A 64,029-nucleotide genomic window follows, 5' to 3' on the forward strand; every position below is an offset into this window, starting at 1 on the left:
TTTTCCAGTCCTGTGGCCACTGCTGAGTTTTCCAAATTTGCTAACCCTCCCCCTTGGCAACCACAAATCTGTTTTCTGTGTCTGTGAGTCTCTCTTTATTTCATAGATAAGTTCATTTGTGTCCTATTTTAGACTTCACATATTATTGATATCATATGATATTTGTCTTTGTCTAACTTACTTTGCTTAGTAGGACAATCTCCAGGTGCACCCATGTTGCTGCAAATGATATAAATATTCCACTGTACCACATCTTAACCCAGTCATCTGTTGATGGACGTTTAGGTTGCTCCCATGTCTGTGCTGTTGTGCATAGTGCTGCTATGAACACTGGATCTGACCACCCTCTGCCTCTTGGCTTACACAGCAGCCCCTAGAGTACCTACTACACAGAGTAATCACGTCTGTGTGCTCATTCCCTCAACTGTCTGCCTCCCCCTCTTGACTACGAAGTCCTCAAGAAGACCTGCACCCCTGGTGCCTGGCATGTCCTCTCTCATTCAATAAAAAAATGAGGGACTGAATGAATAAAATGCATCCAGTTTCATGCACTGGAGAAGGAAATGGCAACCCGCTCCAGTGTTCTTGCTTGGAGAATCCCAGGGACGGCGGAGCCTGGTGGGCTGCCGTCTATGGGGTCGCACAGAGTCACACGACTGAAGCGACTTAGCAGCAGCAGCAGCAGTTTCTCCCAAATGCTGCTCCTCCTCACTTCCCGATATTTTTTTAAACAGTGATGATGCTGGGAAAGATTGAAGGCGGGAGAAGAAGGGGTGGCAGAGGATGAGATGGTTGGATGGCATCACACAATCAACGGACATGAGTCTGAGCAAACTCCAGGAGATGGTGATGGACAGGGAAGCCTGGCGCACTGCCGTCCATGGGGTCGCAAAGAGTCGGACGTGACTGAACGACAACAGTGATGCCAAAAGCCTTCTCCATCACTCTGGCTGGACAGCACCCCTCCCCAAGCACCGTCCAATTTCCTCTTCCTACTGTGTTGGGTCTCCTTCCTGTGGGGACGTTCGACACCACCCTTAAGGAAAGTGATGTCCAGCTCTTTGTGACTATATAGCCCATGGAATTCTCCAGGCCACAATACTGGAATGGGGAGCCTTTCCCTTCTCCACAGGATCTTCCCAACCCAGGGATAGATAGAACCCAGATTTCCTGCATTGCAGGCAGCTTCTTTACGAGCTGAGCCACCAGGGAAGCCCTTGTTTTCACAGGGAGTGGGTCCTCCAGGAAGAAAGGGAGCCTCCATCAAGTCCTCTCCCGCTGGGGGTGGAGGCCTTGCTCCTGGAGGTCTGGCCTGATTCGACTTCAGCAAATAAAGACATGTGACTCGTATGTATCCTCCAATATCCCAAAGCAAGCATCCTTCACAGTGTTCTTCTCTTTCCTCCCACCACGATCCTTGTTCAGACCCTGCCTCATGTTCAGACTGTGCAAAATCCCCTAACCACACATCAGAGCATCTCCCACAGAAAGGGAGCTGGGAAATGGGTCGATACACACCCCCTCTCCTGACTTCCTCTGAGGCCAGATTTGTAAAGTGACCTGGGGGACGCCAGAGCCTCAAGCTGACCCTAGGCCCACTGAGTCCTTCAGGCCTTTTATTCTCAATCTCGCTCTCTCATCTCTTAAGATCACTTTACAGCCTGTCTCTTTGCCATGCTAATAAGCAGAATTAGGCTCAATCAAGAACAGAGGAAACTGCACATTTTTAAAACATCAGGTTGACCATGAGTTGTGCGGAGCTAAACGCTTCCAAGTCCTACAAATGTTTCCACTCAGTCCAGCCAGACGGGGTCCGTGGGGCCAGAGTAGGTGGCCACGCGCACCACCCAGTGGACACAGCCTGGTACTGCACCCACGAGGTACAAGAACCCAGGCCAACATCAGCCTGCCTTAAGGATATTTCCACCAATGGCCTCCCGCCCCCGTTCTTCTCTGTGTCCGTAAGCTGAGCAGATCAGCTAGACTGGAGGGGTGTTGCTCCTGGGATAGGAGGGAATTTCAACATTCATGACTGTTCATTTCTCTTTAAAATGTGGAGCAGTGTTTAAGAAAGGCAATTGAGAAGTTGCTTATTATTAACTCGTATTTAGAACCTCCTATGGCGTGCTGCGATTCATGGGGTCGCAAAGTGTCGGACACGACTGAGCGACTGAACTGAACTGAACTGATGTAGTGATTGTAAGGCGGGACCCGGGGGCCATGATGGGCCGCCCCTCCTCTCCCTCCCGCCGGCGGGGGAAGTCCCTAACGGAAGGAGCCTCCCAGATCCCGGGGACCCATGACAGCACAGTTCGCCAGCTAAAGCCGCCCCGACACCAGCCACGTAAAAGGACCTGTCAGCCTGCGACGCCTCGGCCTGGCGACCGATCCGAACCCCCTTCCATCTAGCCTGACCATCCCTCGCAACGAACGTATGAAAACCACCCCCAACACGGTCAGGGCGCGGACTCCCTCGACCTGCCTCGTTTTGGGTCCGGGAGCCCCGCCCGGGAGCGCTTCCCCATTAAGTCTGCTAGACACTCTTTTGGTGTCCTGGGCATCTTTACCTAACAGTGGTTACCTCCTCACATCCACCTCCAAGTCCCAAACCCCAAGTCCTGCATATAGGTTTCACTGTTTCTCCGAGCCAGGTTTTCATAATACATCCAGCATTCCTAATTCTCAGTAGGATAAAGCAGAGCAAAAAAAACCAGTTAAAGACTGAGTCCCAATCTCACAGGTGTGCAGGGACGTACACAGGTCCACCTAATGATCTACAGTGGCTGTGGCATCGTCTAGAAATCCAAGAAATCTATTTGTAGTTGTGAAAGTACAAAAAATGGGAGTTCCCTGGAGGCCCAGTGGTTAGGACTCAGCTTCCACTGCAGGGGGCACAGGTTTGACCCCTAGATGCTTGCTCCTTGGCAGGAAAGCCCTGACAAACCTGAGAGTCTTCTGGGAGTCGCTTGGACAGCAAGGAGACCAAACCAGTCCATCCTAAAGGAAATCAACTTGAATGTTCATTGGAAGGACTGATGCCGAAGCTGAAGCTCCAATGCTTTGGCCACCGGATGCGAAGAGCCGACTCACTGGAAAAGACCTCAATGCTGGGAAAGATTGAGGACAGGAGGAGAAGAACACAACAGAGGATGAGATGGTTGGATGGCATCACAGACTCAACGGACATGAGTTTGAGCCAACTCTGGGAGATAGTGAAGGACAGGGAAGCCTAGTGTGCTTCAGTCCATGGGGTCGCAAAGAGTTGGACACAACAACAACAAGAAGCTAAGATCCTGCAAGCCATGTGGCAAAAAAAAAAAAAAACCCACTTAAAAAAAAAAAGTGTAGAAAATCAAAATACACCTTAAGTGACTGTCCTCACCCCTTCTCAAGTTGTAAGCTAAAAATTTTGAAAAATGAACCATAAGTCAGGCACAGAACCTCTATGGATAAGTTTAAAATTCTCCCCCAAATCGTGCAAGTTAGCTTGTATCTATCCACACCTACGATTCTTCTTGTGTTCATCAGAAATGGCCATTTGTTCATGTGAATGGTTGTAGTGATCCACCAGCAAGATACTTCCTTCCTATACCCACTGTTTCTCAAATGCTTTTGGTCAAAAACATTCCATGTGCCCAGGGGCCATGTTTGGGGCTCGCATGTCCTGAACCTGGCCATGTTTGCCTGCCTGCATGCTAAGTCTCTTCAATCATGTCCAACTCTTTACAGCCCTATGGAATTTGCAACCTTATGGATCGATCCCATGTCTTCTGCATTGACAGCCAGATTCTTTACCACTAAGCCACCTGGGAAGCCCAAAATCAGCTGTACTTCAATGTAAAATTTAAAAATAAAATAAAACGGGGCTGCAGATATTCACCTCGTGAGATGGTGTAGGTAAGCGCTGAGTCCCTGCCGGGTTACACGTGTGTGTGCAGTGAACGAACCCTTGCAGCTACAAGGTTGGGGGTGGTGGGGTGTGGTTACTGTCGCTCTGAGAGACGTCGGACTTTCTTAGCCTTAATACCTCTCCTCCTTTGCTTTTGTCTTCAGCTCTGGCCCTTTCAGAGATTTCTCCTGGGTCTGAAGTCTCTCGGTCCATTGAGGATGACCCTAACCTGATTCTTTATGATTCCCTGCAGTTACTGGCCTCATGCTTATCAGTGTTGTCCACACCTCACTGAGCGGTTGCTCCTCTTTCTTAAGGAGGAAATTGGTTTTAAAATTCACCCAGACGTGTAAAGGGACAGATTGGACCTCAAGGGAATCCCCGAGTTGGCAGCTTGGCACCTGTCTGCCCCCATCACTCCTGGGGACCGCAGCCCCTCTTCCCCCCCATCCTCTTGGGGCTGCTCGAGCAGCTGAGGTTGCAGCCCCATGCCCTGCACTGCTCTGAGCACACCTGTAGATAGAATGCCTTTCAAAAGAGAGATCACTAACTTTCCTCTCTGTGAGAAGTCTCCCTAACTTTTCTGATGAATGAATTCTACTGTGTGTGCATATATGTGTAATACCCACTAACATAGAGGGCTCCCTAGTTTTTTGATGACTGAATTATATAATATATTACAGCTTTAGAAGACTGCATAATACACAATTATATAATAGGGTTAACCCTTAAAATGCATTCTGAGACCAGGGTTCAATCCCTGGGTCTGGGAAGATCCCATGGAGAAGGAAATAGCAACCCACTCCAGTACTCTTGCCTGGAAGATTCCATGGACTGAGGAGCCTGATAGGCTACAGTCCATGGGGTCGCAAAGAGTCGGACACGACTGAGCGACTTCACTTCACTTCAACCCTTAAAATGCACTCCAATATATAGCAGACGCAGACAAATACTGTTTGATTCTGCTTACATGAAGTACCTAGAATAGCCAAATTCATAGAGTCAGAAAGTACATTGGTAGATGCCAGTATCTGAATTTTTAAAAGCTGGTTGTTTCCAGAGCTCCACGTTCAAGGCATCTGATGAGAATGACTGAAATACACAAAACATCTCTGCCAGTTTTCCTCGAGTCTGATCTCGGCACCCAGACGTAAGACCCGTGATGGATCCACGTTACCTGGTGAAACGCTTGAAAACTGAGAGCTTATCAAGAGGGACCCTGCATCCAGCAGCAGCTCTCCTGATTCGCTAGTGAGTCCACATTTGGGTCTTTGTAGGAGAAAAGACAGTAAGAAATAAGGTCAAGCTGGGACTTTTCAAGCTGAGTTAGCGCCTTGGAATGAAGGTGTAGAAATGTCTGTCTCTCTGTCCTGTGAAAAATCTGCCAGGGGCTAAGGCTTGTTGTTAGACAGACCTCAACAAGCAAGACAGGTTAGCTGGGCTAGGGAAGAGGCCAGGCTGGAGAGAGAGGGAAGAAAACTGTGGCTTCCTGTGGTTTTCTGAGGGTCACAGCAGTCTTAGGAAGTAGGGATACTGGGGCCAGCTAAACATATGCTAATAAAATGCAACTTTTCAGAGGGCATTTGTTGAGTTCCTTCATTAACACCAAGGCCAAGGGCAGTCCAGAGCTCACGCAAAGCAGGTCTGAGGGTTTCCTTTTGTTTGTTTCAAGGTCCTCCCAGCAGTGGGAGTAGCGGGGTGAAAAGGCGGGCAGCGCTGGCCTTGAAAAGGAGCGGGACCTGTGAGCGATCCCAAGTCCCTCTGGCTTGAATACCCGCCTTTGTCTCCAAAGGGCCATGGCTGGGCTCCCCGAAGAGAGTCCCAGTAACGAAGCAGTTGATTAAGACCTCATTAAAAGTTCATTGACATTCATCACGACCTGGAGGCATCCCAGCAGCCCAGTGAGAAGAAACAAGTGAGGACCAGACCAGCCAGAAGCTTGAACCCTGGGTCTGAACGCTCTTTCTGCCATCTCGCAGTATTCCTGGATAAGTGTTTTGATCCGTTCTGAGTGACTCCGATTCAACGCTGCTGGGAGCAAATTCTTTGAAATGTTTAGTCCTTTTGTGCATCTTTACTCTTAGCACCACACCCTTCCTGTCTTCCTCAGATCATGGTCTTAGCATTACCCCATCATCTGGTCATGGCAGGCCCTTTAAGAACAGCCAAGACACGCATTTCTTGCATCACAGCACCGTGAAGCTTCCTAAGACACCAGGACCTCTGAGGAATACCTCAGGGAAATATGGGGGAAACAAAGAGCCTCTGGCTTCTGGCAGGTGCTGATGGGACCTACCCAGGCCCCCAGGAAGGAAAAAGTGCAGGCAGAGTTTAGCATCTCTGCCTAAAGGTGTCAGCCGTGACCTTCTGCCCAAATTCAAGCTCCTGGCCTCAGATCCAAGATCTAAGGACAACAGGAAATTGCAAAGTGTCCTCTAGGGACCACTGGTTCTAACAGACATCTAGCCTTCCACCACGGGGCTGGGGCAGGGAATTCTGGCTGCTTTCCCCCAAGGAGCCCAGGAATCTTGCAAGGTCACCTTATTTTTTTTTTTCAATTTTTAGTAAAATAAAGTTGATTTACTATGTTGTGTTAGTTTCAGGTGAACTGCAAAGTGATTCGTATGTATATACATATACACGTTTGAGGAGAAGGCAATGGCACCCCACTCCAGTACTCTTGCCAGGAAATTCCCATGGATGGAGGAGCCTGGTAGGCTGCAGTCCATGGGGTCGCTAAGAGTCGGACATGACTGAGCGACTTCCCTTTCACTTTTCACTTTCATGCATTGGAGAAGGAAATGGCAACCCACTCCAGTGTTCTTGCCTGGAGAATCCCAGGGACGGGGGAGCCTGGTGGGCTGACATCTATGGGGTCACACAGAGTCAGACACAACTGAAGTGACTTAGCAGCAGTAGCATACACGTTTGAACTGTGGTGTTGGAGAAGACTCTTGAGAGTCCCTTGGACTGCAAGGAGACCCAACCAGTCCATTCTGAAGGAGATCAACCCTGGGATTTCTTTGGAAGGAATGATGCTAAAGCTGAAGCTGCAGTACTTTGGCCACCTCATGAGAAGAGTTGACTCATTGGAAAAGACTCTGATGCTGGGAGGGATTGAGGGCAGGAGGAGAAGAGGACGACCCAGGATGAGATGGCTGGATGGCATCACGGACTCGATGGACGTGAGTCTGAGTGAACTCCGGGAGTTGGTGATGGACAGGGAGGCCTGGCGTGCTGCGATTCATGGGGTCGCAAAGAGTCATACACGACTGAGCGACTGAACTGAACTGAACACATCATATATGAATCATAATTCATCATATGTGAATCCCCAGCTCCTAGATCCAGGTGATTTCCCAGGCAAGAGGCCTGGAGTGGGTTGCTATTTCCCTCTCCAGAGGATCTTCCCAACCCAGGAATTGAACCCGAGTTTCCCGCATTGCAGGCAGACTCTTTCCCACTGAGCCACCAACGAAGCCCCATAGCAATGTTAGCCAACACGTCTATCAGGTCACATAATTGTCATTTCTTCTTTGTGTTAAGAACAGTTAAGATTTAGTCTCTTAGTTGCTTTGAAGTTACAGTGTTTTTTACTATCATCGTTATGCTGTGCATTAGATCTCTCAACTTATTATCAACCAGTTGCCATTTGTATCCTTAAACATCATCTCCCAAAATCCTCTGTCCCCAACCCCTGGTGACCACCAGTCTGCTCTGGTGGATGACCAGTCCACAACTCAGTTGCTTTTTACATTCCACATGTAAGTGAGATCACATAGGATTTGCGTTTCTCTGTCTGACTTATCTCACTTAGCCTAACACCCTCAAGGTCCTTCCATGCCATTGCAAATGGTAGGCTTTCCTTCTTTTTTATGACTGAATACTATTCGATTTTCTATCTACAGACCACATCGTCTCTGTCCAGTCATCAGCTGACAGACACTTCGGTTGTTTCTGTGTCTTGACTATTTTGACTAATGCTGCAGTGAACATGGATCTGCAGATATCTCTTCAAGACGATGGTTTATCCCTTCAGATAATGCACTCAGGAGTGGGAATGCTGGATTGCATGGTAGTTCAGTTTTTAAGGAATCACCATACTGTATTCTATCATGGCTGCACCCATTTCCATTCCCATCACCATTGTATAAGTTTTCCCTTTTCTTCATCTCCTTGATGTTGGCATTTTCAAGGCTAATCAATTAACAGTTTATCCTGCTCCCAATGAATAATAAAATGAATGAATAAAAGATAAGAGGAATTAGATAGAGATAAATATTAGCTTGATTACTGATTAAAAAAGAACTGATTGGATGCACAGCTAAATGATTTTGCTAATTCTTTGCTGCTGAATTCAGTAACTCACCCCCCGGTCACTGGTCCAGCATGGAGCCCAGAGGCCCTCCCTGTGATGCTGGAGAAGCAGGGAAGGCTTACCTTTCACAGAGAAACTCATTCTGAAACAGACCCAGCAGGTTTAGCATCCTCTTCAACACATCCGGGAAGCCAGTCATTTCTCCTCCCTTGGGAAGAACAAAATAAGGAGGGAAAGAATGGGAATTTTCCTTGAAACATGAAGAATCAAAAACAAAGCATCCTAAAAATATATATGCACTTAGTCACTCAGTCGTTTCTACCTCTTTGATCCTTTGGAGAGTAGCCCACCAGGATCTTCTGTCCATGGGATTCCCTAGGCCAGAATACTAGAGTGGATGGTCATTTCCTCCTCCAGGGATCTTCCAGACCCAGGGATGGAACCCAGGTCTCCTGTGTCCCCTGTATTGTTGGTGATTCTTTACCCCCTGAGCCATCAGGGAAGCCCATATATATAATCGAAATAACAGCCAGCCCAACTCTGCAGCATTATTTGCTAATAGTATTCTTATCGAGTTCTGAATTCAATTTGCTAGTATTTCATTTCATTGTTTTTGCCTCTCTCTTTCAGAGATTAGGTTGTTCTCCACCTGTGTTCTTTGCATAATGCTTATCAGGTTGCAGTACCAGGGGTGTGACAGGATTTCCGCCGGCCCTTCCAGGGCCACCTCCACCTACCTCCACTTGCTCTCTGCCCTGGGAGGCTGACTCACAAGGACCACATCAACTGACTCCACTGACCTGTGGCTTCCAGTTGCATTCGGCCAGTGGGGAACCAGGAAGGAAATTGGAGGGTGGGAGAAGAAGCAGGTGAGGGCATCTCTTCTCCCAGGCCTGCTCTGTAAGGTCTTAGGAAGCTGACTGGATCCCAGGAGCAAAGATCACAGCTCCTACCAAGCCCTTCTGAGAAACTCTGATAAGGCCTGCTTCCTGGTCCCTTCAAGCCGAGGTGGGGAGCAGGACTGCACTGCCACCTAGCACTTCTGAATCAACCCCATTCCTTCACTGAAAGTGAAAGTGAAGTCGCTCAGTGTGTCCAACTCTTTGCGACCCCATGGACTGTAGCCTATCAGGCTCCTCTATCCACGGGACTTTCCAGGGAAGAATGCTGGAGTAGATTGCCATTTCCTTCTCCAGGGGATCTTCCTGACCCAGGAATCGAACCCGGCTCTCCCACATTGCAGGCAGATGCTTTACCATCTGAGCCACCAGGGAAGCCACTTAGACAGTGTTTAAGAGTGACATCTCTTTCCTGCTGGGAACCTGACGGACGCCTGTGGTTAGGCTAACTTAGTAAAATGAGTCGGAAAGCCTTCTATTTTTATCTATGCTCTGGAACACATGAAACAATGCAAGAATCTTCTAGTCTTGGAAGGTCAAAGAGCTTGTCTTTAGTGCCCCCTTGGCCTAGTATTTTTGGGATGGGACAGTCCTTTGACAAATGCTTAAAAATTTTCTCATGGTGATTGCTTTATTTCGGTCTCTTCTTCTTGCGTCAACATCTGAATTTCCAAGAAAAGCATCCGTTTCTGTAAGAATTTAAAGTAGATTTGCATGGAATTGTTTACAGAATCCTCTCTTTGCTCTTTTAACCCACTCAGAAGCTATGGTCACCTTCCCCATCACACTTCTAATGCTGTGTATTTGTTGTCTCTTATTTTGATTAAGTTTATTGTGTGTGTGTGTATATGATCTGCCCCAGGGTCACATGGGTATCAGGATAAAATATTTTGTAGTGCAGCGATAAAGAATCCACCTGCCAATACAGGAGACTCGAGAGGTGTGGGTTTGATCCCTGGGTCAGGAAGATCCCTGAGAAGGAAATGGCAACCCACTCCAGTATTCTTGCCTGGAAAATCTCTGGACAGAGGAGCCTGTTGGGCTACAGTCCATGGGGTTGCAGAGTCAGAGGCAACTGAGCAAGCATTTTGGTTACATTTACCCAGTTTGTGTATGTATGTGTATGTGTGTGTGTGATCTGCCCCAGGTCACATAGGCATCGAACCAAAATATTTTCTCTGTAAATGGCAGTCTTTCCGAAGCCTCTGCCTGCCAGTCATTCAGGGCAAGAATCAAAATGAGCCTCAGATCCAACCAGGGTCCCCTCCAAGGTGAAAATTTCAGGAATCGACTGAAGAAGGAAGTTCTTGCACAGTTCTGGGTCCTTAAAGCCAAGTCATACCTTGGGTAGAGCCTGTGGTGTGGGTGATGGCTCTTGGCCAGATCACCAGGCATATGAGAGAGAGGGCAGGAGAACCCCCACTCCGCTGATCAGGGCCCCTTGATCTTCTGGGCGATAATGCTTTTAATTTTCATCAGCGTGAGATGCCGTCCCAAACCAGAAGGGGTCTGCCTAATTCATCATGCTCCCTGGCCACACAATGGGAGCCCTGACAAGCAGAGCATTGGGCACTGAGAGAAACGGACATCCTGGACGCTCATGAATTGCAAATGCTTCTTCGTTAAAGGATGCTCTCCTGCTTGGGACCATCTGCTTGTTGTAACAGGGCCCAGGTCCTCAGGCTAGAAACATCTGCCACTTTAATCATTTTACCTCTTAATTAAAGCACAACCACAAGGGGGCCAAACATAGCTATGACCCTGGACATGTCAGACCTCAGCCACACAGAAGAGAGCATACATCTGCCTGGACAAGCCGTGAATGAGAGCATGTAGGTGTGCTGTTCACCCAATCCATGTGCTCCCCACTGAGATAAAACAAATGTGGGCAAATGAATCCCCTTTCTCTATTAACTTTGTGTATTCTTTCAAAGACACTTTGTCTTCCAATTTAATTGATCTTCCACCCAGGGCCCCCTGACCAGTTGTCTCTGAGCTGCTCTGCCCTGAGGCATCTTTGTCAAGTAGTTAATGATCTATAAATAAACACATTAATACACAGGGGAGATGCCATTTAAAGGAACCCCATGCTAATCCTCTTGTACCACAAAGAATTCTTTTATAATGCAAATAGTCACCCTTTAATTGATCTATTTTGTAAGTTCAGGTTTTCATATCCATTTCCCACGCGGTGTCAAAGGAACAATGCGTGGAAACACTCCAGTGCGTGTCCAGTAAAGCACTTAATAAGTGGTGGGTGACACCATTATTTCTCACTTTGGGATGTGCCCATATTGTTTTGAGCTTAGGTCAAATTGCAAGGATACCACAGAGATCCTGAGTGTACATCTGTCTATCCCACCCGTTGGTCTGTAGTCTCTCTAAGAACCTAGATGCTTAGATTTAATTAATTTTGTTTCTCATAGAGATGTTTTGTGCTTAATTTTGTACCCCAATTGGTAAAATGTTGATATCAATAAAAATCATATATGTATCTTTTATATTTAAAATGCTAAAAAAAAAACTATACACGGATGTATACTCAAAAACACTATACAAGATACCTAAAAGGATTGAAAGCAGGATCTGAAAGAGATATCTGTACACCATGTTCACTGCAGCGTAATTCACAATAGCTGAAATGCAGAAGCAGCTCAAGTATCCACCAATGGATGAATGGAGAAGCAAAGTGTGGTCTAAACACACAGTGGAATATCGGTCAGCCTTCAAAAAGGAGGAGATTCTGACACCTACCGCAATAAGGATGAACCTTGAGGACGCTGTGCTGAGTGAAATAAGCCATCACAAATGGACATGACCTCATTTGTACCTATTGTGGTCAGGTTCACCGAGACAAAGAAAATTGGTGGTTTCCAGGGGTTTGCGAGAGGAGGAATAGGGAGTTAGTGTTTACTAGTTTAGTGTTTCCACTTTTCCGAGATGGAAAGAGCTATGCAGATGGATGGCGGAGATGGCTGCACCACCTTATGAAATATTTAACACCACTGAACCGAATACTTAGAAATGATTAAGATGGTAAATGTTATGCATACTTTACCGAAAAAAAAGTGGGGGGGAAACACTCTAAAAGATCATTGTTTAGACAAACACTATAACAAAGTAATGTGAGATTGGTAATACATGTAAAAATTAAATATGTAAAAACAGTAGCACAAAATGCAAAAGACACAGAAGGGCCACAAGAACTTGAAACAGATCAGAGCAGAGTAGTTGTGTAACAGAGCAGGACCCACTGGGGCCCTCCTTCCCAAGACAGGTCTTCCTTCTTAGCCTCTGCTTCAGCTCCTCTCAGAAGTACCCAGATAATAGCATTTGATGCAGATTTCCTGAGTTATTTCAGTTCAGTTCAGTTGCTCAGTCATGTCCGACCCTTTACGACCCCATGGACTGCAGTATGCCAGGCTTCCCTATCCATCACCAACTCCCAGAGCCTACTCAAATTCATGTCCATAAGTCAGCGATGCCATCCAACCATCTCATCCTCTGTCATCCCCTTCTCCTCTCGCCTTCAATCATTCCCAGCATCAGGGTCTTTTCCAATGTGTCAGTTCTTCACAGCAAGTGGCCAAAGTATTGGAGTTTCAGCTTCAGCATCAGTCCTTCCAATGAATATTCAGATGTGAAAACCTCCTACCAAATGGAAGATGCTAGACTACTTGAGGACCATGAGCAGATGGCCCCAGGCCTCCTGGAGCCTCAGGACTGAGAAAATCAACCCCTGTGACATCACCCTCTTCTCTCACCCATCAGCCAATCAGAGGACTGTACCAGCTGATCACATACCACCCCTTCCCTCAATTGGCTTTTTAAAATGCTTTGCTGAAACCCTTCAGAGAGTTAGGGACTTTGGGGGACGTGAGCCACCTGTCTCCTTTCGTGAGCCTTCAGTAAACCTTTCTCTGCTCAAGACTCCAATGTTTCAGTGTGTTTGGCCTCACCACACGCCAGGCACGCAAACTTGCATTAACAGTAACACTATCTAGTTTCCAGACTTATTACAAAGCTGCAGAAATCAAGATAGTGTGTTTTAGCACCAAGATAGACAAATAGATCAAGGAAACCAACTTCAGAAATAGACCTAGACATGCCAAAAAACTGATTTTCCACACTAAGGAAATCTGGTGGAGAAAAGATTCTTTTCAACACACAGTGATAGGACAATCCGATAGCCACATGCAAAAAAAAAAAAAAAAAGATGAAAGGAACTTTGACCCACACCTCACACTATATGCAAAAATTAACTCAAAACAGATGAGAGACCTAGATGTAAAACCCCAAAACTATAAAACTCCAAAAGAAAATATAGGAGAAAATGATTATGACTTTAAGTTTAGCAAAGGTTTCACAGCCACAAACACCAAAAACATAATCCATACAATTTAAAACTCTGTAAACTGGGCTTTGCCCAAGTCAAAAACTTCTGCTCTTTGAAACACACTGTTAGGAAAATGGAAAAATGAGTCATAAATCAGGAGAAAATATTTATGAATCCTACACCCAACAAAGGGCTTGTAACCAGAATAAATAAAAATAAAACAAAAGCCAATAAGAGGAAAGCAAACAACCCCACTCAAAAATGACAAAAACGTGTGAGCAGGGAGGTAAACAAATATATGCAGCTTGAAAATAAACACATTAAAAAATGTTCAACCTTGTAAGTCATTTGAGGGTGTGAGTTAAAACCACAATGAGATACAACTACTTGCTGATCCGAATGTGTAAAGGATGAACTCAGTTATCTACCTCCTGTGTAGGGGAAAACCAAGTTCTATTTCTTCTCTGTACAATGTACATAAGCACTTCAATCCTGACACTTCTGGTCACCGAATGAGTGAAGGTTCCGCCACGGCCAGCAATTGTCGATGACATCAGCTGGGGGTCCCATAATTTAACTCAATTCTGACACTAGTTACCCAGAGATAGTGTCATATCACATTGGTTAAGGGCTCAGTCCCACAAGACTCACACACACACACACACACACACACACACACACACACACACACACACTCCCCCTCAGACCCTTAGCAAGACCAGTGATAACCTGGACTTCTGACCAACCAGCTAGAGATGGGAGATTTCAACGAATTGAATTAATTTGCTAAAGTGGCTCACAGAGCTCGAGAGAACAATAGGCTTAGGCTTATAAGTTTATTACAAAGAATATGATAAAGGCAGAGACATCACTTTGCCGCCAGAGTCTGTATGGTCAAAGCTATGGCTTTTTCAGTAGTCATGTACAGATGTGAGACTTGGGTCATAAAGAAGACCAAGCACCAAAGAACTATGCTTTCGAATTGGGGAAAACTCTTGAGAGTCCCTTGGACAGGCAAAGAGATCAAACCAGTCAATCCTAAAGGAAATCAACCCTGAATATTCATTGGAAGGACTGATCCTGAAACTGAAGCTTTAATACTTCGGCCACCTGAGGCGAAAAGCCCACTCATTGGAAAAGACTCTGTTGCTGGGAAAGATTGAGGGCAGGAGGAGAAGGGGGCAACAGAAGATGAGATGGTCGGATGGCATCACTGACTCAATGGACATGAATCTGAGCAAACTCCGAGAGACACTGAAGGACAGAGGAGCCTGGTGTGCTACAGTCCATGGGGTTGCAAGAGTCGGACATGATTTAGGGAGTGAACAACAACAGGTGAACATGCTGGAGAAGAGGGGTTAGGGCAGGGTATGGAGGAAATGGAGCTGAGCTCCACACCGACTCTGCCTGCATCTCCACATGTACATCAACCCCAAACCGGAAGCTCTCTGGACCCTGTAATTTGGGGATATTATGGGGCCTTCCTCACATAGGCATGATCCATCATTAACTCCATTTTAGTCCTTCTTCCTTCTCAAGAGAATTGTAGTAGAATGAGGGAGCTGAAAATTCCAAGCTTCTAATCATGACTTGGTCTTTCTGATGGCCAGCCCTCATCCAGAGTTGCCTCATTAGAACAAAAGACACTCTTATCACCCAGGAAATTCCAAGAGTTTGGGAGCTCTGTGTCAGGAACAGAGGTCAAAGACCAGCATTAGAATGAGGTACTCCTCTGTTCTTATCACTTAGGAAGTTATGAGGGCTTTAGGAACTCTGTGCCAGGAACCAGGGGGCAGAGACCGACATGTATTTTCTATTATCTCCCAAAACCGCTAAAATCAAAGACTGATCTAATGACGGCAAGAATGTAGAGGAACCAGATCACTCTTGCCTTGCAGGTGAATATATAAAATAATGCAGCCACTTTGCAAAACAGTATCGCTCCTTCTTATAAAGGTAGACTAATCCCTGTGAAGTCAGTCACTTTATTCCTAGACCCCATGCTGCAGCCCATGGGGTTGCAAAGAGTTGGATACAACTGAGCAACCGAACAACAACAGAAAGGAAACATCAATATGTATTCATTCAGACTCACACATGAATGTTCATAGCAGCTTGATATAAAATGGTCTCTAAACAGGAATAATCTTACTATCCGTTTAACAAGTGAATGGACGAAGTGTGGTAGCCAAGCAGTGGAACATTTGTCCACAACTAAAAGGAACAAACCACTGACACATTTTTAAAATACATTTTCACATATTTTTTAAAATGTGTAATGAAACAATGAAGTTTATTTCAAAAATATATTTAATCCAGTGTATCTAAAATATTATCATTTCAATTTATAATGTGTGTGTTAGTTGTTCAGTCATGCCCAACTCTTTGTGACCCATGGACTGTATCCCATCAAGCTCCTTTATCCATGGAATTCTCCAGATAAGAATACTGGGGTAAGTAGCCATTCCCTCACCCAGGGGATCTTCCTAACCCAGGGATCAAACCTGCTGCATGGCAGGCAGATTTTTTTACCATCTGAGCCATCAGGGAAATTTTTTTCAATATATAATAAATATACAAAAACACTGCACATGAATTCAATGTAAATTATTACTGAAGTTAAAAATTCAGCTCAACACACCGACCACACTGCAAGCGCCCAGTGGACACATGTGGCTGCTGGATCCTGGGCAGGAGAATGCAGATCGAAACCACTTGAGAATACTCCACACTTTCTCTGGTTCTGTATTTATGCAAAAAACAAAGGTCAGTTTAATCTTCCCAGTGCTTGCTACCCGCCTACAACGAGTGACGGTGAGTCCACATTTAGCAGCTAAAAGGCAGACATCTCTTTTCTCCTCCCGGTGTCTTAACACTTCATTTTTAGAAAGTGGTGGCCAGTGGCATTTGGAAACAGCTGGGTGTGTCTAAGTGGTCTTGATCCTTTGAACTGGCTGTCCCTCCCCACTGTAAACTGCTAGAGCTCCCAGGAAACAGTCATTTACTTTTGCAACCTCAGGTTCCCCCTGCCCCGCCCCCCGCCACATCCACCTCCATCAATTTAAAGTGAAGAATTACATGGAGAGGGGACTTTCCACACCTCCTTCTAGGAGGAGTGTCCACAAGAATAACTCCTAACTCAACAACCCCTCCGCTTGCAAACCCTATTTCATTCCCTCCAGACCTCTGGAACGTCCTTCACCCAAGAGGCAGATCACGTAAGAGATTAAAGGAAAAAGGGCAAAATCAATAGGAAAAAAAAAAAAGGAGGTTTAACAACAGCAAATGTTTCTTTTGTCAAACCAGAAATGAGAGTGACTCTCAGGAGAAGTCCAATCAATAGAGACCAATTGAAGATAACCAGTTCAGCCCAGAACATATGGATTAAAATCTGAAACTTGATATTGAGGGTTATGCTAATGATTTTAGTTTGTATTAGACAAGAATTTATAAGATTACATTGGTGTACATATATTTACAGGAGATTTTTTTCCTTTAATTAAAAAAAGTTTCCAGTGCCTTGAAGTAAGAAAAGGCAGCATTGGCTCTGTCTTTGTAGGTTTTGCTTTCTAAGACATTTTCCTGAACAACTAAAATGAGATCTTGTGTCCACCCTCCGTCAACCCTGTCCCTCCCCACACCCTCTGCCCCAGTGTTTTGGGAATAAGAGGATGGTATGAGAACTCTGAACTCCCTTTGATACCAAATGATAAAATATGTACACAGTGTAAAGGGGGGGGGGGAATTATATAGTGTATTACACATGACAATTGCCTAATTATTCGTCCTAAAGTTGTCAGCAAGCTGCAAGGGTGAAGACGAATTAGAGGATCTCAGGGCAAGAATTTAGGACCCCAAAGGCAAGTTGGGTTTAATAAAAGCAACAACAGCAAATAATGCCTAACATATAAGGCTCTTATTATTTGCCAGCATTATGTCACCTGATGTTTAATATTCAACTCTGTATGGTAAATACGGATATTCTCTTGGAAAGGTTGCACAACGCATCCAAGTGACAGTCAGTGAATGGAAAAGCTGGGATTTGAACGTAAGGCACCTGATTCTGAACCTCAGGCTCTTACTCCACCACCTTCAGTTCATTCCTAGCACAGGGCTCAGAATGCCCCTCTGGAGGGGCCTCGTGAGGCCTAGACTGAGCCAGGCTCCTCTGTCCATGGGATTCCCCAGGCAAGAATACAGGAGCAGGTTGCCATTTCCTTCTCCAGGGGATCTTCTCCACCCAGGGTTCGAACCCGGGTCTCCAGTATTGCAGGCAGTCTCCTACACTGGCAAGCGGATTGTTTACTGACTGAGCCACAGGGATGGCCAATTACCAGGCACCAAAGCCAGGGTCCTGAACCCTGGGCAATTCCTGCCCTGGGGTCTAGATATAGAAACAGTAATTTGGTTCGTTTCTGCCAAAAAAAAAAAAAAAAATGTACTTAGTCTACACAGAGAGCTGGAATGGTGGGGAGTGGAGCTCGGTGACAGAACATTTGACTACAAATGGAGCTGGAGGTGGAAGAATTATGCTAATGAATTCTATTCAAAATCTTCTCTTTGTGCATTTTAACGAAGATAAAAGGAACACTCTATTACCCAAGCAGGGGCTCCCCCTGCTGGAAATCTACCTTGAAACCCATACATTGTAATTGACTCCTTGAATTATCTCCTTGGGAATGGAATGAGAAAAGCACCCATAATTTAACCTTGCAAGACTGACATGCCCTGTCTATGTGGGTAATGAAAGCCTTTCTGGTAGTTATGAAGCCGAGTTGCTGATTTAGTAAAGTGAATGTTCACTTGCTCTAAGATGAACAGGGTGAGTACAGAGAGATGCTATAAGTCTTAGGGAGGCACTCTTAGAGAATGGTTTTTTTGTTGTTAGTCTTAATTTGGCAGGCAATAAAGTTATCCTGGGATATACCTAATGGAAACCAAAGGAGCACAAAGAATAAAGGGAATGATTTTTCATTCAGTTAGGAAATGTGTCTTGGCTGCAGTCCATCGGAGATGGGGACTCACTGTATATTTCTCAGAGATTCAGGTTCTGATAAATAGTGTAGGAGCCTCAAGATGATTCCATGCGTCTCCAGCTCTTAAACCTACATGCCTGCCCGCTATGGATCAGTGGGTTGAAGATTTTACATTGTAAATCTGAGTACAGTAATAAAGCTTGGGCATTTCAAAGTTTTGTTTTCGCTTTCTTCTTGGCTCCATTTGGAATTCCAAAAAGAAAAGGACCAATTTAAATTCCAGACAAGATCCACTTGAAATTCTAAACATGTGGAGTTAAATTTTGGAGTCCACTGATCAGACTGTGAATGACAGCGTCTAAACGTCACTATCAATTATGTCAAGTCGAGAAGTCAACCGATTGTGAACTGTCTTACAATTTCCAGCAGTCACTTGCATAGAAGTATGCCTTACGTGAAAACTGCCAACTGTACAAAAAATGAGAATCCCCATACAGTACCCCAGAGAAACAAGCTAATGTTTTCTCTGTACTAATATGGATGGAATTCATGTCACTTTTCCATCCTCCACACACACACATCCCTAAAAATCAATCTTATTTACAAATGTAAATACCTTCATAAAATATAAATAGCCTTAATAAAATGTAAGCAAAAATAATCCAACAAGGGGCTTCCCTGGTGGCTCAGTGGTGGAGAATGCGCCTGCCACTGCAGGAGACACAGGTTCAATCCCGGGTCCAGGAAGATCCCACATGCAGGGGAGCAACTAAGCAAGTGTGCCACAGCTAGAGAAGCACCAATACCCTGGAGCCCACGCTCCACAGCAAGAGAAGCCGCCACAGCGAGAAGCCCCTGCACCACGCCCAGAGAGCAGTCACACTCACGGCAACGAGAGAAAAGCCCTCGCAGCAACAAAGGCCCCACACAGTCAAAAATAAACAAATAAATAACCCATCAGCATCAAAAGCATGCCACTTTCCCAAAACTGGCCTTTATTTCACTTACAAAATGAATGAGTCATTATTAAGGAAACTATTGATAGGATTCACCAGAGTAACTGGTTAAAGGTATAACAAAATTAAGTCTTCTTGGTAAAGATTGTGGAGAAGGAAATGGCAACCCACTCCCATATTCTTGAATGGAGAATCCCATGAACAGAGGAGCCTGGTGGGCTGCTGTCCATGGGGTCGCACAGAGTCAAACACGACTGAAGCGACTTCGCAGGAGCAGCAGATAAAGATTGAGAACATTGGGTAATATGTAATGTAAATTCTTGGTTAAAATTCCTATTAAGCTGAGAATCAGAAATATGCACTTACCAAAATAAATTATGTTTAAGCAAGTTAACTATAAGCATTAGCATTCCTATTAAATTCAGGGGCAAAAAAGTGAAACAATGTTTACCATCCCAACTATTACTTGGCATGTGCTGGAAGATCTAGAAAATCAATCAAATAATTTTAAAAATGAAGAACTGTAAATATGGAAAAGGAAAAAAAAAAGCACATTACCTCTCTCTTGTATTTCTGTTTTTGCATTGCTGTGATTATCTATGTAAAAAGCCAAGATAATTAACTGGATAAATACGGAAAACAGTAAGACAATTCAGTCAAAGAAACAATTATAAAACTGGCTGAGAAAAATTCATGTTTCCAACACACACACAAGAGCTAACAATAAAACACCACGGAATAAAAGAAATTCACAAAGGCCATAGAGCATGTAAATGCCTAGAAATAGAAAGTACAGGACCTATATAATGGAAACAAAAAAATGTTATGAAGGTGTAAACAAAGAACAGACTCATTAGAGTTTGTTCAGACTGGGAGCCTGCCTGAGACGATATCCATATCTCCCCGTTGACATTCACTTATACATTTAAATTTACTCTTTTGGAACTTCCCTGGCAGCCCAGTGGTTAAGACTCTGCTCTCCCAATGCAGGGGGACTGGGTTCAATCCCTGGTCAAGGAACTAGATCCCACATGCCACATCAAAGATCCTGCATTCAGATAAATAAATAAATATTAAAAAATTAAATAACCTCTTTCAAAATAAATACTGAACTTTTGTTTTCAGAACAAAAGGGCTTTCTTGTAGAATGGCTTGTAGCATCTTATAGAAAGACAGATTCTTCTGGCCAAGAATTATTAGAAAATCTGGTTTAGATTTTTCCTTCTGTTTGACAGCACCAAGAGATACCAAGGCCTCCAGGATCCAGGAGATCGCAGGTGTGAGATGAAAACGGCCCCCCATTAGGACCAGTCCAACATCTTCTGAATTCCTGCTGAAAGAATTTGCCAATTAATAAGCAACAGACCAAGAAACTGAAAAGCTGCCCTGAAACCACTTGCTGAGGGCAGGAAGGCTAACATCGTTCTCAGGAGCTCGAAGAGCTGGGAGACAAAATTGGAGTTCCGGGTTGCTAAGACATGAAGGGTTCAAGGTCCTGGAGAGAAGACAATTGCAAAGAAGCCAGCCTCACCCGTCTCTGCACTCACCATTTCCTAAACGATACCCTCCCTGAGTGCAAAGCACAAGGAAACTGTCAGGAGGGTAGTTTTGAATCAAATTTCCATTGCTACAAATTCTTAAGATTGCATTATTTCTCAGAAGAGTTCAAGAACGGAAAATAAATGTCATTAAAACAATCCTCTGGGAAAACTCAAGATTCTGAGCGAAGGACTGTGTTAACTGTTCATCTCCAATATCCTGTTGAGCTTTAAATTGCTCAGAAGGAGTAAGAATCTCTTCCCTTTAAAATATAGATCCAAAACCACAGAAAAAAAAAAGAGGTATTGCTTTCCAGAGAGAACAGACTGAATGAGGAAATTAGGAACAGCTACAGCAGACAGCTATCCCTTTTCTTTTTTAGAAACGTTATTGAGATGTATTTCCCCTCCTATACAATTGACCCATTTTAAGTATACAATTCATTGGATATTAGTATATTCACATCTGTGAAAAGGAATGCAACCACCATCGCGGTCCATTTTAGAACATTTCATCCTCTCGAAACATCACACGTGTTATTTTTCCAACCCTACATCCTCACCTGCCTTTTCCCAGCTCCAAACAAACCATAGGGGATTTTCTGTCTCTAAAGACTTTCCAGTTGGGAATTTCATGGAAATTCAATCACACAAAATGCACTAGATTTTTTATGACTAGATTTTTTCATTTAGCATAAGATATCCTAGGTTCGTCCATGTTGTAGCACATAGCAGTATCTCATTTCTCTTCACAGCCAAGTAGTATCCCGGCACATGGATAGACAGCCTTTTGTTAATTCATTCATCAGTTGATGGACATTTGGGTTGTTTATGCTGCCATAAACATCCAAGGAACATACAAGTTCCTGCTCAGACATACTTACTCATGTCTCTTGCATGAGTACCTAGAAGAGGAATTGCTGGGTCCTAGGATAATGCTTGAAGAAGGCAATGGCACCCCACTCCAGGACTCTTGTCTGGAGAATCCCATGGACGGAGGAGCCTGGTAGGCTGCAGTCCATGGGGTTGCTGGGAGTCGGACACAACTGAGCGACTTCACTTTGACTTTTCACTTTCATGCACTGGAGAAAGAAATGGCAACCCACTCCAGTATTCTTGCCTGGAGAATCCCAGGGATGGGGGAGCCTGGTGGGCTGCCGTCTATGGGGTCGCACAGAGTCGGACACAACTGAAGCGACTTAGCAGCAGCAGCAGCAGGATAATGCTATGTTTGGCCCTTTGAGGAACTATCAAGGTTCTCCAAAGTGATTTTACCATTTCCATTCCCACCAGCAGCATATCAGGTTCCAATTTCTCCACCTCCTCATCATCCTGTGCTATTATCACACTTTTCAAACCAAGCTCACCTAGTGGGTGTGGACTAACAGCATCGAACTGTGGTTGGATTTGCATTTCCCTGATGACCCCATGATGCCGAATGTTTCTTCCAGTTGCTTATTGGCCATTTGTATATATGTTGTTGTTCAATCACTAAGCTGTGTCCAACCGTTTGTGACCCCATGGACTGTAGCCCGCCAAACTCCTCTGTTTATGGAATTCTCCAGGCAAGAATATAGGAATGGGTTACCAATTATCTTCCCAATCCAGGGACTGAACCGGGTCAGCTGTGTTGTAGGTAGACTGTTTACCATCTGAACCACCAAGAAGATCCCCTAATTGGATGGTTTGTCTTTTTATTATTGAGTATAAGAGTTCTTATACTTGCTGGAAGCAGGAGAAGGGGATGACAGAGGATGAGATGGCTGGATGGCATCACCAACTCTATGGACATGAGTCTGAGCAAGCTCCAGGAGTTGGTGATGGACAGGGAAGCCCAGAGTGCTCCAGTCCATGAGGTGGCAAAGAGTCAGATACAACTGAGTGACTGAACTGAATTAACTGATAAGAGTTCCTTATATATATATATATATATATTCTGAATACAAGTCAATTTCCAGATAAACAATTTGCAAGTATTCTCACACTTAGAATAATCTATAGCAGACAGGTTCCCCGATCAGAAAGACTAGCTTGTGGATGGAAGATCTATCACAGTCACATACAAAGTAACTGGTAGCAAATACCTGTTTCTACTCAAGTGTTTTTATTTAAACATGCATCTGTGTTTGGCAGTCCTCATGAGGTATGCTTAGAAAATAAAGTTCACTGTCAGAGTTGGTGTAATTTTTTTGGAGACTGCAGCCGGCCATAGCTAGTACATTTTTTAAAATATGCATGTCCTTTTCTTGGCAATATCCTTACTAGGAATTCAGCACTTGGATGTACTCTTAAAATGCACCAATACTCATGTGTAAGGAGTTTCACTGACGTATTTTGGGTGATAATAAAATCCAGGACACAATCAAAGTGCTTATCATTGAGGGGTTGGGAAATCAATGTCTGTGTAGCTCTGCAGTGAAATACTATGTGGATTCTGAAAGAATGAAGCAGAGCTCACTAAAAATAGAATAAGGTATATGTTGCTATAGAAAGATCTCCAATTTATATCCTTACTACAGGGAAAGAACAGCATGGTGTAGAATCATATGAGTACTTTGCTCCATTTTGTGGAAATCTTACAAATACTTGAATAGATATCTATGTGGGTATCCCCTTTTATCCTGGAGGAAATCATAAGCCATGTCTTCTAGTTACCTTTGGCAAGAGACTACAGGAAAAAAAAAAAAAAAAGAAGGAAAAGAGGCTTTCACATCTTATCTTTCCCTCTGGATAACTTTAGGATGTCATGATCCTAGACTTACTTTTTTTTAATGCCAAAAGGTTTATCTGGATGGAGAAGGAAATGGCAACCACTCCCATATTCTTGCCTGGAGAAGTCCATGGACAGACCAGCCTGATGGGCTACAGTCCACAGGATCGCAAAGAATCTGACCCGACTGAGCGGCCAACACACTTACCTGGATGGTGAGATTTGGGCCATTTCTGGTTTTCTTCTTTGTTCTTAACTGTATTCATTTTAAATTTCTAGTTAAATGTTATAAAGAAAGCTTATGAAATGAAAGTGTGTATCTTGAGTGTTTGAGCTCATGAAGTGAAATTCCCAGTTTTCTCAGTCACCTCACGGCCATCTGTGCCAACTTACCCAATCTCTCCAAGTCAAAGCAGAGCACGCAGGTTACTATCAGAAACCTTGGAAGGGAGAAAGCCTTCCATCACAGATGTTCAAAGACATGGGAGCATGAGGTGCCTGAAGGTGGCCTCATTCAACATCCTTGCTACTCAGAGTGTGATCTGGGCCGGCAGCACCGGTATCTCTCAAGCTCTAAGCTGGAAATACAGCACCTCAGTCTCTGCTCAGGTCTGATTTTACAGGACTACAGGACTCTCAGGAGATTCACTAGCAGGTTCAAGTCTAAAAGCCCTGGACGAGCTCAGAGCTTGTCACCCCAAGCTGAATGCTGCAGTCACTGGTAAGTTCTTTAAGGCTATCCAGGCAAGATGGGTCCCACCACCAGCACAAGGAATCTGCATCTCTGGGTGAGCCCTGCACAGGCAATTCTAAAATGTAGATATTGATTACCCAGAACAGCCAACATCTTCCAATATACCTCTAACATGACTTTGGGGATAAGCACTCATTTATAGAGCATTGTCTACCCACTGGTCCCTAGGCTAAACGTTTTACACACATTGATCACCTCCTTTTAATCTCCATAATCCTGTAAGCTTGGAATCAACATCTTCATCTCACAGATGAGGAAACAGAACCTTAGAGTTTAAGGAACCTGTCTGGCCTGACATAGCTGGTAAGGGGCAGAGGGCAGGTTCAAAGCCAAGGTCTCTAATTTATGTGTACCCTGAATATTCATTGGGAAGACTGATGCTGAAGCTGAAGCTCCAATACTTTGGCCACCTGATGCGAAGAGCCGACTATTGGAAAAGACCTTGATGCTGGGAAAGATTAAAGGCAAGAGGGGAAGGGGGTGGCAGAGGATGAGATGGTTGGATGGCATCATTGACTCAATGGACATGAATTTGAGCAAACTGGGAGATACTGAAGGACAAGGAAGCCTGGCATGCTGCAGTCCACGGGGTCACAAAGAGTCGGACACAACTGCGCCACTAAACAACAACAACATTGTAACATAGTTAATTCTCTGCTGTGCCTGTCACTAAAATGTGACCTTGGAGATCAAGAAGTATGTCCATCAATATATGTGCTGGATAATGTTGAAGAATAGCAAGGTCATCATTAGCTCAAAGTATTGAGTAAAAGAAAATGCGTGAGTGAGACACAGCTTGGGACTCTGGAGCTGACAGCACAGTGACCCGGCTCCCTGGGGACAGCACGGGGAGAGCTGGTGCTGACTAACGTCTGACCTGAAAGTCTGGCCTCACATCATCATCATGCAGGTGATCCACTGACAATCCACCGGATCACACCTGCCCCCCAAGGGTTAGGGACCAGCGCTGCTCATGCCAACATCTCATACATTACGTGAGTGTGTGCGGTGCTCCAGAGCCCATGTGGGTCATCAGAGACCAGAACAGGAGAAAGACGGTTCAGCTAAATAACACTTGAGTCCCTCCAGCCCACTTATAGGGTCTGTTTGAGCCACAAGGGCTAGCCTCTCCAGCTAGCAGATGTTTGCACAGGCTTCTAGAAGGTGTAAGATACCCCCGGGAGCCTGGAAAAGGGTGACAATTCTGGTTCCTTAGCACCAAACTACAACCCAGATCATCTACCCAACAGCAGCTTCACGACCCTCTTCCATCTGCTCCAACACACACCTCACACCCTCGCCCACAAAAACCCGTGAGAGCTCAGTGAGTTACTCTGATGTTTATTTTAATGCATCTTAGTCCACACAGTTGGTATAAAATCAGAAAAAGCAAAGCAAAAAAAGAGGGAAAAAACAAGGTCTTGGAGTCTTGGCATCAGAAGGGCCCCGTATATACATCTACAGTTGGTGGCCAGTACGAGTCATTGCCAGACAGTCCTTGGAGGCAGAGGACAGTCTAGACTCCGCTCCATCCTGGGATCCCACCATCCCAGGGGGTCTAGAAGCTTGTCCGGATGCTCCGACCATAAGGAAATGTGGGAGTGATAAAGGCGGTGCATTGTTATGTATTATAGTAATAATAGCAGCCTAGCCAGGTACAAAAGCGGTTATAAACCATTTATATTACACAGAATTATTCAGGTCTCCATTCAACTTTATGTTGTAAAACTGTTAACTGAATTTCCAGTGAGGCGTTTAGATGATTAGTGATCGTAAGGAATGGTAAATACATAGCACCACTTCGTAGGTTTGTTGTCACCGATTTCTAACCTAGACGCGTGACTGGGACACCTCGTCCTCTCCAGGGCAAGGATTCCAAAGCCACAAGCCGCGATTCTCCGAGGGCTCCCATTCGGGGGTTTTGTTGAGTGCAGGCAAGGCTGCACACAGAGGCGTGGGCAGCGCGTGTCTGTGTGTCACACAGCGGGTCACCCACAGTTAAAGGCTTCGGGCCATTCAGGGTTTCTACCCACACTTTGGTTTTCTAAATGAGGTGGAGTGGGAGGGAGGTAACTTCTTTCAGATGAAGGGGAAGGGGCGTGATGGGTTTACTTTCTTTCTGGGCAAAACAAAGAAAAACGAAAAAAAAAAAAAAAACTGAGCTTGATTATATGGTTAGGATGTCAAGTTCCTTAGCTACTTTAAGGTTCAACCCAAGGCTGATGGTCAACACGTAAAGCAAACAATACTATGTACATATATGTAAAAAGTGTTATAAATAGGTTTTATAAACCGTCGATATTATATACATCTTCAATCAACACTAACCGCCCCCCACCCCCCGCACTGCTTTCTGTTTGGTTTGCTTTGAGTTTGGGTTTTTGGCTAGCTTGTTGTTTTGTTTTGTTTTGTTTTCCTGGCTTCTGGTTTGCTTCCTCCCTCCCCATGTGAGCTCAGAGCCTCGGCCGTCCCATCCCCAGGCCTCATTCACGCTTCCGCAAGATCACATAGATGACACCGCTGAGAAGTGCCAGGGGGAAGGCCACCCAGGCCAGGATGTAGGCGAAGCCATAGGAGTTGTCCGAGTTGAAATGCCATTCCGGGTGCCGGACCGTGTAGATGGACGCTGCGCTCATCACGCACAGACCTGGGAAGGAGAGGGACCAGCTGGGAGTGAGAGGGGTCACCATGGGGCAGGGACCCTGCGCCACCCCCAACCCAGACTCCCCAAGACCCCGGGCACCTCCCCCACCCACTCTGCTCTTCCTCCAAACTCCAGCTCACCTCACACTTGCACACACACAGAGCACACACACACACACACACACACACACCACAGACACACACACACACACACATACACACACACACATACATACCACACACACAGAGACACACACGCACCACAGACACACACCACACACACACATACATACCACACATACATACCACACACACAGACACACACGCACCACAGACACACCACACACACACACACACCACACACACATACACACACCACACACACACATACATACCACACACACAGAGAGACACACACCACACACACACACCACACACACACAGACATAACACACAGACATATACCACACACACACACCACACCCACACACCACACACACACACCACACACACACAGACATAACACACAGACACACACCACACACACACACCACACACACACACACCACACACTCACACACACCACACACACACACACACACCACACACACACACACACCACACACACACAGACACACAGACACACACCACACACACACACACACACACTAGGGCACCCTTCTCTCTTTCTTAGGGAGAAGGATGTAGGCTGCAGGGAGAGAAGGCAAGTCCATCTCAGACAGGAATCTGCCACCAGTTCAGAACTGCGAGGAGGAACGGGAAGGTTCAGGAACCAGCAAACAGTCTCTCTCTGCGTCCAGTCCACCTGACCCACCTCACGGGCCCCTCAGCCTCTCTCCTGCCTTATCTCCCTTAATTGTCACCCACGGCCAGTCAACATGAGGGCACCAGCGAGAATTTAGGTGGCAAGAGAAGCCTGTCCATCTCTTTGCAAAGATGGCTGGCCGCAGAGCCCCTGGAAGCTGTGAAACGTTCCACAGATGGGTGGTAGCGGTCTGAAACCATGGAAAGCGACACTTTATCTGAGTGGCACTCACGCCAAGCACAGGGCAGAAGCCTGTGCTGACCCCCATAGCAGGATCAATACATGAGAGACAGAGCAACAACGCCCGTGGGCATCGCTGGGCAGACAGAGGAACACGTGGAGAGGAGCGGGGTCGGGGAGGAACGCAGGAGGAAGGACACAGCAAAGACAGGACGCCGTCACGGACAAGCTTCCTGGCGCCAGGCCCCTTTCAGCTACCCATGGTCCCCCAAGGCTGGTCTGCAGCCCAGACGAAGGTGAGAAGGTCTCAGATGGGCAGACTGGTCAACCCACCCCTGCTTCATTGATCATGCAGCCTTTGGGGTGAGAGGGACAAGAAAAACCTCCACCTGGGACCTCACACAGCAGGCAAGTTCCAGCGTGACAGTCCCTGCCCACAAGGACGGTCAGCATCCCTGCGGGGAGGGGTCCAGTGAGGTCAGCGCCCCAGCCCCAGCAGCACAAAGGCCATTCTGTCCCCTCCTGAACACAGGGGCTTTGACAGGCTCTGAGTGACTCTATTATGAGTCCAGCAAGCATGTGGGATGCCTGTGGGTCCAGGGCCCCCCAGGCCGGACCACCTACATCTAACCTCACTGCTATTTGGGCTATTTCACTGGACACTGTGGCTCTGTCTGAAAAAAGTGCAGAGGTGGGAATGTGTCACGTTCAGCGCCCCGATAAGACTGTTCTTCTGCAAGTCTGAGAGAGGAGACTCCCACTGCATTGCCCCCCACCTTGAGAGAGCCACACAGCAGGCCTGGGACCCCCAGGGGGTCAGCTCCAGGACCTTCCACCTCCTGAAAGCCTGGGAGACACAAAAACATCTGTGTCCATGGGGATGTCATAGGTGGTGACCTGTCATGGAGGGGAAGGACAGTGTCGACCTGCTGGAAACACACTGTATTTGCCTCGAGGTCCCTGGCTCACCTCAACAGTGTGCGAAGTCATTGTCTGACCTACCTAATGAGGGCAGAGCTCTCAAAGGGGAGGCCTGACCAAGGGAGAGGGAGGTTTACACAGAGCATCCGAAGGGTAGGATGGTGCCTCCCCTCCTGGCAGGGCTTCTGGATGGGGCCCATGTCCACCCAGCATGGAGAAATGCCAAGACACCTGTGTGGACCAGCTGGGCCCAGAATTCCCCAGCAAACAAAAACAGCAAAGGGAAAACACTCCATCTGTGACCTGGGGGACCGGAAGAAGCAGGACACACAAGTGCAGTGACTGAGTCGATGGCTTAATTATGTGACATCCGCCCTGGGAGAATCTCAGAAGTAAAGGAATTTGTGCTTCGCTTCAAGAAGCCGTAAGCTTATACACTTACAAAGCCAATGAGAAGAGACACACTTGATAATTATTGTTGTCGGAAGACTGATGTTTTAGGGAATATATCATTACGAGGCTGTCTGTGTGCTAAGTAACAGACGTGCCCTGGAATACAGAACAGGCAGTGCCATACAGGAATCCCGATAAGTCAAACACTAACCCCCATAAGGGGACTGTGGCTCGTGTTCTCAGCCACCAGTAGGTGGTGATGCATTTATGATGCATTTATCAAGGTTCCCATAGAGTAGGTAAGCCACTGTCCACTCTCAGCCTCCAAGTGACCCCTGCAGCCTCACACATCACCCCTCAGCCTCACAAAGAATTGATGTCTCCTTGGCTGGGCCAGGGCGACAGCTGGGATGAGTCACCCAGAACCAGCGTTTCTAAACATGGTCTCCGACTTAAATCGACTTCGTACCACTCAGAACAGAAAAGGCACTGGGTTTTTATTCCTCCCCCCAGGTTTTCATTCTAAATGCCCTTCTGTTGCTGTTCAGCAGCTAAGTTGTGTCCAACTCTTTGCGACCCCTTGGACTGCAGTCTGCCAGACACCCCTGCCCTGGGATTCTCCAGGCAAGAATACTGGAATGGGCTGCCATTGCCTCCTCCAAGGGATCTTCCCAACCTTGGGATCAAATCCGTGTCTCCTGCGTTGGCAGGTGGATTCTTTATCACTGAACCCCCTGGAAAGCCCTTTTTAAAAGCACCCCCTTTTAAAAAACTGTGATTCTGATGTGCAGCTAAGATTGAGAAGCACCAAAGAGGATGACGGGGGGCCTCTCGAAACATCTTCAGGAAACAGCCAAACTGAGAAATATGTAATCAAGGATAGATAGTTCTTACAGGTGAGACGCTCAGCTTATTATAAGTGGAGAAGGGATGATGCAGCAAGACAGGCAGCGCCAGGCAGAGACAGGTCCCAGGTCTGTAGTCAGCCGAAGAGCTCCATACAACCTTTTACCTGCCTTCCCTGCATGCTCACTCGCGTGTCTAGACTCCACACAGCCAGGCCCTCTAGCTGCAACAGCCCCGGGGATGCTCAGCGGATTCTGGGGGCTTCCACCCAACAGGTTGCAGTGTGTGAAGAAGCATCTCCCCTGCCTTGAGTGGACCTTGCCTGCAGTGGCCGACATGCCTGTGGACCGCACCCCACAACTGTGGACCTATTTCCTTCTTTCCTCCCTTCCTTACTCCGTTCTACTCTTTTTTGCTTACTGCTTGGCTGTTTTGCTTTTCTGATTTGTTCCTTGATATTTAGGGGTAATTTCTCGGCCTATCACCAGCCTTTATCACCAACGACCCTCCCCGAACTGTCTCCCTAGTTTGTTGCTATTGTTGTTCAGCCACTCAGTCGTGTCCAATCCTTTGCAATCCCATGGACTGCAGCATGCCAGGCTCCTCTGTTCTTCACGGTCTCCTGGAGTTTGCTCAAATTCATGTCCATTGAGTTGGTGATATCATCCAACCCTCTTCTCTGCCACCCTCTTCTCCTTTTGCCTTCAATCTTTCACAGCATCAGGGTCTTTTCCAATGAGTTGGCTCTTTGTATCAGGGGCCAAAGTATTGGGGCTTCAGCTTCAGCATCAGTCCTTCCAATGAATACTCAGGGTTGATTTCCTTTAGGATTGACTGGTTTGGTCTCCTTGCAATCCGAGGGACTCTCAAGAGTCTTCACCAGCATCATAGTTCAGGAGCATCAATTCTTTGGCACTCAGCCTTCTTTATGGTCCAACGCTCACATCTATACATGACTACTGGAAAAGCCATAGCTTTGACTAGATGGACCTTTGTTGGCAAAGTGATGTCTTTACCTTTTAATATGCTGTCTAGGTTTGCCATAGCTTTCCTTCCAATGAGCAACCATCCTTTAATTGCATGACTGTAGTCACTGTCCCAAATCTCCCTAGTTCCTGGATCCTTTAGATCATGAGATGAGAAACACACAAGAGCAGGGTTGTCAGATGCTAAAAGTCACGAAATCTCTAAGGGAAGTCCCCACTCTCTTAGATCCCAACTAGAGTGAAAAGATGCTTCAGCAAGTTCAAATGCAACATTCTAGAGAGTTGAGGTTTCTTAGACCAGCTCTCGGGTTCTTTTGCCCGGAGGGAACAAGCACAGAACATTCTTAGACGTATAGAGTACAACTGCCATTCTGGATCAACATTTCTAGTTCAGTAGCTTCCTATTCACAAATGGACTGCTAAGCTGACAAACCAATAACCGAAAATGAAGTCTCATGAGAGATAAGAAGCTAGATCTGGAAGGGATAATGCAAGAACAAATCAAGGGCTTCTAAATTCAGGTTTCTGTAGCAGAGTACCGAACTGCTTGGACTGAGTTCGGAGAAGAATCCAAACGGTGAAATAAGCAGGAATGAGTAAATAAACTTTAGATTAGAAAAACTCAGTGCCTAAGAGTGTTCAGACTGCAAGGAAGTACTCATCTCTGGACTCTAGTTTTGACTGAAAATGACCTTGCTAAAAAGACATTGTTAGAGAATTTTAAGCTAAAATATCTCAGAGGAAAAAAGATAGAATACTACCTGCCTTGACATGCCCCTTCAACAATAAGTTCACTCTGTCTGATGCTTTCAGTCTAACTACTCATCAGTTCTGACACAGAGACTCATTCATCACAGATGTTTGGGAACTTGGGGATCAAAAAGGATGTAGATTTGAACTCATCCTCCATGGTCAATCAGGTTCAATGAAAGATCACACAAAAAGTAGTTTCTGCCTTGGATCTTGTGTTCATTAAAAACTGGAGTGGATTCTGAATCTCTATACATTCATTCCCTGTGGGATGGGAGGGAACGGGGACATCCTAGTGTCTGTGCATGAGCTGTGCTTTCATGTAGCCTCTCCTAGTCTCAGCTTATTTATCAGTAACATAACAAGAATGTATACAGCAAATATGAATATTTTATGAAACTTCTGCTTCCTAAGTCTGTGTCCCTTTTTCTTGAGGACACAGACATTGATACAAAGGAGATGATCACTTCTGATATCAAACGGTAAATAGGGAGCCAAAAAAGAAATCCCAGAATACATCCTACTTCTCTGTTACTTCTGGAAATGGGGTGACTGATGGTCTCTGCTCCTAACATCCCCAGAAATGATTTCTCACGGCAGAATTAGTACTTTAATAAAGCTGGCAACACCTGAGAAGCTTAGCTGGTATAATGAAACCTGTGCAACTAGCCAAGCCCTATTTGATTTTGAAATTCCAAACTGTGCACATTGACCTGCTGTATTTAGGGATTTGAGGAGAAATGGTCTTCTTGTTTACTTCCTTTCTCCAGGGAAAGGTAACTCTCTGTCTTCTAGAAAAGGGTCATCGACGTCCAACTTCAGGCTGTGTCTTGTCATACAGCCCTGCATAAGCCATGAGATCTGCCTGCTCGTCCATCCATCCATTAGGACATGTGGGCTGTTTTCAACCCTCCAATGACTACTTGTGATCTAGCAACTAAACAAGAGATGCTACCCACTGCCCAATCAGGGGTCAGAATTGAGACTACTTTACAGTCCCCAGATGTACTCCAGCACATATGGGGTTTGTGGGTTATTAGCCTGGACTACAGAATCCACCACATCCACCTCCTATGTCTCTCTGGTGCCCTGAGGACTCAGTCAGCTGGTCATCGACGGACAGAAGGATAAGAGGCAACAAAGCGAGACAAGGGCCAGTATCCAGAAACAAGAGTGGGAGGGCGTCACGTCTAGGACTCTGCACATAGACCGTGTGAATAACCTGTGCGGAGGGGGTTGCTCGAGGCAGTTCAGGGAGAGGGCAGAGCAGACCTTGGTGTCACGGCCCCATGTCTGGAACTGACCACGCATTACATGTTACACAAAAGGAAGATGCCGGTAAACAAGAGCCCAGTGGACTCCAGGGGCTGGAGTAAAGGAGAGAAAGATTTGGCAGGTGGCTCCACCACTGCTTAGAGAGGGAGACACATACCCTAGAGCAATCGGGGCAGTACATAGGGGCCATTTCCACACTGGAGTAGGGGTGCTTCCCAGGGCACACAATATGAGCTACAGAAATCCAGCCTCGAGACTGGCCTCTGCTCTATGGGCACTCTCAACATTTACCTCCGAGGATGCATCCTGGACTGTAGCTCCGTCCCACGGTTAGGGACCCTCCTTCCAGAGCCCCTAAGTCCTATTCCCCATTCACCCCTTTCCATGGAGAGTTCCCTGATTCACACCCACACACACCCCTGTGCTGTATGAAATCCATCCAGGGGGAGGGCTCACGCACGTCAGTCATTCTGGAGCCACGCCCACCTGACTGACCATCCTGCATGCAGTCTGGGGGCCCCAGCCCCCACGGGGACTTGGTCCTCTCCAACTTACCAGCGAGGATCTGGAAGACCCCAGTGATGTAGAACCGGCCGCCCTTGGTGAGGGTGAAGAGCTGGCAGAAGAACAGGAACAGAGACAAAACGCTGAAGATGATGGACAGGATCATGGTGGCCTGGACAGACTGCAGCCATTCTACGGGAGGAGACCAGGGGTTAGGAAAAGGCAGCGCGGGCCAGCCAGAGGGGCGGGGCTCTGCCAGGGGGCGTGGCCTGGGCAGCAGAAAGCCACACCCACCCCCAGGCAGGAGCAGCAGCCCTCTTCTGAATGAAACTCAGGCTATTCACTTTCCCACTCTTAAAAGTCATTCTTTATTTCATGCTTTCTTTTGGAGGAAAAAAAAGAGGTATTAATACATGTTTAATTGTAGACATTTTAAGAAAATGTTGTAAGAAAATACTCAGTCCCACCGCAAGGAGCTAAAATCAAGTTAAAATATATTAAATTTCCTTCCAGTCTTTTAGCCAAATGAGTTACTTACACACATATGCGTATGTTCAAGGGGCTCTGAACCCTGCCCTCTGCCTCCTCTCTCTCTCTGTCCTCAGGGGGTTTGAAGGGCTTCTTGGAGCCCCTGGATTCTAAGAATAGTTCCAAACCACCCGTTCAAAATGTCAGCATCCCCCAAGGAGTCAGAGAGATCCTGGGGAAGGCTGGGACGAAGAAAATGACGTTGGAGCCAAAACTAATTTTGTAGAAAGTTGGAAGAAGATGCTGATGGGAAGAGCATGCTTTATTTAGCTATGAACCACTCGCTCAGCCACACTGTCTGTTCCCAGCTCATCTCAGAGAGGTCAGCGCTCAGTCTGGTCATCAGATAGGAGCACAAATGACAATTCCTTATCTTAGCTGAACCATCAGCCTTAGATCAAATCTCCAAGCGTCCAACTGAAATTCAGGCAAGAAAGAGAACTCTGTAGTTCACCCTCTACTACAAGTGAATGTCAATTCCAGAAGGAACTGACAAGAGGCAAAAACCTGGGTTTGGCATCAGAGACAGGAACCCGCCAGGTTCCCCCTGGAGACCTCCAGGGGCCTTGACATCCTTCCTTCCTGCACCCCTCCTTCCAAGTGCCAAAGAATCCTGGGAGTGGGTGCTGCCCTAAACAAGGAAGATCAGATAGAGAAGACCCAGGGTCTGCTCCTCCACAGTCAGGAACAGACTAATGTACACTGGCTTAGAAAAATACATGCCTGTGCTTAGCACGGTAGGAAAAAACGTGAAATCTGGATGGCTTATCATCAATACTTCACGAAGATGACCCTGGTTTGAGTTGCAAGTAGTTAATGGAAGAATTTTAAGGGATGCTGATTAGGTCAACTGTGACTAGAGTTTCATGGAAGATTGGAAGAATCTTCTGGAAGCATTTAGAGTTGGAAGAAGCCTGTGGGATCAGCTAACCCAGGCCCTTTGTACTGAGAAAGATTTCCGGAGATGTTCGACTGAGCCCCATTGGCATGGCCAACATTGGGAGGCCCTTGGTTCTAGTCTGGTGTTCTTTCTACCTTGATGGACCATATACTTTTTTTTAATCTTTGCAATTTCTTTATCAATTAAGGTTAGAAAAGGATATCTAATGGGCTGTGAGCCATCCTGACTTCATTTTCACATCTCTCATTGAACCACATCTCTCATTGAACCACTCTACCCAGTGTAGTAGGAGAAGGAAATGGCAACCGACTCCAGTATCCTTGCCTGGAGAATTCCATGGACAGAGGATCCTGATGGGCTACAGTCCATGGGGTCACAAAGAGTTGGACATGACTGAGTGACCTTCACTCTGAGCGACTATCACTCACTCACACCCAGTGCGGTGGTTCTTCTGGAGGAGCAGTCTGCAACAAACCTACCGCCGCCACAATATTATCTTTTTAATATTTATTTTAATTTATTTATTTGGCTGCACTGGGATCTTCATTGCAGTATGTGGGATCTCGTTCCCCGTCCAAGGATCAAACACAGGCATCCCGCATTGGGAGCATGGAGTCTTAGCCACTGGACCACCAGGGAAGACTCTACATTTTTAATAAAGCAATTATCCAGCAGTCTGGTAGGTGAAGCTGGAAACATAAAGAAATCTGAGCCACAAAAATAAACCTAGAACTAAGTATAGAACTAAAACAGAGATCACAGGGAATGTCCTTCAAGGCACACCCTTAGAAGGAGCACGGCTGGTGCAGGCAACATCCTAGATTTCTTTCTCCAATTCTGAGATCTTTTCCTTGATCTCTACCTCCACTCTCATTAATAACAGAAACTTCTGCCAGGCCTCACATTTACAGAAAACTCAAAATCATACAAGTTGAAACTACATCCATAGGAAAAGTCTCTTAAATTTAATACCGTCACTAAATTCTTCTCAAAACTTCTTTTACCAGGAACTTGAATTTTAATGCCAATCTCATTACAACTGAGTTAATTTTCCATAAGTTAGTTCTCTAATCAAACCAGAATTAAGGAATCAAGGAAGTTTTTATTCAGCGGGTCTTGGCTAAAAATCTACTGTTTTGAGCTCTGGGAATACAAAGTTGAAGAAGAAAGTTTTCAACCTGAAGCACAATAAATAACACACACACACATGATGAATGTAGGATAAATTCAACTGTATTATCAGTCACAGTGATGTCAATCATTATAAGATGTAGAATTCCATCCTGAATTATGTGATTCCTATCTAGAGCCTGATATGAGAGAGACACCTAAAACCAACAACAGTTAGAAGTTAGAACATTTTTTAAAAGAGGCACCAGGCAAATTAACAAAAAGATATAAATAATAATAGCATCAGACAAATGGAATTCAAACTGAAAAGATGAAGATGGCCAAAGAGGGATATTTCATAGGTTAGTTCATGGTATTTCCAGTTTATCATAAAGAAACAAAAGTCATAAACCTCTGTGCACAGGGTGACCTGGAAAAAATATAAAGCAACAAATGACTGAAGTATAAGATGAAACTGATACAGCTACAAGCACAGTGGGAGACTTCAGCACACCCCTCTCAGAATAGGTAAATCAAGTAGATCAAAAATATGATAAGATATACATTATTTTATTTTATTTTTTGTTTGTTTGTTTTTTTTAAGATATACATTATTTTATGTCTCTATAGTGATGATAAAATTCTCAAACACACATGGGATAGTCTTACCAATTATGCAGTAGGGCAACAACAAAAAAAACCTCAATAAATCTCAAAAGAAAGCACACAGGATGTAAATATAACTAAAGAAATACAGAAAGTAGAAATTCAAAGCAAACCAGCCAAAATAAATTTGGAAATGTTAAAAGACTACTCCAGATAATCCCTTGGATAAAGAGATCAAGATGAGACGTTACCCTTTCTTCAGCAAGGAATGCTACTGACAGTATGTACCTTAAACCTACAGGCTGTGGCCCCAGCCAGGCTAGGCCATGTGCTCCATCAAAACAGGCCTGGGTACCCCCTGCTTAACTGGCTAACAAGAGGGACCAACTACCTCAGAGGACTGTGTAATGTTCAAATAAGAATGTTGATATAAAAGCTCTGTACAGTACAAATAACCCCATCAAAAGGCTGAGCTCAGGGGGAGTAAATTAGTAGCTGTAGACGATGGTGGAGGGTGGGGAGGGGGTCCTTAGGGTATCTTTATCTAGGCCACACCAAGGAATAAGGTGGACAACTGTGTCCACATGAGCCATTATAGTGTGCCAACCAGAATGCCATTTGAGAGCAGAGCCCGTTTCAATACAATTCTGATACCAGTTCTTATGAGAGCTTCAGCACAGAGGTTGGCAAATTATCTGTGAAGGGTCAAACTGTAAATAGTTTAGGCTTCTCAGGTCATATGGTTTCCATGGCAACTGCTGAAGTTTGCCATCTTGCACAAAACCAGCCTCATTCAAAATGTAAAGGAGTGGGTGTGGCCTGTTCACCTTAAAATCTTGTCTACACAATCAGGCAGTGGACCCAGCTGGATCTGCAGGCCATTGCTTGCCAACCTCTGTTGCTGCTGTTCAGTTACTAGGTCGTGTCCAACTTTGTGACCCCATGGACTGCAGCACGCCAAGCTTCCCTATTCTTCCCTGTCTCCCGGAGTTTGTTCAAATTCATGTCCATTGAGTCAGTGATGCCATCCAACCATCACACCCTCTGCCACCCTCTTCTCTTTCTGCCTTCAATCTTTCCCAGCATCAGGGTCTTTTCCAATGAGTCAGATCTTTGCATCAGACGCCAACCTCTACTATAGCCAAATACATCCAACGTACAGAAAACAGTAATTAGTGTGGAGAGACCTGGATGCAGAGGAAAATGCTGTCCACTGCAGTCCTGTTTTAGACAAAGTCAAATTAACATGAGGCCAACATGCCAGGAGGCGAATCTGAACTTCTACCCAAGCCGCAGGCCAGTGATACTCTTCTCTCAAATTGCAAGTTCAGGGTCTTTGGCCCAGCCCATGACCAGCACCCACGGTCATTCTCCAGGCCTCGCTCAGTGCCCGGCAACTATTTGTGGAATGCCCAGTGACAGCGTTTTAACCTCCAACGCTGGTGCCGAGCCCGGGAATTGAAACTCCCGAATTCCTTGCAGACCTGCTCTTCTGACGGGCCTGTCAGGTAATAGGGTTGCCGACAGCTTTCTGACGTGGGCTAGGCCGTGGCAGCCAGCACAGACCCGCTCCTCCCCGCCACAGAAGGGAACGCTGGAGATGCGCAACGACCAAAGGTCAGATTCCTACCACCACAGCAGCTAAGCTATGAAGGAAATACATCTGCCCCCTCAGCTGTATTCTTAGCCCAGGGCCAACGAGCCAGCGAGCGAAGGGCTCAGGGGGGCTGCAGCCCTCTTCAGCGCACCGGCCCCTCTGCGTCCTTCTCCCTCCTTTCCTCCCAGCCTAGAGGCACACCCAAGTGCCTGCCCTCCCAGCCTTGAGTCCCACTCTGGCAATTCACAAAAGCTCTCTGACTCCACCAAGAGTGAAAGGAAGGGCAGTAGCAGTTGAGTCAGAGCATGAACTGGGGAGGCCAAGCCAGGAGGAAGGAGCCACTGGGGTGAATCACCGCTGGGGGAGTGAGAGCCGCCCTTGTCCAGAATGCTGGGCCATCTTTCAAAGCAGCTGCCCCACCCGCTAACCTCCCTGCCCGCTGTTGCTGTTGTTTAGTCACTCAGTCGTGTCTGACTCTTTGCAACCCCACGGACTGTAGCCCTCCAGGCTCCTCTGTCCGTGGGACTGTCCAGGCAAGAATACTGGAGCCGGTTGCCATTTCCTTCTCCAGGGGATCTGCCCGAGCCAAGGATCAAACCCACGTCTCCTGCATTGGCAGATGGATTCTTTACCACTGAACTAGCTGGCACCCTCCCCACTGACGTCCCACAAATTGCCACTTTCCTTCCTTCTTGGGATGGATGTCATTCCAGAGGCTGCTGACTTGCGAGCAGCCTCCATCCTATCCAGGAGGACTTTGCTGTATGTTTGCTTTGCCCACTGGCAGGAGCCAGATCAGGGACCAAGTGGTCCTTGCCCAGGGTTCCAGCTTCTTCCCATCCCACCCAGCTGGGAGCTCTGAAATTGGGCCCCAGGTTCACTTTCCCTGGGACCCACAAGGATGCAGCCAGAGGAGAAAGCCATATGGGGTCTTTCAGCCCACAGACCCTGGCCGGGAGCTCACAAGGGTGAGGGAGACCATGGGGGAGGCTCTTTCAAGTCTAATCCTGGGGCGCATTTCAACTCCAGCTAAACCTCTGGCTGACGATGAGTGAACTCATGTTCCAGGCGCTCAGCTGCACCCAACACCGTCACTTGGTTAATTGCCCTCCTGACCAAGAGGCTTCCTCATGGGCAGAGGAATTTGTTCCAGAGTCTAATTAATACATGTGGTTTGACACCAACAGTCTTATTCCTGCTAGTCTTCAAACTGGAACAGGGAATATAATACAGTCATTGAGGTTCCGAGGTTACTGAAAATGTCCAGCTATTTCAGGCTTCCTCCATTCCCTGGTTGGAAAACTCTAGTAACAGGAGGGTCAGGTTAGGCTGTGTTTCCCAAAACACTGTTGTTGATTAAACAGAAAAATGGAGGGCTTCCCAGGTGGTGCAGTGGTAAAGAATCCACCTGCCAATGCAGGAGATGTGAGTTTGATCCTTGGGTCAGGAAGATCCCCTGGAGAAGGAAATGGCAACCCACTCTAGTATTATTGCCTGGGAAATCCCAAGGACAGAGAAGACTGGTGGGCTATAGTCCATGGGGTCGCGAAGAATCAGACACAACGGAGCCACCTAACACACACACAGAAAAATAGAGGAAGTGGCTTCCATGGTCAAGTATATTAACGTCTCTCCTTGGACACTGCAACGTACAGTGAGGTACTCAAGGTTCTGAAAAGTCTTACCATTAAAAAGAAAAGCCTGAGTAGATTTTAAATAGTCTTTTCCAAATTGATTGATCAGAGAACCCTTTGTGTTGGTGTTGTCAAGAACACTTGAACATGTGGAGTCTGGCCACAGTGACTTCAGAAAGGAAGAGAGGAGAAAGATATTTCAATTGCCCAGGGGAGGTAGGGGATGTACAGAGGAGAAGGGGATGCCTGGTGGAGGGAGGGGTTCAGGATCTTTGGGTTTAAAAGGCATTCTCCATATGCAAACAATCAGAAGCCTTCTGTCCAAGCATCATGGAAATTAAGAGCCACCAGCCCCCAAGCTCAGTAAACTATGCACTCTCCTCTCTCCCCACACCTACTGAAGTTCTACCCAATTTCCAAGGCCCAGCTCAAAGTCGGTGTCCACTCAAGATCCCCCCATGTCACAATTATATCCTGAATGGGAAGAGGACTCAGGATGCATGGGACGTGATGGGCAACCACCCCAGGTCTCGCCTCCACAGTTACCCTATTGGGTCATGAGGGCACTTGCCCCAGGTAACCAGCTTTTGAGAGGCAGACCCTGTGCAGAAAAGCAGGGACTCATGGTGCCAATCCACTGGGGTGCTGAAAAGTTCAAACTGTTATTAGTTGCTCAGTCTTGTCCACCTCTTTGTGATCCCATGGACTGTAGCCCACCAGGTTCCACTGTCCATGGGATTTCCCAGGCAAGAATATTGGAGTGGGTAGTCATTCCCTTCTCCAGAGCATCTTCCCGACCCAGGGATTGAACATGGGTCTCCTGCATTGCAGGCAGATTCTCAACTGTCTGAACCACCAGGGAAGCCCAAGAAGTTCAAAAGCATGTTTGAAATCTAAGGAGTTAAATGATCCTTCAGCCTTTCTTTAGGTCTGGCATCCACAGAGCCTAGTGGGGAGGAGAATGAATGGGGTGGCCACAGGAGAGAGTCCCCCCTCTCTGTGCATCTACCTGCCAGGCCAACCACAAGCCAGCAGCTGAGCGGTACCGGGAGGCCAATGCCTATGGTCCAGAGACAACATGTTACACAGGCGGGGATGGGGGACAGAGAACTGTCACCAGCACCAGAAAGGTCACTGCAAGGACAAAGCACCACCTGGAGAAGGGGAGACCCGGAAAGATAAAACCACAGCTTCCAGGGACACAACAGGGATTTAGATACCTTGAGGATGAGGTCCAAGCCTCCAGGCATGACTGAAGACAACCACAAACCACTGAAAATTTAGGGGACTGACGTGGCCTCAGCTGAGTGATTTCTTTCTTTTTTTTAAGTTGCTTTATTTTTTTATTTGCTGTACCATACAGCATGTGGGATCTTAGTTCCTTAACCAGGGATCAAACCCATGCTCCCTGCAATGGGAGCTCAGAGGCCCAACGACTGAACCATGAGGGAAGTCCCACAGCTAAGTAAGTTCTTAATGACAGTATCCCACAGCAGTTCACCCCCTCTACATCATGGGCCCCTCCTCGCCAACCTTTCTGCCAGCTCCTTCCTGCCCCCATCAGCCACCAGATGTCACAAGACTCACACTGGTCCCCTTGCTCCTTCCACCTCTCCTCTCGTCAATTCCCCTGCAGACATTAAATACCCTCCTACGGACACCGATGATCCCAAAGCTGAATGTCCATGCCAGACGTCTACCCTGAGCCACAGATTCCTAAATCCAAGTGCTTTGCTGACACTGTACCTTCTCAATATATCAGCCAGAATGCGTTCTCAAAACACAAATCAAATCACACCACCCTTCTGATCCAGACCCTTCTGTATGTCCGGGCTGGCTTTTTCAGCATCAGAGCCTGTCCTCTCCTGCCTGCAGCCTTACACTCAGTCAGCCCAGCACTGGTGGTCACACCAGACTCCTCCTTGCCTAAGGACCTGGCCCTTTCCAGTACCTCCTGGAATGTTCCTCCTGTGGTTCTTCATACAGCTGGTCCCTCCCATCTTTTAAGCCTCCGTCCATGTGACTCTGGCAGGAAGAGGCCTTCGGTGACCAGCTGCTTCCTCCCTAGTGGCGCCCTGCTATCCGTTGCTCAGGCTGTCTCCTGCAGAGCACTGTCTGCTGCCCACAATGACTCATTCATCGTCTTTCCTCCATCTCCCCTGAGTAACTGTGAGCTCCATCCACTGGAGCAGGGACTGGTATTTCTTGTTCAGCTCCATTGGCTCGGTTTCTGGAACAGTGCCCAGTACCTAGCACACGCTCAGTCTAGTTAAAGAATTGATGAACGGACCACTCTGTTAGCTCTTTGAAATGAAAGGGAGTCTCTTGAAAGGTAGTGAGTCCCCTGTCACTGGTAGGATGAGCATATAATGGGTACATTGCAGAGGGGTCTGAAGTGAGTGACATGGGGCAGGGGGATGGGTCTGATGACCTCCCAAGCCCCTGCCAGCGTCAGAGTCTATGTGTGTGTTGATGAGTGCATACTCAGAAGGCTTCCTGCCAGGCATCCTTTTCTTGAGCACCAAAAGACAGCATCCAGGCCCTCAAGCCACCCCATGGCCAATCCCGGCTTCTGAACTACAAAGGATGCTTTCTCAACACTGATAAAATCCTGGGAAAGCAATTTACATTTTTTAAAAAGCAAAGACTGAGCATCCAGCACCATATGGTGAGACACAGGTCTGCACAAGCCTCTGAATCTACTCCTAGGTGCTGGCATCTGATGAGAGACTCCAAGGGTTGAAACATCAGCATCAGGACGCCTCGTCCCACCCTGCACCTCCCTTGCCCGCCGGGACCTCTGCATCCCACAAGGGTGTGTAGAATCCAGAGCCATTGCTGGGGCAGAGCTTGTGGGTCAGCCCAGGGAGCCACAAAGATGCTAAATTGCAAAACATGAGCCCCTAAGTGCAGAGGGCCTCCTATGTTCTTAAAATTGTTGGCCAAAAGCTGAGCCACAGACCAGGAAATGGTCTGATGTCCTTGCTGAAATGGCAATGCCACCAAATGGATAAACAAGATAAACCTGGCGATCACAGGAGATAGAGCCCCAGGAGACACAGAGCACTCAAGTCACGGAGGGGCTCCTGAGACTGGCCAGACTTATTGTTTTCTAACTTTCAATCCACAGGCCTGGTCTAAGGCTGCCCACAACCTACTGCTGGCCATAAGGTCGCTACTGCTGGAAATAGAAAGGTGGGTTTCTTCTTTGTAAGATTTCTGACATATTCTGCCTTATAAATGCACAGGATTGTTACTCCAACTTGGAATAGAACAGATGAGAAATGCATACAAGACAGAGCAGGTCTAAATTAAATCATGAAACTTAGAACCCCATCCACATGCCACAGAGTCCTTCCTGGGATCTAGAAGACCCTGCAGGCTGGCTTGCTTCTCCATCCCCTGTGTTCTCTGTGCATCAGCTTTGCCAGGCTCCTTCCTGCCCCAGGGACCTTGTCCTCAGGAAGTCCCACTGTCTGGAATCTGCCCCCTGATGTCCCTGTGGCTGACTCCTTCCTGGTCATCCTCAAGAGATCATTTTCTCCCCACCTCAATCCCTCACCACACATCACCCTGCTTTATTCTCCTCATCCTTCCTATCACTGCCTCCTGATTACCCACATTTATTGACTGATCTGCCCAGTAAAATGGAAGTTCTCATCCACTGGCACCCTCAGTGTCCGCAGTGGAATCTTCTGCAGGACAGGTGTTCAGTGAATAGTCCTGAATGAAAGGACACAGGAGAAAAGGGAGGGGACCAGGGAGAAAGGGGAGAAGGGAGGAGAGGGGGCATCCTGAGGCAGGCAGTCCATGATCACTGAAGTGAGAGAAGGCCGAAATGCCAAGATGAAGGGGAGAAGAGATGAGGTGAGATTTAATAGGAGCAGATCATTCAGGTAAACGTATGGACCTTAGCAAAGATGTTCATCTGAAGATGGAGACCAAATGGACCTCTGAGAGGTTTTAAATTGAGAGTGATATGACAAGGTTGTATTTTTAAATATCATCCTGGATTCGATGCACAAAATGAGGAACAATGAAGAGAGAAAGATCAGGAGTGAGGAGGCTCTGCAGTGGCCCTGGTGCGATGTGGGTGGGGACGACGAGTGACCAGTGGACCAGGATGATTCTGAGAAGGGAGAGGAGACACATCCAGGCAGACTCTGAGTGTGAAGCTCACTGGACGGTGAGACAGCATCCACTAAAATACTGGAAACTGTCAAAGGGGGAGACTAGGTGGAGGAGGATGAAGGCTGGCTGGTTTGGGGACGCCTCTGAGACATCCCAGCAGAACTGTCCAGTGGGTGGCTGGCCAGGCTGGTCTGGAGGTCAGAAGAGAGGACTAGACTGGGAGGAAACAAGGATTCAAGAGACATCATGAAACAGTAAGAGCTATGAATGACTGGGGGAGCGGAAAGAAAGAGAAGGAAGTCGAAGGGTCATCCGATTGCCAACACAGGTCACTGTGCTGCTGAAGGGACCCAGGACACGGCAGAGATGGACTGTCTGCAGAATCCTAAAGTAATCGGGCTCCACTCTGAAACAGCACAGGACGCACCAGAGCTATTGTCAGAGTATGACTGGGTATGGACAAGGGTGGTCACAGCCTTGAAGAGAAGCCAGGCTTACTGGGAGGTGCTTGCTATTAAATTTCTGTGAGTCGAGAAGTCATGCTTCCCATGAAGTCAAATGACTCCATCCTCAGCCTCCCTGGACACTAGGTGTGGCTCTGTGACTGACTTCCAGGAAAAGACAAAAACAGAAGTGTGTGGTCTATCTGAAGATGTTTCATTAAAAGGGAGGGGGACACATTCTTCTCCTCCTTTCTCTATTCTGTGGCTTGAAGCACAGATGAAATGGCTGGCGCTGTAGCAGCTGTCTGCTCCATAAGGATTAGACAAAGAAATGAGGTAGAAAGTGCCTATGGCTCTGATAGTTTCTTGGAATTGCCATATCTATGTTAGGCTGCCTATTTCCATACTTCTTTTGAAAGAGAGAGAAATAAACTATCTTATTTAAGTCACTATCATTTAAAGATGTTTTGTTTTATGGGGTCAACCTTAATCCCAGCCGGAGTGCTAGTCAGCTGTTGGGCTAACGCGCCCGGAGTGCTAGTCAGCTGTTGGTCTAACGCGCCCCTCCATTACCTTTCCCCTTGCTTTAGGTCATGTCATTGCCTCGACAGGGAATTGCCTCCTCCTTGCCTGTGTTTATTTAAATCCTGCCCATCCTTTGGAGGATGGATCAAATCCCACCTCCCACAGGAGACCTGCCTTCCACTTCCTCCCTTGAACTCTGGCTCTGCCTACCTGCCCCCACTCCTCAGGCATCTGGCCTATGCTGTCTTCATCCCCCCGCAGTGATCTCCTGACTCCTCACAGAGCTCAGGACTCTCAGGGCCAAAGTCTAGAGTCTACACGTCCTTGTATGCTCTGGGCCAAGAGGCATTCAAAACAAGGTCATGATAAATATTCCCTCACTGGCCTCCTTCACCTCTGCCTGTACCCAGTATCAGGATAGAGCCAGGGATCTATATTCTAAAGGTATGTAAATGCATTTAGATAATGGAAAAGCAGACAAAGTTGAGGGCATTTAGTAAGAAATCTAAAACCAACTCTAATACAAAGAGGGAGTTCAAGGAAAATCTGTCTCCATCCAACTATGTAACATAGACGTTTGACTGCCATGCAGTCAATGCGGTGACAAGCACCATTCATATAAGGAAAAAAAAGAAGAATGAAGCCCTGCAGAGGCGCAGGGCTCCAGCACCACTCACGGAAAGACATGCCCCTTCAAAAAAAATAGCAAGTCATGTAAACCAATGCATTTTCACATAACAAACTTGTCGACATATTCTTCACAAACAAGTATCAATAAAAAACTACTTTCAATGACTCAAATAAAAGGCATGTTTGAAACATTCTAAGAGCAAATACAAACCAAGGTGACTGGTTTATGACTAACAGGGTTCATCTGTAAAGGCAGTCTAATTTTTTTCTTAATTATGTTTTTTTTTTGCCTCTTGTTTGGCACAGAAATGGTTAAACCCAATCCAAAAGGCAAAGGAGGCCCACCAGCTTCAAATCCACCAGAGCTTAGGCTGTAATACAAGCTGACCCATCAGAAGATGAGAACAGAGATACTGACCACTGGGGAAGCTGAAATGGGAACATCTTACTTAGAAGTTCAAGTGCAAACAAACATAGCTTGTCCAGAGCTCCTCAAAAACGCCCTTCCTGGGAGAGACGAGAAGGCACGAAGGCACGTGTAGGGGATAAGCAGGATCTTGGAACCTCCCGCCCCAGGAAAGCAACAATGTGGATTTGGATAAAAATCCAAGATAAAACACTCCAAGGTCACTGTCAGCAAATCCAAGAAGATGAGCTAGCTGAGCGATGGGAAGTTCCCAATTGAAATGACACTGGTGCCTCTTTGGGAGCTGCTGGTAGGGCAGTATAGCAGCCATTCGTAACTGACCGCGGCTGATGCAGAAGGCAGGCCAGCCTCATACAAATATCGCTGCCCTGCTGCAGTACAATTTAGATCCCTGCTCCTCTGCCGACTCATCCCTCTTGAAACCCAGCCGGGTTGGAACATGCCTGCCAAAACTGCCCCTTCCGGACCTGTGAGTGTAGAATCCCCTGCCAACTCCACATGGCCACACACCACTTGGGGGAGGTGCCAATGGGTACTCCGGGTCTCAGGGAAAGCCAGCCCTTGTGGGCGGAGTCACCATGCATGGCCACCAGGTGTCAGTAGGGAGCAGAGCACCTCCCATTCTCAGCCTTCGGGGAACTTCAGCCAGACCTTGCCCAGGAGACACCGGATGCTGCGGCTTTGGGGCCAAGCAGTGCTCCGGCCACTTGCTCAGACACTCCTGAGGGTTTCAGTTACTTGGCTACCAACTCACCACGCAGCCTCAAGGGTGGTTTTAATTCAATATCCTTCACAGACTCAGAGAAGAGAATTAAGGACTGCTCCCTTCCACAAGGACTGGGGTCTCTCTTTTCTTGCCCCCAGGAAAGCAGACACATAAAACAGTGCTTTCTACTGCTTGGCTGTCCTCCTCGAGTAGTTCTAGCAGTTTCCCTTTATGCTGAAGTTAGAGATGTTTGGTTGGTGATGCTTCAGGGACAGTTTGGGTACATAGCCCAGAGAAGGAAAGTCCAGCAGTGAAACTGGACTGTGAGAAGCCAGAACCAATGGCCACTGCCCCGCCTGCCTTGTTCAGCTGCATCTGAAATGGTTTCTCTCACTGGCTATAGCATCTTCAACAGAAATATTTGATCAAGGGGCAGCTGCGGCCACACCGAAGCCTCATGTCCAGGCTGAGGACACATCTTTTGGAACATGAGACTGTGAAGAGCCTGGCCCACTGTGTCCTCAACACCAGGCACTGTGGCCCCTGCCAGAGTTCACGCTGCCACCAGACACTTCCCAGCCACCAAAAAGACTGTATTGTATTTATTACTGCCTCTCTACATTCACAGACCCCAGGGCCCTGCTGAGCCCTCCCTCCCTCTGGATACTGCAAGGATCTAAGAGTGTGCTTCCACTGCCAATTAATCCCTTTAACCTGAACCCAAGAAAGCCTGGTTTCCAATATCTCACAAGCAAAGATGCTGAGGACAGAGTAAAACTACCCCCGGGCTCGGCCTGGGGGCATGTAAACAGTGTCAATGCACCAGCTTGCAACAAGGAATCACTCTACAGCTCTGATGGCTAAATGGGATCTCTGAGGCCCAAGACCCAGAGAGGAAGTCCTGTAACTGGAGACCAAAAGGGGCCCATCAGTCCCTGGGACAGCCCCTCCATCACTGCACCAGGAAGACCCAGGGCACTCCTGGATATTCCACCACCAAACCAAACTTGCTTATTGGATCAAAACTCCCAGCAGAATCTGCCTGAGACTTTGCATCACCATTGCTTATGCATCCACATTTTTTCACTCACTAAAAGAATTACACTAAGTGATGAGCAGGACCAGGAGGGCAGGTCTAGGGCTTCTCTCCAGGTAGAGAGAATGCACAATTCCCTGAGATCTCAGCTTAGCCAGTGAAGCTACCACCCCTCTCCTTTCATCTTGGCTTCCCAGCCCCTGGCCACATCTCACCCCAGCCCAGCAACACCGATCTAGCTTTTGAGTCTTCCAAGAACAAGCGCTTCTAGGTCTGGAGAGAGAGGCATGTCACAGACAGACCAGGACGAGTTTGTGGAACAAAAAACCATCCTCACCATTTGCTGATGACGAGAAACAGTGCTGGACACTGCCCATCGAGGAGGTGCTACAGTTTTGCCAGAGGTCAGTCGCGTGTCCATTGCCCACCATCCATTGCTGGAAAGAACCAGACGCAGTAAGTCAGAGGAGGCAGTGAGGAGTGACAGAGATGGGGAGGGAGAAGACCAAGGCAAGGCAAAGAGCAGCCTCATCGACTGTCCAACCAGAGCCCACGGTGCTAGAGAAAGGGGAGACCTGGTTCTCTGGCCCAAACCTGTTTTCAAGGGGAGGGCCAGGGCTTTGCAAGTAAAAAGCACTTTGTAAGTGGAAAAGAACCTCACAAATATGAGTTGCTCTGTGCCAAGGTGTGTACAGCAGTAGAAGGAGCCACGGACTTAAGCCAGGACACCTGCATCCAAGCCATCTCTCCTCCACTGATCTCCTGAGTGCCAGACCCCGTGCCACAGCCACTCTAAACTCATTTCCTTATTGGTAATTCCTGTCAACCTACAGTTAAGATGTTGGGAAGATGCTGGTAAGTGATGAATCAACTCATCAGTCCCCAACATAATTATTTTTCAATCTTTGAACCAAGCAAGAACATCATACCTGGGACTTGTCCTATATTAAGAAGTTAAGACCACAGTCACATGACTGCCCAAGTCTGGGCTCATCTTTAAGAAAATAAGTTTAAAACCTACTGAGCTGGATGTCTGCTGATTTTGTAATGCAAGTTATCCCAACGATCTGTTTGTACTGGAGGAGGCTTTTCTAAGAAGGTGCCCTGTCCACAGCACAAAACAGACCTGAGACTATGAACCATTAAGGAAAATCTAATTTTAACTTGCCAGTTTCAAGTCCTAAAGGCCATAGTATGAACTAAGTCACCCATCTGATGGATGCTATTTGGAGAAAAAACAGACCTTCCTAAATTCTCCACTTCCTTCCTCAAGGACAACCACCACCGTCCCCTCTCCTCGCCTCCCCCGCCCCATCAAGAAAAATGCTAAACAAGCTTATCACATGAAGGGGGTAGGGAGGACCCTGGATCTGCACTCACATTCTTTGGCTTAAAGAGACGCCTGTGTGCTGACCCAGCCCAGCGCTTGCTTGCTTCCTCCCCACCCCTGAATCCACTCTGATTTTCTCAAAAACTACTGAAAAGGCGCGGATTGCCAGAAACCGCAAAAGGCCCGAGGATGTCTGAGACTCGCGATCTGCAAACTTGAGGGGGCGTGGCGGGAATCCTGGTCCGGAGGCCAAGCTCGGGGCGAGCTCCGGGCGCCCCAACCGCGCGCGCTGCCCGGCCGGACACTCACGCTGACGATGGTGGATACGAACAGCAGCACCAGCACGGCCACGTGGAGGAAGATGATACCCAGCAGCAGGAGCAGCATTCTGGCGGCGGGTTCTGCTCAGCGGAGTTTCCGTCTGGCCTGACAGGAGACACAGCCGAATTGGACGTGAGGTTGGGCGAACTGGCCCGAGCGGGCGAGGGAGGGAGGGAGGGAAGAAGGGAAGGGAGGAGGGAGGAGAGGAGGGAGGGGAGGAGGGAGGGTCCTGCGCTCGGAATGCCCGGGCCTGGCCCGCCGCCCGCCCACCACGCCCCGCGGCCGCCGAGAGAGGGCAGCCGCCGACCATAGCATCCCTGCCCCGCAGCCCGCCGGGCCGAACATCTTTTGCTTTTGGAAGAAAACAAGCGGTACGAACGACGCACGTCGATGTCTTCCCGGGAAGGGGGATTTTTCCAGAGTGCCAAGCAGAGGCTGCAGCGCGCCTCCACCCACCCGGGCGCTCCGGGGGCGGCCCAGCTTGCGGAAGGGGGGCAGGAAAGGGAGAGCGAGCGCTCTCCCGGTGGAGTGGAGGTGGGGGCGAGGGGCAAGGGCTTAGGTCTCTGTGAGAGGCCCGGGGATACCAGCGGCGTGCCGGGAGGGAGAGCGCGAGGCGGAGAGCCGGGTCCCCAGACTGCTCCGCGTTTCTTTAGGCTCCGAGTTTCCACCCAAGTTTGGCCCGCGCGGGGGAGCCGCCCTGACCCCACCACCGCTTGGCAAAGACACCCGCGGCCCCGGAGAGAAGGCGGAGAGCCGAGGGAAGAGGAAAGAACCCCCCGGGAGAATTGCTGGGGCCGGTGCCTCCTGCCCTCCCCGGGCGCTGGTCGGGCCGATGCGCTCAGGGCCCTGGCTGGAGCGGAGCAAGTGTCCGTGCGAAGGAGAGGCGGGGGTAAATAAGCGCAGCAGCACGGAGCCGGCAGGACCTCTTCTATCCGCCACGGGGTGGTCCTCACCCCACACCTCACATCCCGGGTCTGATCTGCGGGAGGATCCGCACGTTGCTAAGACGGAGCTGCGTTTAGAGAACTGCTGAAGGACAGAGTCTTGGGCTAGAAACAACGATTCAGTAACTTCAGTGTTAAAGCACCCAGTCAGGCCCCTCCGTCCTCTCCTTCAGTAACACTTTCCAAAAAAAAAAAAAAAAACCCTGGAACGTGAGAAGAAATAAGCAGGGTTTTCTGACGTCTCCCAGAAGGTTTAAATTAAATCCAGTGACTCCTCATGCGAGGAGGCGGGGGAGGGAAGTGGGGGGAGACAAGAGAAAGATGAACCGGTATGTAGCTAGAAATTGAGGGGCCCCGGGGACCCTATACCCTGAAGATGTCCACCGCAGGGACTGCTTTGCCAGCGAGTCTCCGAGTAGGCGACTTTCCAGCGAGACGAAAAGTCCTCCGCCCCTTCCCCACATCCAGACATCAGCACTCGCGCCCCCGGCGGTTCATAGACCCGCAGGTTCTCCATACCAGACCCTTACAAGCCCCGCAGGAACGACGCCGGACAGGCGGTGTTCTGCCAGCGATCGGGGACCGCGCCAGCCCGAAGCCCCCTCGCTCCGAGCGTTCTGGCGCCGTCGATGGAAGATGCCCACATTCCTCCTCCGTCTCCTCCACTCTCCCGGCCAAAGCACTTACGGCCCAAAGGATAGCTGTCCCCGATCCTCAGAGATCCTCAGAGCTGCCTCGGGCACACACTCCGTGCGTGCGCTCAGCGGCTGGCGTCCGCAAAGACAGCTGCGCTGCGGGGCTACGCGCGCCAAGCGAGGGGCAGGAGGGAGGCTCCCGGCGTTCCCCTTTAACGGGAACAACGCCCTGTCTGCGTCGCTGCAGTAGGGTGTGTCCCTGGGTCAGCGTGTGCAGGGGGGCGGGACTCGGGGAGGGGAGAGAGGGAGGGCAGGAGACAGCCTGGGCCTTACGCTGCGCCCCGGGAGAAAGTCGATGACGGCAAAACCGCTGGGACTTATCCTGGAAACTAGCAGACCGCGCAGCTTTCTCACCTCCGTTTCCCCTGGTTTCGCTGACTTTACCGAGACCAAGAGTTGACCGATATACTGGCCCCTCCGCCCCCTCCGCCCACGTGAGAAAGTCGACCAGAGGTTGCCCCCGCGGGTGCCCAGCGCCGGGCTCTGGGACGCACGCATTCGGACCGCGCCCACGCGGAGGTCCAGCCTGGATGCGCCTCCCACGGATAGGGGGAGATGGCACTTAAGCGCAGGCAGACATCCCTCCCCTGGAGTCCTGGTGCCCCTGGCCTGCCCCAGCGTCCTAGCGGGGCTCACCCGCACCGAGCCCCCCCGCGCGATCCCGTCTGCGCCCAGGCGGTGCGCCAGTTGCCTCGGATTCCCGGGACGGATCTAGCGGGCCTGCTTGGGGGAAAGTTGGAGGAGAAGGGGAAAAGGCTGCCCACTGCAGGACAGCGCGCCCGGGGGGTCGCTGGGCAAATCCAGACCACAACCGGGTACGCTCCAGACGAGTTTGCTGGCTTGATGCCCGGCCTGGGCTGGCGTCCCCGGCCACAGGGTGGGGAGTTGGCCATTTGAGGCGGGGGAAGAGCAGCCAGGGAAATCAGCTGATTCATAGCCGGCTGAAGGCGGTCCGCCCAGCGTCACGGGGAGAGAGGATAGCCCTTCCGGGCGCAGGGTGGGTGCGCCCCAGTAAGAGGGGAAGACGCTCTGGGAGCCCGCCGTGATGCAGGAACGCGGAGCGGGAAGGTGGGCGTAACAGGTCTGCCTGCCAACGCAGCAGGTCATACACAAGTCATCAGCACCTGCCAGCGCTCTGTGTCACAGAACATCAGCGCTCTGAATGACTCAAATACCCGCATCTACTTATTTTACTATCTGAAAGCAGCTGCCTGTGGTAGCTAATTATACATTCTTCAAGCAAAGATAATTTGGAAAAATTCTTCAAACAATTGTCTTTCAAAAATCCTTAGATTAAAAAGACAATCCTTGGGAAATTTTTGTTCACTGCCCAGTGATACGGCAGGTGGGTTAGCAGGACTCTGAGGTGGTCTGTAAGAGGCGGTGTGGTGCACTGGTTAGCCATGGAGGCTCAAACAAACCGGATTAGCCTGCTTACTCAGGGCTGCGGATTTGGTCAGTTTGCTGAGGTACCAGGTGCTTCAGTTTTCTCATCTGCAAACAGGACTGAGAATGCCCATTCTAAAGGGTAATGGTGTTGATTAAAAGAGATAGTGTGTGAAATACTTAGCATAGTGTCTGGAACCAAATAAAGGATCAGTAGTACCCAGGAAATTGTCACTATTATTATTAATATTATTTCACATTTAATCCTCACGACAACATTTTAAGGAAAGCCCGACCCCCTAAACTAAAATTGCTTATCAGCCCCCTAGATTAAAAGCACATTTGTAGGTGGGACTAACTAAACTAATGGGAGTGATCACTTTCCTCCTGGGTCATATTCTAGGCTGGGTTTGCCCTGGGAATTATTGCCTGCCTTTGTGCCATCCAGACTTTTTATTTATTAAACCAACCTTGACATGATCACCAGGTTCCCGGGACTGTTGTAAGCACTTTATAAATATTAGCATATCTACTCAGGATTTTCTTCCTTTCTTATCTTTTTTCCCAGCTAAACTTCTGAATGAATATAGACATCTAGAAAAGTGCACACAGGGTAAGGCATAGCTCATCTCTTCTTCCTTCCCTTTGCACCCAAGGTTTTCGTCATTAACCACGTCACACAATAGTCACACTGCAGGACATCTGAACCCACCTGTCCCTGTCAATCAGTCACTTCACTGCCCCTCCCCTGCCTCCTGCCCACTCAGCCCCCCAGCTGTGGAAGACAAATGCTGCCGCCTCAGGTGATGTCACCAGCTCGGCCACACCCAGATCCCGGCCAGGGCTCCCTTACGAGTGGAAGCTTCTCCCCAACCTGCTTACAATCCAAGGTCACCTGCCAGCTGTGTGCGTGGAGCTGTTTTCCATCAGGGCAGGCGTGTCTGGTCCCCTTCCTCCCTTCATCTCTGGATGTGCCGGGGTTTCTAGGTGCTCCCAAACGGCCTTTCTGGCCTCCCCAGCCAGAGTGTATATCCAGCTCTTAACCAAGGATTTTAGAAACCCTCGGATTCTCTGGTCATTTCCAACACACGCGCCATCTCCCCTGCGATCCTTTCCATTTGTGGTTTGCAGGGTGTGGGGCTGGGCAGCAAGTGCTCTGTAAATCATGAGCACACACCATCCAGAGGCACAGTCTGCCAAGACAACTCACCGGGCCAAACAGGGTCACCCCTTCCTCCACGCAGCTCTCTCCACACTCAGACGCGTGTCAGGCAGGCCCCTCCCAGGACAGGGCAGCCGAGACACCAGCAGCTGGCAGGTCTAGTCCTGCTGCTTCCCACCAGGATCCCCGGAATGCGCCCTGGTGGTGCTCCCCAGTAACTGAAGCCAGACCAGGCGTCCATCCAGTTTATTCAGGGGCTGGTCCAATGCTGGGATATGTCATGGTGGCCTGAGAGCGTCTCAGCCTCTACTGTTTAAAGAGACAGCACCCAGCTTTGTGTCCTCACCAGAACACAGTGATCCCAAGAGGCCCTTGGAGCGTGGGCAGCCTGGACTAGAGGGAGAGGAGCTCCAGGTGTGTCCGAAAGCTGGGATGCCGAGGCCATTCTCACCGCCAGTGCCAGCCTGTATCAGAGCAAAGTGATCACCCAGTCCTCAGTGCCCCCCCACCCCCAGTGAAGTCTTCGAAGATGAAACATGGGGTGGGCCAAAAGGTTCGTTCAGGTTTTTCTTTTCAGCGTATACAAAAGCTCAAACAGACTTTGAGACCAATGCAGTACACTATGTGTATAACGTGTGTGCAGGTAGGTTTCATCCTTTATCAACAACATCATTTTAAGGCACTCAAACATTGCACAGGTCATCTCTTCACAGGATCTCAGCAGGGAACCAAATCAGGACCCCCATCCCAGCCCCCGGCCACAAAGGGCCCCCGCCACCTGCCATGACTGTCTAGACCTCTCTCTGCCCTGTCACACAGGCAGGCATTGACACACAGCTCCTGGAAAAGGGTTCCTACAGCTCTGTCTTCCATGGGCTTTTAATCAAGTCAGGATTAAATGTTGACCTTCAGGAGATAATTCAAATAAACAAGCCTCTGTTGAGAACATTCTAACTTGTCGGGCAGGACAGGTTGGAAGAATGATGGAAAAGCTATGGAGAGCCACGCAAAGGAAAGGAGGGTGCTTCTCAGACTCTTTGACGCTTGGACCCCTTCAAGCTTTCAGAAAACATTCTCCAAGGGGTGGGAGAACTGGGAGACTGGGATTGACACATATAACAGATTGACACTGTGTTTAAGATCGATCACTAATGAGAATCTGCTGTAGAGGACAGGGAATTCTCAATGCCCTGTGGTGACCTGAATGGGAAGGAAAGCCAAAAATGAGGGGATATATGTATATGTATAGTTGATTCACTTTATTGTACAGCAGAAACTGACACAACATTGAAATACAACTGTACTCCAATAAAAATTAATTTAAGAAAAGAAAGAAAGACAATGTCCTCCATCTCTCCCAAGTTCTCTAGGTGGAAGCTTCCGGGCAAGGGGGCTTGGTTTCAGTGAATGAGTTTCCTGAAATTCGGGCAGTTTATCTCCCTCTTCTGTGAAGGGTCCCCTGTCTGGAGCACCCCTGCATGCAGGGAGGTCCCTGACGCTTTCTGTTCTGTTCTGCTGGACTCCACAGGCAGGAGGGAGTTCTGCCCCCAGGCAGCATCTCCCCAGTCACAGGGAAACCATTTAGCCTGTTTCCATATCTCGGATTTCAACTTTGGCTGCTCCTCAGAATCAGTCCTTGATTGGGAACGTCCTTGCCCAGACCCAGAACCACACATGGACGCAGTGGTCTGGGAGGGGGCTCAGCTGTAGATCATTTCTAACATTCACCGGGATGTGCCAGCATCCAGTCAGATCGTCACGTGGCGTCAGTTCCATTCAGTTGCTCATTCGTGTCTGCGTCTTTGTGATCCTGTGGACTGCAGCACGCCAGGCTTCCCTGTCCTTCACCATCTCCTGGAGTTTGCTCAAACTCATGTCCATAGAGTCGATGATGCCTTCCAACCGTCTCATCCTCTGTAGCCCCTTCTCCTCCTGCCTTCAATCTTCCCCAGCATCGGGGTCTTTTCCAATGAGTCAGTTCTTTGCATCATATGGTGTCAGGTGGCCCCAAATCGAGGTAAGCCCCAGTGCAGGCTGGAGTGTTACAGAGCTGTGGTCAGCGTCTGGGCAGGCATAGCAAGGTATACATTGTATGTATACTTGATGTGTGTGTATGTGTGTGTGAGAGAGAGACAGAGACAGAGAGCGAGAAGAGTTTCCCACAGTCCTCTGCTGACATGGTGGTGATGGGGACCAATGAGCACGGTGTCCCAGCAAACCCACACACACCCAGACACCCCGCCTTCCTGGATGCCCCCAGGATCTGACTCTGGAGACTGCACTGCAGAGGCTGCTGCCACTCAGGCCAGCATTCCTGGAGATTCCTGCTCCAGAGCCTAAGAATTCAGAGGAAGGAGACTGGGGCAAGATGGGGTGTGGGGGAAATCAAGGCACAGTAAGACATGGAGTGACTTTCTCAAGATGCCCCATGAGGAAATGGCAGAGGACAGATTCAATCTGGGCACCTGGCTGCAGAGTCCACTCTTGGTACCCACTGCTTTTTGGAGCCTCTTATTGATGTCTGGGGGCCTTCCTGGTGGCTCAGACAGTAAAGAATCTGCCTGCAACATAGGAGACCTGGGTGTGACCCCTAGGTTTGGAAGATCCCCTGGAGAAGGGAATGACAACCCACTCCAGGATTCCCATGAAGAATCTTATGGACAGCGGAGCCTGGTGGGCTACAGTCCATGCAGTCACAAAAAAATAAAGAAGTCGGACACCACTGAGCGACAAACACACATAGCTGTCTGGATTCACAGTACATCTAAACCTTCTTCATGGTGCTTCCATAGATGTTGTGTGATCTAATTCCCTTTTTTCACCAAAGATACTGACACGTTTTATCTGTTTATGCATCCCAGTTTATTTTCTCATTAAAAAAAAAAAAAGTAAGAGAACATCCTATAACCTCTACCCATTGCCCCAACCTGTGCGGCCCCCATTCCCAGTGCCCTGACTCACCCTGCCTCCGAGCTGTCAGCGTCACTCACCCATGCAGCCTGCACAAGGTGGACCCAGCGCACGGCTGGTGGTTTGATTCCATGAGACCATCACTGCTCTCGACAGGGAGCAGAATCAGAGCAGATGCATGGAAGTGAGAGGCAACCCTTGTCTTCTGCACTTAGAGTGGCCAAAATGCCATTTCGTATAGTATCTTATTTGAAGGAAATCAGGACTATTTTCTAGTTGGAAACCGAGGCTTGGAAAATTGAGGGTCTTTCCTCCATGGACCAGAGAGTACCTGCTAGAACTTGCAACCAGCTCCTCTGGTTTCCAAACCTGTGATGTTTTTCCATTATGCAGAATTCCCCAAAGGAAAAACAGAGATGAGTCTCAATCGGGCATTTGTCCAGGGGATGAATGTCGTTGGCACATCGGCCCCACCAAGCACTCAGTCAATATCTGGGGGGTGTTTACTCCAGCAGGGTGGCCTTTCCTGTTTCCTTACAGCCAGCAGCCTGTGTGGGCGTTTCTGGCGGGGCTCGGACACAGCTGGTCTGAAAGGGCCTCGGAAGGCTGGTTACTGCCCCATCCAGACCCATTTAGACTCTCTGAGCAGTTTGTTATTAAGAGAGTGAGCTGAAGAGGGGGATGAAGGAAGAGAGGGAGGGAGGAGAGAGAGAAGAGGAGGGGAGGGGGAAGAGGAGGAATGAAGCTGGTGTTGACTTCCGCGTGCAGATTCTGCTGTAGCTGGACGTGTCTGAAGTTATGTCATCTCCAAGCCTCTAGAAGATATTCTCAATAAGCAATGAAGACACAGGTAAAAAGCAGCCTATGACACACAAACTCACGTTGGCACAGGGCCATTCCCTCAGTTACACAGACTGACAGTTTATCATGGGATATATGGCATCATTAGCTGCTCCACTTATGGGAGAGAGAAAGCTCAGCATGGTCGTGTGGAGCCATTGGCACGATACGAAGTACAAAGAACTCTTTGTTCCCAAACACATTGTTGCTGAGAAAGGCCGAATTCCACAGATGCAAGTGGAGGGGCAAGGCGGTCTTCTCTGGCATCTCACAAGCAGGCGAGAGCAGGGATTCTGAAGCAACCCAAGAAAGAGGGTCCCATGTGGATTTGCACTTGGGACTGAGAACTCTGAAACTTATCTAAAAACTCTTACTCCTAAGGAACATTTTTCTTCTCCTGGTGGAGAGAGGCTCCCTTGGATGGAGGAGATGACAGTCTTGAGGTGAGGGGATTGGAGAGGCATGGACAGACTTTTCAAGTCCCTCAGGCCAGGCAAGAAAGGCCAAGAAGGCAGCCTGGGCTGGCTGGCAGAGGCCGGTTGTTTTTGAGTAGAGAAGGTCCACTCTAAGCCAAGGGAATGCTTGATTCAGGCAGGTGGGACCACACCAGGCAGCGAAGCATTCATTACCAGCAAAGCAAAACAAAACAACTGGCACACACAAAGCATCTCAGCCAGGGACCTGGGGGAGCATTCCCCAAGCTGCTTCATTGTCCCCACGATGCTTCCTTTTGTTCCATGAGCACTTCTAAGCTGGAGGAGCTGCACTTCAATTGAACTTGAGAACAGATGTTTTCTTCCTCGTGACCCCCTGAACCATTTAACCAGTGGGAAACCTCAGCGAAAGCCTAGGAAGTTCACAGATCAAGGTCAAAACCTTTGGAGAGGTTCAAGGCAAGACTGGGCAAAGCTTCAAGTATTTTTACTCTTCATTGTTTAAGACTAGGAAATACCGCTCCAGGGGACTTCAGTGATGAATCCTGGACCTTGTGTGGCAATTACCTTACAGTTTTGATCCAGAAAGGAAATTCTAGAGATATGGATATGCAAAAAAAAAAAAAAAAAAAAGCAGCTATTTGTTGCAGCACTTTTATAATGAAGGAAAATGAACATGCTATATCTCAAACAATAGGGGATAAAGGTTGGTACAGTCACAAGACGAAATGCTGTGAAGATATTAAAAATAATGTTGAGGAAGATGATTTATTGAAATGAGGAAAAGTCAACATCGTGTGGTTGGGGAGGGAATTACAAACTGCAGTCCCTGTAACTGATCAGGCACTCCCCAGACGCGGTGCTAAAACCTTGACTTTAATATCTGCAACAACCCCAGAAGGGGTGGACCACTGTGACCCCTTCAGCCCCTAGAGGTTACCACAGTGCCCAAGGGCACAGAGTTGGCAGGTGAAGCACCCCAAACATAAACTTGGACCATAAGCCACTACATCCCATAAGTATGCCTCTGTAGACTCAACCCAGTTTTCACAGTGTGAAAATGAAACTGTTGGACTTCTCTGTTGGTCCAGTGGTTAAGAATCTGCCTGCCAGTGCCAGGGACATGGGTTCGATCCCTGGTCCAGGAAGATCCTACATGGCAAGGAGTAACTAAGTCCACAAGTACTGAGCCCACCACAACTATGAGGCCGCTCTATCCATGGGATTCTCCAGGCAAGGATACTGGAGTGGGTTGCCATGCCCTTCCCCACTCAGGAACCAAACCTGCTTCTATTACATCTTAGGCATTGGCAGGCGGGTTCTTTACCACTAGCACCACCTGGGAAGCCTGAGAATCGTTATAAACCTCAGCAAAAGCAAGGTCAGACACGGTTCAGATGAAAAGTGTGGTCCATTCAACCACGGGGATTAAATGACTCCCTTGTCTTATTGTCTTTTTCTTTTAAAAGATTTCTTTATATGCACCTTTTTTTAAAAGTCTTTATTGAATTTATTACAATATTGTTTCTGTTTTTTTATGTTTTGGTTTTTTGTCCACAGGGCATATGAGATCTTAGCTCCTCGACCAGGGATCAAACCTGTACCCCCTGCACTGGAAGGTGAAGCCTTAACCTCTGGACCATCAGGGAAGCCCCTCCCCTTGTCTTACTATCTTATGTCTCTAAATCTCTCTCTGTCCCTCTTTTGCTCTCTCTCCCTCATCGCTCTCATAGCTCATCCATCCTTCACGCTGTACAACCATAATGAAATCAAAACACCATTAAAATCTGAATTTCACTACCTTGTAAGCTTCTCAACCCTTGGAGACCTCAGGACTCTTGAATTTTCCTCCCCAGCGAGGTCCTTTCCAGAACCTCCCCAAAGGATGCCCCACACAACATACTCACTCCACTATCATCTTGGATCCTTGAACCTACAACTGTGTCTTGGGAGACCCTAGAAGGGGACTAGGTGATGAAGCCTTTTCTAGATGTATCAGAGCACTGAATGCTTGTTCTCGGATTGTCTCCAAGGATTAGATTCCCTGGAACTCACCACTGGAAACACTGGGCTTCATGACCCTTCTGGGCCCTGACATTCTAGCCTAAATCAATGGAGACAAATGGAAGAGATGGCTCCAGGCATTTCAGGAAATGAAGAGGCAGGTGTGGAGGCAGGAGGCATCGGCCAAGGCCTCCCCACCCCTGGCAGGGAAGAGGAAGTGTTCACAGGGGCTGTGATCCCCAGTAAGGAATCGGGAGGATATGGTCTGAGGCCATCAGGGACACGTGGCTCCCAGTGACCACTCAGGCTTTCCCCTGTCAGGTGGTCATTCTCCTCTCAGGGGGACCACTGAATCTTAGCTCAGGGCGTGGCCTCATCATGGACTTTGGAAGAACACCCAGACCCCAGTTACAGGGTTATAGGAATGATCCAAATGTGGCCTCTGGGTGGTTTACGTCTTCACTGCAGGCTGAGACCCATTACTTAAAAGCTCCCTGGCTTCTAACTCCAATGCTTACCCATTCACTTATTTAAAAATAGCCTAAAAGTTTTAGCCACTTAGAACTTGGCTGCTTTGCAAGCCCCATGAGACCTCACCCCATGACTCCAAGCCATTGATGAGAAAGAGCCTGTGGTTGTAAGACCCTCGCAAACTGCTACAGTTCTTCGGTTCTCTGATCCAGAGATGTCCCACTGGGCAGCATCACTGGACACACACAAGCCCTCACTCCTGGCCCCCCTCCCAAGGAGTCTTCTTCCCCTCCTCCCTTTCTGGATGGTGGTCTCTGTGTATGGTCTCTAGCTGTGATGAATTGACCTTGTCTCTCATGCAGCCCTGTCCAAGATCCACTGATGAAGCTTGCTGTGTGTTGCAGACTCTTGCGGCCATGTCTTTTCTCCTAGGTCAGCTCTGGGACCCCCTGACACACCTCCACACACAGAGACCAGTGACACGTAGAGGAATATTGAGCTGGTGCACGGAAGCCCAGCGACGCCCCAGGGATGCAGGCTGCAGAGGAGGGCAGGAACTCCTCCAGAGAAACAAAAACATCCTGATCACATTGTTACTCAGATCACCCCAGTTTCCTCAAATAACCCCCTCCAAAGAGGGTCTTCCAGAGAATCCAGGGTGAGAGTGGTTGGCGAGGGTTGTCAGGGATGGGCCCCCAACTGGAAGACCTTCTGAGAAAGAAGCTCCACTCCAGCAAACTGAGGAAGATGACCACTGAGGGGCTGGATACATGGACCCCGTGGCTACGGAGCTAGCGAAAACAGGAGCCTGGTCCACCAGCCTGTGCATAAGCCCAGTGGCACCAGAGCCCCACACTCAGACAGCGCACCAGTGGGTATGTGTCCACCCAGGTGACTGGTGGAGCCAATTTTCTTTTTCCTGAGAATGTGAAGTTTATTAGAAAAGGCAATAAGACCTTTTCTGTAAGTTCAAGTTTTTCTATCCTCTTTTCCTTTTTTTTTTAAATTGAATTATAGTTGATTTACAATGTTGTATTAGTTTCACATGTATGGCAAAGGAATTCAGTTATGCATGTGTGAGCGAAGTCAGTGAGTGAAGTCACTCAGCTAGCTGTGTCCAACTCTTTGTGACCCCATGGATGGTAGCCTACCAGGCTCCTCTTTCCATAGGATTTTCCAGGCAAGAGTACTGGAGTGGGTTGCCATTTCCTTCTCCAGGAGATCTTCCCAACCCAGGGATGGAACCCAGGTCTCCCACATTGTAGGCAGACACTTTACCATCTGAGTCACCTATGCATGTGTACGTATATTCTTTTTCAGATTCTTTTCCTTTATATATTGTTACAAAATATTGAGTAGAGTTCCCTGTGCTATACAGTAGATCCTTGTTGATTATTTATTTTATAAATAGTAGTGTATCTGTTAATCCCACACTCCTAATTTATCCTTTCTTCCTGCTATTTCCCTTCAGTAACCATAACTTTGTTTTCTTTTCTATATCTGTGAGTGTATTTCTGTGCTATAAATAAGTTCATTTGTATCTTTATTTTTAGATTCATATATAAGCAGTATCACATGATATTTGTCTTTCTGACTTACTTCACTTAGTGTGATGATATCTAGGTCCATCCATATTGCCACAAATGGCATTATTTCATTCTTTTTTATGGCTGAGTAATATTTCATTGTATATATATGATATATATACATGACATCTTTATTACCCATTTCTCTGTCAATGGACACAGGTTGCTTCCGTGTCTTGGATGTTGTGAATAGTGCTGCTATGAACTTTGGGGTGCATGTACCTTTTCAAACTAGAGTTTTCTCCAGAGATATGCCTGATAGAGCCATTTTTCACCCAATAATTTTAGCAGCTGGTTCTTACCCCCTACTCCTTGTACACAATGTTATGTGTGAATACCTGGGTGGAGCTGAAACCAGTTGGTGTTGTTTTAACAACCACACAATGGATGAAGACTAAGTTCCCAGTCTATGCCAGTGCTTCTATAAAGGAAACAAAAGCTATACAGTTCCTCTAACTAAGGTCACTGGACTTTACTGGCTTCTTCCATGATGACAGGGTAAACAAATGACTGAGCATTTTTGGCATCCACAGTCAGAACCAGCCTCTGGGAGCAGTGTATTTTGAGCATCTTAACCTCAACTATGTGAAAAGAAGGAAAACTAAAGTCTTAAAATCTTATTCATTTACTAACTCTTTAGTGAGCAGCTACTATAAGCCAGGGGTGAACATTGTCACAGGGTCTCGTCAAACTTCATTAAATGCAAAAGTAAGCAGGAAAGCTTCTGGTCCCTGTATGCTCGCCTCCTTACAATGTAGCTTTTCTGTTCCCTCTGTGAGGAGGTACAGTCTGTTTCTGCACTGTTTGAATCCAGAGCTGACCTGCTTTAGCCAATGGGATGTTAGGAGGCTTAAAGAGCACTTGCCCATTGAGGGTTAATCCCCTATTGCTGGGGACTGTTCCCCCATCATCACAACAAGCCCAGGGAAGTCTGCTGGGTATGGGGAGACCTCATGAAGCACGATCTCAACCATCCCACCCAACTCAGCAAAGACCCCAGACCCACGAGCCACCCTGGACGGAAGAGTGGATTCGGGCCCAGATCAGAAGGGATGCCAAATGAAGCCCAGCCAGCTCTTAGAATCTTGACAATTAATAAATTGTCATTTTAAGCCACTGAGTTTAGAAATGGGGACTTCCCTGGCAGTCCATTGGTTAAGATTCTGAGTTTCCAATGTAGGGGACAGAGGTTCAATATCTGGTGGGGGAACTAGGATCCCACATGCCATACAGTTCAGCCAGAAAAATAAAAGTTTGGGGATGATTTCTTATGCAGCTAAAGCTGATACATGAAGAATCATAGAGTTGGGATTTCATATCAAACAGGTTATAATTAGAAGCAGGACTCTGCCAGCAGAGGTAATTGCAACCCCCTCACTCCGGCCCCACCCGTGGTCATGGATAGACTTCCTCACATTCCTGGTTCTTTGGAGCCTAGAAAACAGGCTCTCATCACTGGCTCAGCTGCATCTCTGTGGAATGAGAGTGATAGAGAAAGGGACTGAGAAGACTCCAAGGTTCTGTAGGATCCCATAGATATGCCAGAGGGACATGTCCCCTGGTCACACACTGGGTGTCATGCCATGTAAAATCGCTCTAAAAGCTTCTGGAGTCTCACTCTCAACGTGTACTTCCTCATGGCAGCCCTGTTCCAGTTGGTGAGCTGTGTGCTCACCAAGCTTCCAGCAGCATCACCGTGGAGACAGCTGAGGCCAACCCCGCAACTCATACAGCTCCCTGCCTGGAACCGTGAGCTCTCATCTGTGGCGTGAGCCTGACTATTAACACCTTCCCTTTGATACAAGTCTTCAACCCTCAATGCAAGGCCTATGGAAAATCAAGTAACAGGCACATTTTCATGAAAAACAGCACCCTTACTTGGGAAGAGCACTGAATAATGAACAGAATAACTCTCAGCATTCAGCATCTCCTTGGCCAGAGAAGATGGTTATACCAGGAAGCATTGCTCTAT

The 64,029-nt window shown here is 47.8% G+C and overlaps 1 protein-coding gene across 5 annotated transcripts; it reads right to left on the reverse strand.

Moving 5' to 3' along the window:
• Nucleotides 1–25,701: 25,701 nt before the first annotated feature.
• Nucleotides 25,702–54,032, reverse strand: PMP22 (peripheral myelin protein 22). Of its 5 annotated transcripts, none has more exons than XM_012185102.4 (5): nucleotides 53,861–54,032; nucleotides 49,614–49,730; nucleotides 48,312–48,411; nucleotides 33,752–33,892; nucleotides 25,702–27,023 (listed from the first exon to the last, which is right to left on the reverse strand). In XM_012185102.4, the coding sequence occupies exons 2-5, from the start codon at nucleotides 49,689–49,691 to the stop codon at nucleotides 26,860–26,862; spliced, it is 483 nt and encodes a 160-aa protein (XP_012040492.1). In that variant the 5' UTR covers nucleotides 49,692–49,730; nucleotides 53,861–54,032; the 3' UTR covers nucleotides 25,702–26,859. The 5 variants fall into 5 exon arrangements, with proteins under 5 accessions (XP_012040492.1, XP_012040491.1, XP_060250673.1 ...); XM_012185101.5 differs by lacking the exon at nucleotides 53,861–54,032 and adding an exon at nucleotides 51,257–51,390; XM_060394690.1 differs by having other exon boundaries at nucleotides 25,702–33,892.
• Between the last annotated feature and the right edge of the window lie 9,997 nt (nucleotides 54,033–64,029).

The sequence above is a fragment of the Ovis aries genome, chromosome 11, assembly GCF_016772045.2.
Source record: "Ovis aries strain OAR_USU_Benz2616 breed Rambouillet chromosome 11, ARS-UI_Ramb_v3.0, whole genome shotgun sequence".
Lineage (NCBI taxonomy): Eukaryota > Metazoa > Chordata > Mammalia > Artiodactyla > Bovidae > Ovis > Ovis aries.

Coding starts and splice junctions, on each gene's coding strand:
- PMP22 (XM_060394690.1), bottom strand. CDS start 49,691: ATGCTGCTCCTGCTGCTGGGTATCATCTTCCTCCACGTGGCCGTGCTG. Junction 48,412..49,613: donor TCGTATCCACCATCGTCAGC/GTGAGTGTCCGG, acceptor GGTTCTTTCCAG/CAATGGATGGTGGGCAATGG. Junction 33,893..48,311: donor TTTCTCGTCATCAGCAAATG/GTGAGGATGGTT, acceptor CTCCTCCCGTAG/AATGGCTGCAGTCTGTCCAG.